General features: G+C 40.7%; 3 protein-coding genes and 1 pseudogene across 3 annotated transcripts; all 4 read left to right on the top strand.

Moving 5' to 3' along the window:
- Nucleotides 1-2,294: 2,294 nt before the first annotated feature.
- On the top strand, nucleotides 2,295-23,477 carry LOC137273309 (uncharacterized). The gene is made up of 17 exons (XM_067805878.1): nucleotides 2,295-2,397; nucleotides 4,856-5,190; nucleotides 6,760-6,911; nucleotides 7,312-7,564; nucleotides 8,150-8,255; nucleotides 8,728-8,824; nucleotides 9,793-9,888; nucleotides 10,571-10,621; nucleotides 12,325-12,409; nucleotides 13,140-13,199; nucleotides 13,451-13,627; nucleotides 13,976-14,114; nucleotides 19,227-19,338; nucleotides 20,665-20,737; nucleotides 22,036-22,182; nucleotides 22,375-22,514; nucleotides 23,111-23,477. Exons 1-17 carry the CDS (start codon nucleotides 2,346-2,348, stop codon nucleotides 23,340-23,342), a joined length of 2,307 nt encoding a protein of 768 aa, XP_067661979.1. The 5' UTR covers nucleotides 2,295-2,345; the 3' UTR covers nucleotides 23,343-23,477.
- Nucleotides 23,478-31,311: 7,834 nt separating this feature from the next.
- LOC137273311 (putative uncharacterized protein MYH16) lies at nucleotides 31,312-47,406 on the top strand. The gene is made up of 4 exons (XM_067805880.1): nucleotides 31,312-31,343; nucleotides 42,978-43,079; nucleotides 43,431-43,733; nucleotides 44,675-47,406. The coding sequence occupies exons 2-4, from the start codon at nucleotides 43,011-43,013 to the stop codon at nucleotides 46,379-46,381; spliced, it is 2,079 nt and encodes a 692-aa protein (XP_067661981.1). The 5' UTR covers nucleotides 31,312-31,343; nucleotides 42,978-43,010; the 3' UTR covers nucleotides 46,382-47,406.
- Nucleotides 40,375-42,446, top strand: LOC137271603 (uncharacterized). Its single transcript, XM_067804045.1, has 2 exons — nucleotides 40,375-40,473; nucleotides 41,487-42,446. The coding sequence occupies exons 1-2, from the start codon at nucleotides 40,375-40,377 to the stop codon at nucleotides 42,444-42,446; spliced, it is 1,059 nt and encodes a 352-aa protein (XP_067660146.1).
- Nucleotides 47,407-48,372: 966 nt separating the features above from the next.
- Nucleotides 48,373-54,907, top strand: LOC137271602 (probable ATP-dependent DNA helicase RecS; annotated as a pseudogene).
- Nucleotides 54,908-55,215: the final 308 nt, after the last annotated feature.

The following is a 55,215-nucleotide window of genomic DNA, read 5'->3' as shown; positions in this document are numbered from 1 at the left end:
GAACGCTTTAACCACAAGGCTATCTAACCGTCCTTAACCGTGTGAACAATAAAAATTGTATATTTAGACATTCAAAAGGTTACCTTAAACATGTATCATCGGAAGAAAAAACACCCCCAAAACAACCAGAGCCGGTCATTTGTGTTGTTTTTTCATCCGAAAAACTATTGCATCGTCCGTTTCTTCCGTGTGTGGAACAGACAAGTAGTCCAACCGACTCCTACGCCCTGATGATGCCTCACATGCATCCCAAGTATAGGACACCCCATTGTTCCCGGTGCCCTTGGTCTGGTACCGCCTGATCTCTTGGCGTAGATCAGAAGAGTAAACGAGTTCTCCACCGGGAGCACAACCCTTCTGACAAATGCAGAATGCTGCAGCGTTGGAGAGTCTAAATGTTCCTTTATAGGCTCTCAGTAGGTTCGACTAAGCAGCGATTCTTGGAAAAAGTCTCATTCACTGTCTGGGCTGCATTTAGAAGGGATAAGGGCCCTGAGTTGATGATGAGCCCGACCGTGTAAGGATTACCGCTCTCTTTGCTCCAGATTATTGTAAACTGTAAAACGTAATTGTAATATAAAGAAACATTAAACCACAGAAACACCCAAACAAACAAACAACACTCCCCCCCCCTAAAAAAACACAAAACAAAACAAAAACAGAAACAAAAAAGCCTCCGAAAAACAACAACATAAGAACAAAAGAAACCAAACCAAACCAAAACAAAACGAAACAAAAAAACAAAAAAACAAAAAAAAACAAAAACAAAACAAAACCCAAAACAAAAAAAACCAACCAACAAACAAAAAATACAAAACAAAACAAAGCAAAAACAACAAATCAAACATAAAAACAAACCAAACAAAAACAATAAACAAACAAACAATAAACCCAATAAAAACCCCGAACCCTAACAAAAACAGCACTTCAAAACCAAAATGAAATCGGGGTGCAGCCTCTCTGAATTTGAATCATAGATATTTTGTCCTTCTCTTACGGGGCACCTAAGGCCCATGTTCAGACACCTCCATCTGTGCAAATAAATTCTTAAACTGTAAACAAAATAACTTGGTTAAGCGCCACATTCTCTTCCCACAGAGGCTACTCCTATCATATACGTTACGTAGGAAGATATGACAGGAGTAACCTCTTTGGGAAGAGAATGCACCTGACATGTCTCGTGATTAAATGAGCCCCGATCTTCACCCTTTGGAGCACAGCTGGCAGAATTATTGGTCGTCGTGTGCAACAAAGGCATCCCCTGTACAGAACCCAAGTGGAAGCTGCTTGACACCAGAAATGGCACTGACTGCCCCTTCGGAATATCACAAGACTGACATGAGGAGGAGAGTACAGACTATCATGCAGTCCACTGGAGGCTACCTTGGTATTGACCTTGTCATCGCATTAGGACATTTATGAATAATCATATTCACCAAATACGCCAACATTAAACATTGCAGTGCCATACTTGTAACAGGCATGGTTTTGTATGAAATGTATGGATTCCAATCATTTGTCGTTAATTACTAGTCAAAGGATCATGCAAGTCATGTTTTTCCATCGTGGTCACCACGAGACGTTATATATACGCATTGAAAACCCATCATTGCTAAAATACAGGGGAGCTTAATTAAGTTCTTTGTGTATATCACGTAGGTCAACTGACGAGCGAGTCACTGCCTTACATCCTCCGCGATAACTGACATATATACAATACATCTATGCAGCACGCCATGATATCACTTTCGGAGCTTTTTCATTTGGTTGTTGAGGATAGATTATATCTCGATATCCTATCAAAGTGTGGATCAGTCGATACCTTGTTTCAGAGTTGCCACACATCATGTGCAGACAGTACAAAAGTGAACACGCCGTCTCTGGATATACAACGACACAAGACAAATGTGTCAAGGTCGCTTGCTTACAATTGTCATTTCAAGTTAGAAGTCCGTAATGACAGACCATCTGTATCTTGGTTGAGTCACCAAAGTACTACAACGATGCCTTATATCTCTACTACAACAGACAACGTTAATTTCGGCATTACCATTCACATCTTTCTGCCTAAATACTGGAAACAGTGGTGAAAACAAATCTAAAGGAAGAACCAGGTTGTGGGCACGACCTACATACTGAATGTGGAATGCTTGTATGTAGATACGAATTTGTGCATTATGCGATATGATAACTGATAAATAATGTCCAGACATATTTAGAAATTGATCCGTCATTGGATGTCCGGGCGGTATCACACATTTACCCCATATGGCTAGAGATAGCGCATGACCTTGTGTGTATAACATCCAGCGGTTATTAGGCATCTCAGATGCTGGTGAATCAAGATGTTCCCCAAGGACTGGGTGTTTGGCTTTGTGTCGTTCTACCTCTTTATCAGTAAGTAGCTCGTTTGTTCGGGGTGATAACAAAGGTTGATAACCAGAAAACTCTAAGCCTTTTTTGGCCAATCAAAGAAGAAAGTATTATTATCCCATAAAAACATCAAACTAAATAACGTAAACGGCACCATCATAGGTCTGATGAATGATATATATAATCCACCATTTTCCCCAACGTATTGTTCTTCTTAGATAAAAAGTTGGGGTTGGTATCTGCTGTCCATTGCCATCTGAGATTTTCATTGTTAGTAGTATAGTTTGAAAACATGACGGTTTGATGAAGAATTGGCTTGGTTTGGTTGCTGTATAACACAGCACTCAGCAATATTCCAGCTATATGACGGCGATCTGTAAATAGTCGAGTCTGGGCTAGACAATCTAGTGATCAACAGCATGAACATCAGGATGAAGATGCGCGCATAGGTGTTTTTATGAACAAATGATCACCAGTAAACACCGCACCCAGCATAATTTGGAAGAGACTGGCAAGAATCTATCTATCTATCTATCTATCTATCTATCTATCTATCTATCTATCTATCTATCTATCTATGTTGCAGTGAATATGTAAGACCCGGGGTTATGCATAATCCCTGAAAGTTTTAGTGATTATGTATAATATCTGATTCATTCACCGATCATACATAATCGATGACTTTTTCAGGAATGAGACATAATTACTGAAAAAAAGATGGATTTTAGACATATTTTCTGAAATCACTTCTTGTGTAGTTTGAGGTATACTCATACAAAACAATATGGAATTAGGCTTACATCGAGCTCAGTACTGGCTCTCCGCGGCATGACGTCACAACTCTACCGATTGTAAACCAAAAGTTACTGTGTTGTGTATTCTGATTGGTTGAAAAACATGATTAAATGGTATTAGATTCCCGGAAACTGAAAGACTATTCACCGCGTATTGACTCGTAAACAATTGTTTTGTTGTGTCATCAACAGTGGTGACGTCATTCAAATCATATTGTGACGTAAAGTTAGAATGACGTCAAAAATGAGCAACTCCAGATGCTACCATGGGAACCAGCTGAAACGGCCATCTGATGACACTTCACTGCTGTGTCCGTATTCGATTTAAACGAGTGCAGACACTAAAACCCCTTTGGTTTACTTTTGTGTTTACAATGTCGATAAACATCATGTGTCGGTTCCAAATGCATTCCCGAGCTTCAAATACTCAATAACACCCGGAAATTGGCCAACACATGATGTTTATCTCCTAACTAGTTCATGATGACGTCATATTCGGCACCTTGAAGTAACATCATTCTGGCCTCGTCATGGAGTCTTTGAATTGAAATCCTTCAAGCAATGCGTTTTACTGTTAGCATTCTCGATTCTAACGGTACCGGAGTAAGAGTATTAGGGCTTCAAACAGAATAATGCTTTGTCTCTGAATATACATAATTATGATAGTAACAAACAAAACCCATGTAAATTGAAAAGGAGCCCTACGGAAGCCAGAGATTCAGAACCAGAGGAAATCTAGACTTGCTTCATTTCGCACTTTAGCATTGCAGAAAGGGTTAGGCTGTAGGGAAAATAATGTGGTTCAGAGACTGTGGGACAGAGTAGGTTTCAAATTTTCCCAACTATTCTGAGGAAGGATTTTCTATGGCAACGAGTAATATAGACAGGTTATTAGCCTGCAGGGCGATTTGTGCTGAATGGAAACAGATACAAGCACGTTTTATTAGTAGTTCAAGTATAAAGTCAGTAATGTTAATTACAAGGGTTTTTTGTCGTAACTATTTCTGACCTCGAACAGATAATATGTATTCTACGATACCCAGATGCTTTGCAAATTGTGAAAATAGAAGAGATGCAGTCTGTGTGTATAGCATAAGATAAAGAGATTGGTGTCAGTCAGATGAAGTCTGGATACACGTGACATATTATAACTGCTATGTATAGTCGTAACAAGGCCATTATCAGTCAACGACACCCATTTCTGACAACACAAGGGTCAATGACAACACAAGGGTCAAGGTCCTGTCCAACACTGAAGCAAATGAATCACTCGTGGCGTGCAATTAGGAGAATATTGCTTGAATATTGCCAAAAGAGTTGCGTACCCCCACCCCCTCTTTCTTTCTCCCTCTCCATCTCTCTCTCTCCCTCTCTTTCTCTCTCTCTCTTTCTCTCTCTCTCTCTCAACAAACAATTTTTATAGTGAGATGTTTAGTGAGGAAAAACACTGTCCTTGACAGAATGGATGGGCTCCAATACTAACCACACATGCATGCACGCACGCATCGGAACCTGACAATCATTCCCTGAAAGACTGAGGGACAAAGGATTTTGCAGAATATATTATCAACCCCCTCGCTAAACCCACCCACACAAAAATAATAAAATAATCAAAGAAATACAGTTTGCAGCCATCTTTGTGAAGAAAGAATTCAGTCCCAAACAATTGTCACTGCATTGCATTCCAGCAGTGACGTCATGCACAGAGGGAAAGCAGGGCTTTGCCGTCAACGTCAACACCGACGGCAGCTACAACGTCGTTGTCCAGGGAGATGTCTGGCTGAAGAGTGCTCCAATCTTCTTCAGATCTGAAGGCGAGGTCTTCACCACGGCTGATGGATCGCTGAAGTTGGTCAAGAACACTCAGTCCAGTGGTGTGGATCTCATTGGTCAGTGGCAGTCCAATAGCTTCTTGTACCAAGCAGGGTCCAGTCAGATCGAGGCCAGTTTTGTACAGTACACACCGGACACAAGCATCTTCACCTACAACAGTCCCGCCATACCTTTCATGCTGTTCAAACAGGTAAAATACGTTGCCTCAGAGATTAATTATACATTAGAAGCGACCTATACATACACATGGAAAAAGTATCCCCACCTATGAACTTTAACGCCCATATTGCCGATTACATGTGGTTATTTCGACCCTACGGGCAGACCATGCATTGGTTTTGGATATGCCCGTTCAAAGAGCAAAGGCGAGCATCGTGTGCAATAAATGTATGGTCATCACGCAAGTTTCAGTAAACTGTTGTCTAAGCTCGGTAACTTGGGAAATCGTTTTTATAAGCAAATACGTGCCGTCCTCAACTGACAACTGCACAAACCTGCATATTATTGGTAAGTGAAATGCTGGCATGTCATTGAGGGTTATTTTAAAAGCTCTTGGCTGCCATCCATCGACTATTAGCCACTTATCCAGAAGGACTGATGATGTTAGGAACCCACTCAGCGTCAGGTCTACTACGAGTGGCATCTCCGAGAAAGACTACAGTCCTTCTCAATATTATAAGGCTTCATCCATTCATATCAAATGGCGTGTTAAAAAGTGGCTTCAACATCGCTGTCTGTCCAACAGAACGTAAGAGGCGACTAACGGGATCGGGTGGTCAGCCTCACTACCTTGGTTGACACATGTCATAGTATCCCAATCACGTAGATCGATGCCCATGCTGCTGATCACTAGATTGCCTGGTCCAGACTCGAGTATTTCCAGACCGTTGTCATATAGCTGGAATATTTGCGCCGTAAAATCACTCAATCACTTCAACAGTTGGACATCGCTTGAAATCGACCAGTTATAGTCAGTTAAGGCCCACCATATATCCGTTGTTTTCCCAGAACACTATCCAGGTGTTAACGAGCGATGTCAATGGAAATAGACGTCACGTGGTAGGGTCCACTTGTCGGACGATTTCTTTCGCTCATGACTGATGTTGGGCGCTGCTGGAACACTGCATATGTAAGTTCATTGTTGTAAAGACCTTGTGACGATCACACATAATCTGAATGGACAACGGTACGTCGCTGACATCCTAGACAGAGTCGTTGTGCCATATTTCAATAACCATCCCCTCAACACAAAGCCAGTCATGGAAGACAATGCTAGGCCGCATCAAGCATACGCCGTTGGTGATTCCATACGTCACGAGGCTGTAGAAACTCTACTTGAGCCTGTCATGAGACCAGGTCTCATTCCAACAGAGCATATTTGGGACAGTATGGGTCGCCAAATCGCAGAGAGATGTTACATTACAAAATCGTGATGCTTTGGAACAAGTCCTCCATCAAGAATGGAACGCACTACCATAACGCCCAGTTTTACGTGAAGAGTGAGGATCACATGTCGAATAGAAGGTTATACCAGATGTTGAGACTGTGAGACTATCATTCGGTGAATGATTCTGATGTGATTCCATGAAGAGAGTATACCAGAATCTGGAAAATGACCGCATTTGTTTTCAACACTACAAAATTAATTTTTACATTTTTTTATTATTTTTTTTTACAAACCTACAGTTTTTCGTTTATGTTTTGTTTGCCATTTAATTATTCTTTGCACTAATGCTATCATCAACATCTTCAACAACAGCGTTTCATCAACGGAGCCAACAACACCGCCACCAACGGCAACTACACCATATCTGGTTTTCCTGGATTCCAAATACAAGAGGCTGCTCTACCATTGGGCTACCTTAGTTATAGCGGCCAGATGTTTGGACATCGAGAACTACGCCTTGGACAGTAAGCGTCTGAAAAATAATCTGAAAAAGATTTTTTTTTCGAATTTTAAAATCTTATTTGAAACATTGCAAATACATTCAGTGGCATCGGAAATATTAATACTAACTTTCTAAAATCTGAAAACGATAAATATTATCGACTTAAGAAACACGCTTTTTGTTGAAATCTTGACGTGTCCACTTGCAGTTGTGGATGCCATCATGCAATAGAGGGCGCCACACGATTCAGTAGTTATTGAACCCTGCTAAGTGGAGTATTTTGGAAAAGAAGTCCATAACTATAAATGAGATATAAGTAATATCGTCCATTTCGGAAATGCGCATTCCTTTCAAGAAAGAATAGATATTCAAAACATACCCGGCATACCATTCCGTTTAATCAAACCTTTTCATAATTACAGATGGGGGGCATCATCATTTACGATCGTCGATGGACTCAAAGGCGGCCCCCTCGCTTTATTTGATCGTGTCAAGACTGCAAATACCCTGATTATCTCCCCTGCCAGTCAGTTTATGTCGTCATCAATATGGCGTCAGAACGCAAGCACAGGAGGCGACAACGTCTACTGGGGAACGATGGGTGGAGTTGAGAATGTTCCTGCAGATGTAGAAAACAGTTTTATACTTTTCTGTGGCAACCAAGGCATTAACAAGGTACTTTAACTTCAGAATGATCTTCTTGCAGAGTGCTTTTTTATATTTTGTTCTCTGGATATGGGTCGTAACCATGGTATCCGACTGCATTAATACAGGAATACACGTTTCCCGGTTTATGCAACAAATTACCCGAAAGTACCATTCAATGATTAGGAACAGCAAATTTATGCACACTATGAATATTTAAGGGGTATGCTCCTAAATGTTTAAGGTGTTCTCCAGAGTCATCTCTGCTATGCTGATCCGTGAGATTAAGGCCATTCTCCGCTCTCACCACCTAAAGAAACCCGTGAAGCTGTGATCCTGAGAGTGGCTATCGTTACTGACCATTATTCCAGCAATATCACAGCTGGGAACACCAAAAATGTACATATGTTCGGAATCGAACCAGGGTCTTCTGCGTGACCAGCGAACATTTTAACCATTCGGCTACACCGGCGCCCCATTACCTTTAAGACAATAGTTAAGTAGGTATATAATTTTTAGTGATACTCTTTGGTATGAAAGCATATTTATAATATCAATGAACTTTCTGAAAGTGTTCCGTTTCCTATCACACTGTGTATGACAATCGACTTTCAGGCATTCGTAAGCTGGGGCCAGATTTTACAAAAATGGCACGGACGCACGGACCAGTATGTCAAATCTGACTTTACAATCAACTACTTGGGGTACTGGACCGACGATGGTGAGAACATAAAAAAAAATTAAACAACATTCTATAAATTTTCATCTTCAACTATTATTCGGATAGCTGTATTTATAGCTTTTCATAGGGAGTTCCGTAAAATCACCACTCACACATCAGTTTTCAGCCGTAGCATTGTTCTCAGTGTCGGTGGTGAGTGAGTTTAGTTTCACGCCGCTGTTAGCAATATTCCAGCACGGCGGCGCACACCAGAAAAGGGAGTAGAACCAGGGTTTTCGGCGTCACAACTGAACGCTTTAATCACTCTACTGCTCCACCACTAGGTCGGTGTTTAGAATGCGAAATCTGTGTGATCAAATTTGGTGGTGCGGATAATGTTCGTGCTATCAACCATAAGTTTGTCTCACTAAAACGTGACTGAAAACAACATTGACGCATTCCATTTTGAATTTATCTTTCCATACACAAACCCTAGGAAAATAGACACGTTACGAGCGTGCTGTTTGTGCAGGTGCGTATTACTTCAAGTCACCTGAGAAAGGGAAGAACTACCAGGATACAATACTTGACATCAACAACTATGTTAAACAGCTGGGGGTACCCGTCAGGTTTGTATGCGCAGGCCAATCATAAACATTTTGTCAGCTCCTATATAATGCTTAATTCGGCAGTCATATCATCCTACATGTGCTACTCAGACAGGTAAAAGATCATCCGTTCCTTTTCTATGCAAAAAACTGAAAATGTTGATTTTCATCCTTCTTACAAGGAATACAAAGACATCATCACAACGCAACAGAAATCACCTTCCAGATAAAATTGTGCAGCAAAGACCATGCACTGTCTGTCAATAAAAATTCAGATTACTTTTGGAAATCGGCATTCGTTTTGAAGGAATTTCAAGGTCAAATCACCACGCCACGGCTTGAAGCTGCGACACCGAAAGAATGCAGCCTGGAGATTACCAGTCTTCTGTTGCCAGGCCTCGGATTGTTTGTCTGAGCAATAGGTCATGGCTTGCAGCTCGTTACAACCAAACAGGTATAACAAATAACCGTCCCCATACAGGCAGATCTCGACTCACCAACCACTATAAGGCCAAGATCGGTACATTCGGGAGCTACATGTGCGTGCTCATGCTGCCATGGGTAAGAGCACATCAACCAGATGCCTGGACTTTGGCGGATATCGGGTCAAACTGCACCAACAAGCCGAGAGAAACTGGACTGAGAGTCAGGAGATGCCAAGTCGGGCCCGTGCTACGTCGTCACCGTTATCTAAAATTTCCCTCTTGGTGTTAAAGGCATTTCCTTCTTCTAAACTGGTGAAAAAAAACATGTACTAAAGTCTGTTTGTGGACGAGTAATGCATGTTTGAAAATACATTTCCGGTACAGATTTCTTGGTTATGCGTTTCTTTTTTAAATAGTATATGAAAGAATCAGCGTTCGTTAACTTGTTGAGTGGTATATAATGGAACCTCTTGTTTAGAGTGTAAGGAAGTTAGCAAAGTCTGTGAGACCCAAAATGTTCACGCTAAAATCGGATTACAGGAATTATTGTTGTTTTGCTGCCAGGTACATCCAATATGACTGGTGGTGGTACTATTACGACAAGAACCACGGGGTGATCACGTGGGAAGCAAAGCCAAGCATCTTTCCCAATGGAATGCAGTGAGATAATAACTTATTAGATAATGCACGTATCGTACGATTTAAGAAACATACGTCAGTGATAATTCTCAAATGCAGTGAGACAAGAAAAGCCTGGGGCTACTGAAATGAAATGAATTTTCTGATTCAGCAATTCGAAATTATACACTGGACTACTACAAGTGTGCTGTATTACGTGTGGATTTGTTTTGAATTAAAGTGCATGCCTTTATGAACGGCTTTGATCCGTAAAGGCACGGAATGTCTTTCAGTAAGAAATTTATAGAAACTCGGCTTCCACATTAAACATGAAGTAAGGGAAGACATTATTTTCGGATTAGCCACAAGGTCTCGTGGCTCCTAATTTGTTCCAGCTATTTTCATTGGTCATTTTTATTGCTGAAAGTTCATTTTGAAAAATCTAGTGTATATATAGAGAGAAACTTCACCTGAAAGACAAATTCAGCCTGTTAAAAGGTTGGAGGCGTTTCCGCATCCAACGAATAAATATTTGTAATGTTGATAATTTCTTATAACTCATAATACCATGAACTATATTAAGGAAAATACGTGTAAATTATTCGCTTCCTGATCGTTATTCATTATGAATGCATGAAGCGCCTTTGTCTATATGTATAATGGTTTATGTTAGAACTGGTTATGCCAAAGTTACTGACTAACCCCTTACTTCGTGTGTCCCAAGATGGCTGTATAACAAGACGGAGCTTCCAGTCCTGGCCCACAGCATGTTCTGGTGAGTGAGTCATGTCATAATATAAACACATAAGTGAACATATGAAATCACAAATGTTCCTTTATTCTTTCCAAGGTTTCTTCAGGTTTTGCACTGTTGGACTGAATCTGAGAATATATAGAGGAACACTGCCATGAAGTGCTGTTCCCTTATTTGTTTCCCTCAGTATACATACGGAAATGATATGCAGTATCATTTCCTGGTTGGACTAAGTTTCCCTTTTCAGTTTGTACAAACACCCCTGCATCTAAACTGCTGGTCACAAGAAAGTATATACCTATGTTTAATGGTGTGTAAACATGAAACAAACACTATTATATCTTTGGTTCTGGCGTAGGGTATGGCGCTTACCTTTGTGTACGATATTTCGGAGACTCTTTTCTGCGCAGTAACATTTTGTGTTTCTAGGTTTTGGGTCCAACCAAAGTTTCATGTGAAAGCTTATTGGAGTCATTTTCCCACTAAATAATAACTGTGGAGCACTTATTTACTCCCACCATGTTAAAAGTAGAGTGCATCTTAAGCAGTCGGAAGCAGATCCCCAAACAGAACACCCACCCCTCCAAACAGCCCCCCCCCCAAAAAAAACCCCCCAAAAAAACCAAACAAACAAAACAACAAAACAACAAACAAACAAACAAGCATGCAAACAACAAAAACAAAACAAAACAAACAAACAAACAAAATCCAAAACAAAAACAGAAAAAACAACCACACAAAAACTAGCAACCCCCTCCCCCCAGCCCCCCAAAACAACAACAACAACAACAACAACAACAAGCAAATACAAAAACAAAAAACCCACCAAAACAACAAAACAGCAGCAGCAACAACAACCCAAAGAACCTTGAAATTTTTGTGCATAACAGCTTCGTTTTGCATCGCGAGGTGTTTCGGGTAACTTCGCGTCATCAGGTGACGTGATACGCCACTCGTCCAATCAGATACGACAATGCTGTTTCTATAGCAACACGAGCGGGATAAGGATGATGGTGTGTCACTAGTGGAAATAAACCGGTGTACAGCTGTTTCCGTTAGCAGTGCCGTTACAACTTTGAATACGGGACAAAAACAATGCATACATAATGGTGAATAAATGAAAAGCACGGATTTGCCCACTTTTGCCTTGCACTATGGCTTGACATGCCGTATGGTGTTTTCCCCCAATATTGTAATTTTTCTGGACGTGTTGTAGAAAATGGGCCATGAAGTGTCCCACAGAAATGAATAGACGGTTAGGTTTGAGGGTTAGGTATACGATAGATTATCATTTTCTTTACTCGACCTAAATTTGACAACCTTGGCCTCGATAAGCATAAACAGATCTATGTATCGGGACGATAACAAGAAAGATATGAACAGTAGGTAAAGATAATCTTGGCACATTTCAGATGTCGTGGCTATTTTTGAAAACCCCTCAAAAATTCAACTTCTCACAGTGAGCTGTATATAATCAAGTGTGGGTCTGGAGAATCAATGGTCAATGGTATGAGTAACGATCTATTCCGTTGGGACACAGTGACACGCCATCAGCGGAGTTACATATTACAGTCATGTGACCGCCTCACTAACCAGACTCACCCCAAAACCGTGTTCCTATGGAACCATATAGGTGTTCTTGTACATCGAAAAAGAACTGTATAACTTGTGTTCCTGTTTATGAATGTAACAATCTTCTAAACAGTTCCTTGGGGTTCCCCTAGGTCCAGCAACACTACTTATGCCAAAGCCAACGGAGGGAAGTACGACTTCCTGATTGAGGGTGAAAAGTCCTTACCTTTGGAGGAGGTAACAGCTATATTTCTATCTGTGACGCCTTTTCTTTGTAAGTGGTGGTGTAGCCTAGTGGTCCTCACGCCTAAAGCCACGGTTCCATTGCCCACAAGCCGTGAAGACCATTTCTGGTGTTCACCGCCGTGATATTGCTGGAATAGTGCTTAAAGCGGCACAAAAACAAACTCGACAACCTTAACTCCCTTGGGAGTATGACAAGCAATAAGCCAATTCACCAAGGTCGACAACTCGGCCCATTGAACCACCCCTTACTACAAAAACATATTTGTAGGACAACTGTAATCCAATCCGGGACAGCCTATGAACATGATGTTACTGGGAAGTCAAACATCATATTTGTGTACTTGTTTAAGCTCTGAGGACTATAAAATCGGCTCAATCGGTAATTCTACACATGCAGTTTGAGAGATGCAGGTTAAAACATGTACATCTAAATTCGAGACAACGATTTTCGTCTTTTGGTATTTTAAAGCACGAACAGAGTATTTTCCTGATGTAAGAGCGACACTGTTGCATGTATTGTCTTCATTCTAATTTTATCTCTCATGAATCACAGCCTCGGGGATATTAATACCATTGGGATTCTTATTTGACTAATTGCAGTTTAAATGATAGAAAGAACATAAGGTTTATTTACACCCGAGACAAACAAATTGAATATGCTGATGTATTCCACCATTTGTCATAAACGTCTTAATTTTAGGAACCTTTCATTACTTTTCAGAGATTCTGGAATGATTTGCTCGCTAATGCAAGGAAGTGGGGTCTGTTGGTCTACGAACAAGTGAGATTTTTCATTCATGAACATACAGGCTCACAGGAATGCATAGTTATTTTGTTAGGAGCTCTTCCTTGTAGTTGCAGCTGTGGAGTGATAGAGTAACAATTTAGAGCGTCATTCCCTCAGCGTTCCTGAAACAATCATTACACCGATACGCCGTAAATGAGACAGCTGACCTTAAAAAACAAACTGTGAGGTATTTGCAAAAATAACTAGCACCGCGGAAAGTATATCAATCGCATATTCTTTTCTAGGATTTCCTGAACATTGAATTTGAGAGAGTTCATAAACTCTGGAGCGATATTGACTTGGGCCGACAATGGCTGCATCAGATGGGTAACGGCGCCGCTAAGAATGGTCTGACACTTCAGTACTGCATGGCGTTGCCACGCAACGTTCTGCAAGCGTTGGAGATTCCCGTTGTCACACAGGTACGGTGCAAGAACAGGCTGATTGGTTTGCTGTTTAACGCCACACACAGCAATGTTCCAGCTATATGGGGAAGGTCTGTAAATATTCGAGTTTGAACACGATAATTCAGTGATCAACAGCATGAACATCGATCTACACAATGGGAATAAGATGACATGCAAAGCAAAACAGCGAACCTGGCTACACACTCCCGATAGTCACCCCTTACGACCGACAAGGATGGGTTGCTGAAGACCAGTTCTAACATGTTCACGGGTTCTGGTGAGAGGACAAGAACTTTTTGTTGTCCTTTAACCCCAAAAACCTCTATTTTTAAAACTGTCATATCATACACTATATTGTTCCAGGCCCGTGCCAGTGATGACTATATACCCAATACGGTCAACTGGAAGGTGGGCGTGACGTCATTGTTTGCGTGGGCGCTCGGAATTGCACCTTTCAAGGACAACTTCTGGACAACGAGCGTTCAGCCTGGAAACCCATACAGTATGTTGAACGGTCTCAGTCTATGCATGCTATAAAGTTCATCATCGCTACGTTTGTTTGTGGTTTGGTTAAGTGTCTCACTCAGATGTATCCCTCTGTAAATAATCACGTTTCGACCAGATAGACCTGTGATTGATGTTCTGAGCAACGATGTACACCCTTGGTGTACGATGACATAGCAATCACCCAGACTGACCAACCCTTCATTTCTTTTAAACATATTTATTCCAGAGAATGTATTGGGTACAAGTTATCCCAACATAGTGAAACCCTCTCCTATATACAATGCTTACATGCATGAAGTGAGACAAACTATGTACAGGAATAGAAAGATATATACAAAAGGAGAATAAGCCATATAAAACAAATAATTATAGGGAATACATGATTTCCTTACATGAGTAACATTATATCCAATCACTGAACCTTTTAGATTTTAACATATATTTTTGAACTTCTTTAAAAATCTGGATATTATCACGGTACGGAAGATCTGCACTGCCATTTAATAATAACTGTAGGTTTGCTGGTACTCTATTGCTACAAATTCCGTTAATGTTTTGAAACAGTTGTTGTCTGATGTTAGAATATAAAGTACATTTCATAAAATAATGATGAGGGTTTTCAAAGGTACATTTACACTTACATTCAGAGCTCTCTGTAAGACCATTTCTGTAAAGATCATCATTTAATCTACTGTTTGAGTATCTTAGCTGGGTCTGAATTACGTTGAGTTTCCTGTTACCAAATGAGAAATATCCTGGTGCTTTTAACATATGTGAGCTTATATGCGATTTAAAACTTTTAAGTGAGTCTGATTCTCTAACATATAAGGGGAGATTATTCCAAATTTGTGAAGATGATGGAAAAAACGATTGACTGTAGAGACTTGTGCGGGAATAAGACAGGGAAAGACCACGAATGTTTCTAAGATTATAATTTGTCTTAGATTCAACAGTTTGAGGCATAAGATCATAAAGGTAGCTTGGAGCATTTTTGTTGTTGATATTATAGAATAAAGACAGTTTTCGACATGTTCTTCTCTCTTTTACCAATTGTCAACCTGTTTCACGTAACAGAGATTCTCTAATGGCATACTTTGGTAAACCAGTAACTATCCTCGCGGCCTCAAACTGAACTTTTTCAATTTTATCAGTTAAATCTACCCAACAACCATCCCACAATTCACAAGCATATTCAAGATGTGGTCTTATAACTACAACATAAAGTTTATTTAGAGTGTCTCTGTTTAACGTGAACGTTAATTTTCTCATTGATGAAACCATCAGGGACGTTTTCCTCACAATATTTTCAATATGAGCATTCCATTTACAATCAGAAGAAAGTATTACTCCAAGATGTTTGTGGGAGTTTTCGAATCGAACACATTGATTTTGAAATTCTAAATTCAGAACTGCTTTGTTATTCTTAAGACTGAAAAGTAAAGCTTCTGTTTTGTTGGGATTGTATGTCACAAGCCAACGTTTTGCCCAACACGATACAATTTCTAGATTCCTATTGAGTGTATCTTGCATAAGCCTGTGATTGATAGATGAAAATCCCATTGATGTATCATAGGCGAACAAGCGTGCAGCACAGTCTAGTTCATCGGCAATATCATTAACGTATCCTATAAACAGAAAGGGGCCGAGGACTGATCCCTGGGGAATCCCCGCTGCAAGTGAATCGGGGTTTGATAATGAACCATTTTAAACACCTTTTGAGTTCTACCACTGATGTAACACCGAATCCATTTAAGTAATTCTTCACATATGCCGTAGCTAATTAATTTATGCAGTAATCCTCTGTGCCATACTCTGTCAAAGGCCTTTGAAACATCACAAAAAACCATTCAATGGTCTTCACGTCTATCTGGAGCTGAGCAAATATTGTTGTATAGTTCTATTAACTGATGAGTCGTAGAATGGCCTACTTGGAATCCTGATTGATATTCATATAAGAATCTGTTGTCCAGAAAATAATTAGATATATGCTTCATGACAATTCTTTCTAAGATTTTTCCCAAAGAACTGACTAATAAAATGGGTCTGTAATTACTACATCTAGATTTATCTCCCTTTTCGTAAAGCGGCATGACATGGGTTTCCTTCCATCTACTAGGATAGGTACCAGAAGATAACGATTAGATAGAATCTGCAATACATTTCAATAGTTTATGACTTATACGATCAGGTCCGCTCGCTTTGTTAACACGTAAGCATTTAATAATCTCAGCAATTTCACGATCATCTACTACAATATGACCCAGTCTACTAGTTGTACGCAATTCAAGTAAGGGAAGTGGTTTGTCTTTTTCATCTAATTTGCAAATAAATGCAAAGTATGAGTTTAGTGCTTCCGCTTAATCAAAGTCTGAAGATATATTTGGACTCTCGTCAGTATCATTAGATGGCGGAATAAGGCTGATAGATGCTGATTCTGTAATTAACCTTCTTAATACTTTCCAATATGAAGGTTTGTTTTCTCTACTCATTTCAGATATGAATTCATCAAGGTTCGAAAAATACTGTGTCTTCACGTAACACTTCATGCTGTTAACTTTATTTCGTTGTTTACGGTATGCCAATTTATCCTCGCATCTATCGGTTCTTCTTGCTTTTTTTCTCAACCTATTACGTTTTCTTGACTCACGTCGTATTTCCGAATTGTACGAAGGTTTGTCATTTGGTCTAATCGTCACTTTTTTGCATGAAACACATTCCTTAATAAAATTTCCTAGATGATCATAAAATGCATATGTTGCTTCATCTATACATATGGAAATTAATTAAGCAACACCAAATTCAAAGACACATAAAAACTTAACAAAGTTTAACGAAGTAATTTTGATGATTGATTATTCAATTTTGATGTATTGACATACAGCATGAGCTTTTCATGGGTTGATATGACTCGCGTGAAGCTTGCACAGCGCACGTGCATTGCTTTAACCTCAACTTTCGAAAAATGCACTTTTTCCCTGGGGTGTTTACAAGCGCAGGTTGTCGATTGCATTCGGTTTTTCATTCATTTCAATGTCATGGCACGTAGGAAATTATCAGAGGCCACTCGTTGGCAAATAATCGGCATGAGGAATGCTGGTATGTCTCTAAGACAAATCGGGACTCAAATCGGACGACATCATTCCATAATTTCAAAACTTTTGAAAAAATACCGGGCCACTAATGAAGTTAAAGACCTGCCTAGACCAGGAAGACCCAGGAAGACCACAGTCCGGGAGGACAGAGCTTTACTGAGACTTGTACGGCGCAGGTCCTTCGACTCGAGCTCTCGGTTGAGACAGGAGTGGCTTCCAGGGAGACCCATCTCGAACAGGACTGTTCGGAATCGTCTGAAAGCTGCAGGATACCGGGCAAGGAGGCCAATCAAGCGACCCAGACTGTCTCCAGCCCATAAGGCAGCCCGACTGGCCTGGTGTAATGACCGTTTGCACTGGAACATTGCCTCTTGGAGGAAGGTCCATTTCTCAGATGAGAGCCGGTTCTTGCTGCACATGGTGGACGGTCGTACTCGGGTCTGGAGGCAGAGGAACACAGCAATGGCTCCACGGAACATCCAGGAGACTGTGGCCTTTGGGGGAGGTTCCGTTATGGTATGGGGGTGCATTTCCATGAACTGCAAGTTGGATATCATTACCATCCGTGGCAACCTTAACGGTGTTCGTTACCAACAGGAGGTTCTTGACAGGGCTGTGGTACCTCATTTTGAGAACCATCCTCTGGCAACGAGACCCATATTTATGGACGACAATGCTAGACCTCACAGGGCGCATGCTGTAAATGATTTTTTGCGGCAAAATGCAATTGACAGAATTCCATGGCCTGCCATGAGCCCTGACCTCAACCCCATTGAACATTTGTGGGACTTTATTGGCCGTCGTGTGAGGCAGAGAGACCCACCAGTCCATAATCTCAACGAATTGACGGCTGCCCTGCATGAGGAGTGGAACAGGATCCCCCAGAATCAGATCCGGAGACTCATCCAAGGAATGAGGAGGCGTCTGGAATCGGTGGTGCGTGCGCAGGGAGGACACACTAGATATTGATGAAAGTCGGTGTGCAGACTCTCAGATGACTGTTCTTTCTTTCCATGTGACATTTGTGTTAATACACCTGACAACAACGTCTGTGGATGAATAGTAAATTGTGTCCATTTTTTCATGAATTTAAGACAGTTTTAAGAATTTGGATTTCGTTGCAATAAAGCAAAGTCTTGATACTTTTTCCCTTTAAGTTGTTTGTCAGAGATCGTCTGTTGAATAAAAAAGTGTCAAACTATATCAACCCGGCATATTTTGATTGTCAGAACACTTCAAAGTTGCTCCAATAGAAAAAATTGGGGTGTTGCTTGATTAATTTCCAGGTGTATATATCAGTATTGTTTAGTATCACACAATTCCAGTCGGTATTAGTCATGCGTCTATTCAATAACTCATAGTCACCTTTGTTATAACACCATACCTCTCTGGTATAAAATAATGACATAGAGGTAGCAGTGTTGCTGGCAACCGATGTGCCCCCATGGTCACTTATGTAACTACTGAAATCCATCACACCACTGTCAAACACGTCAACACCCTTCATTTGCATATGTTCCGTGGATTAAGCTAATGTATGATGTTAAATCAATATATGTCCTGCGTAGAATATATGTTCCACGTAACCTCATCTTTATGGACACTACAGGCAGCACGAGTTGAGAAGTGATGAGAGTGCAATGGTTCAAATTATACATTGTTAAAATAAGTGTTCCGGATAATTGTTTGTCTGTTTCTTTAAGCCGCTCTAACCAGTACTCGAGCTTCGGCAGCGGTCTATAAACTGTCAAGTCTGGACCAGACAATCCTGTAATCAACCACTTCACCAACGATCTGCATAAGTGGGACACGATGACATCTGTCAACCATGACAGCCAGTCTGACCCCTAAATCTCGGTAGTCGACTCTTAGGACAAGCATGGGTTACTGAAGATTAATTCTAATCCAGATATTCACGGTATCCACAGTGTACAAAAACGGCAAGCATTGCTGGCCGGGGTACTAACTTGGAATTACATTTTTTTCAGGTTTACGATTTATATACATTGTTTCAGACGGTGCCACGGAGCCGAATACGGCCCTGAATGCTGTGGTAGCAACCCTTAGTACAGGCCCAGTAGGAGTCAGCGACATGGTGGGGCGTATTAACAAGACGCTCATCATGAAGTAGGTTGACAATCATCATGAATTAAAAGATGCTTCGGCGAAAGATCAAAGGCGCCGACAATACTTTATCAGACGATAATGTGCACTTTTTGCATTACGTCACAATGTGTTGACGTCGCCGCGCCATTCCAGTCTACCCCCTCGTAATCTAACTTTTTTTGCATGACGTCACAATGTAACTGACGTCACGATGGATGTCAGTTGCCAATCGCCTCGTACAGCCTCCCACAGTAAACTGCTTCGTTGCATCCCGTTTCTTGGTTTGTAGTTGCACCACATAGCCAACATCACTGTGGAAACATTACGTTTATGTTTTCCGACGGATAAAATGTCTCATAGTTCGACTCAAAATCTTACAAAGACATGGTAATGTTGGCAATGTTTACATTCCCATAATGCAATCGTGGAATGTCGCTTGACTTGTCAGCTTCCTCTGAATGTACTGATCCAAACTTTCGTTGGTCGTAGAAATGAGGCGGTCATATTGCCTTGTATGGTTTAAGAGAATCACGGATGTAATTAAAATGATCTAGAGAAGATATTTAACCCGAACATAAACCATCTTCAAACTGTTCATCATTTGTTTTTCTAGTTACCTTTGTCTTAACGTACGGGGCTGACACGTCAAAAGAACAGCGCGTCAGTTAGCCCTGTGCGAGGATTCTTAATTTAGGTCACAGACACCGTCGTTTGTTTTCTGCCATAGATTAATCGAAATTAGGCTTAGAAGTTATTGAATACGGCATCGCTCTACCACCACGTATAGTGTAATAAAGCACACTTTCTCCTTGAACTATTATAACGTTAAAGCACTCGGACGCTCTAACGTTTGCTTTAACGTTATAATAGTTCAGGGCGAAAGTGTGGTGGTAGAACGAACTGTATTTCTTAATTAGAATGACATCATGAATTAGGCAGACGATAGGCATGAGGTAGGTTGACAATAATTGTGAAGTTGGTGACAATCATCATGAAATAGGTTGACAATCAGGATGAAGTAGGTTGACAATAATCATTAGAATGACACTCATAAAAAATCAGGGCTGACAGTCTCCTTATAAAACGCGGGCAGTCATCATCAATCGTCTTCAAATAGGTTGACACCTATTGGGAAATAGGTTGAAAATCATCATGAAGATGGTAGACGATTTTCATGAAGTATGTTGCCAATCATCAGTGACTGGGTTGACAGTCATCACGAAGTACACTGAAAATAGGGTGATAATCATATGAAGCATTTGATAAATTATCCGGAAATATGGAAAATATCTCAGAGACTGACAACAACCTTGAAATATAATAACAAGTCTTTCATTCTTTTTACAGATCTGTAAATACTGACGGACTCATCTTGAAGCCATCCCGTCCAGCGACGGCCATCGACAACACGATACGAAGGGTACCTACTTACACTGTATACACCGAAGCCCCGTCACACTGGAAGTCTCGCTTTACCGACAGTTTGTTTTAAGAGCTATTACATACACTGAGGATATTTGATGGGGAACGATAACCCGTTGACATGCTGGGTAAAGATATGGGCCCATAGGAAACTATTCCTGTAAATCTCCACGAGATGGCTCGGTTTCTTTGTTTGTTTGTTTGTTTTTAACGCGGCACTCAGCACTTACATATCAGCGATTTGCAAATAATCGAGTCTGGACCAGACAATCCAGTGATCAACATCATTAGGACATGATGAAATGTACCAAGCAGCGAGGCTGACCATCTATTCTCCTCTTACAAGACCCGTGAAGGTCCCGGGCTAGAATAGGCCTTCAGCAACCCAAGGCTTGCCATAAAAGGCGACTATGCTTGTCGTAAAAGGCGACTAACGGGATCGGGTGGTCAGACTCGCTGACTTGGTTGACACAATCATGTCATCAGTTCCCAGTTGCACAGATCGATGCTCATGTTGTTGATCACTGGATCGTCTGGTCCAGACACGATTATTTACAGACCGCTGCCATATAGCTGGACTATTGCTGAGTAAAACTGAAACTGTAAGTAAAACTGAACTCACTCACTCACTCTTACGACAATCATGTGTTGCTGACGTATAGGAGACAACACGCCTCCGAGGTTTTTGTAGACAATGTAAAACCGGAGGGGGAGAGATTTCCCGACCCTGATGGTTTTACATTGTCTACCAAAGCCGAGGAGAAGTGCCTTCTCTAACATATATACAGTCAGTGATGGATAATTACAATATAGATGATCATTCAATGAAGCTAACTAAAAAAAGGTCAATGACAGTAACTATAAGTAGATAATTTAACCACTTCCCTTTCTCGGCCCGGTGACCGTGCGTTAGAGCGTCTCCCTATGAATCCGAGACTTGCATTGTTGGAGCTTAATCTTGAACGATATTTTTAATAGATATCAAACACTCATGTATCATTTCAATGTTGATGTTCATTTAAAGTTAGGAAGAGTAAAACCTGGGAAGAGGTCTTACTAAGGGAAAGTAAAACCTGGGAAGAGGTCTTTCTAGCGAATAGTGAGACCTGTCCCTCCAAAACAAAAACCTCAATACACGAGAAGCACACTTCAATTTTTACTCGAATCTTCAGGAGTAGATTGGTGACTTGTATACAATCATTAGAAAATGCACATGTAATTTGAATATTTAACTCCAAAAGGTTCGCAGTATACCATATCATCAATTTATCTCATCCTCAAAGTTGTTATTTCCAGCGTGCCTGGCCAGACTTTGAGGGTCCAGACGGGGAGGTGTGGTCCACGTATTCAGATTTCGGGGGTGAGAACAAGTATGGCATCATCCTGGCCGCTGATCTGGAGGGAAGCTACACCATGACGCCATGCATGGCGGGATACCAAGGGGTGAGGCATGCCAGATAAATTTCATCATGCGGGGTGTGGTGTCAGCATTTCCTGAGGCGCTACATTACCGTTCTACTGTTTTGTATAATTGGTTTCGAAATAAATGGACGGATGGAATTAAACTTGCCAGGATTGCTAGTTCCCCCGGGTTTTGTGCTCCTGTAAGATGAACGTTGACACTGTTATTTCTAGTTTCCCAACTCGATGGTGTTCCCTGCCAAAGATCCCAACAAAATCCAACCTCTGACGGATTCCCAACCTCTGACCATGAGTGGCTGTACCACTGTTGACTTCTGTCTCTTCTATGTATCGCCGGTACTCAGAGTAAATGGGTATGTGGTTTTCTGCACTTTTTCAGGCGTTATATATGTATTCTGGAGAATAAGTCATAGTTTTCGAAAACAGGAAGGGTATTTTTGATTTTAAACAGCATTGCTCACACACAAACTTCAGTGTGCTGTGAGTCAGTATATTTATGTATTATTATAATATGGGCGTGTGAGCGAATGATGAATTTACATAATAAAGCATTAAAAAAACAACATTCCGATGTGTCCAAGCAATGTACATGTAGCCTAGTGGTTAACGCTTGCGAGGACTCGGGTTCAAATCACCACACGGGTAAAATGTGTGAGACCCATTTCTTGGTGTCACTCGCCGTCATGTTGCTGGCATTGAGCTAAAAGCAGCATAAAACTAAACCTACTCACTCACCGGCGATCTGAGTGTAAATACAGGTCATTTTAGTTTAGTGTAGTTCTCTCACCACATCAAGAATATTACTGGTGTTAAAGTACATTCATCGGCCACACACTTACGAGGTATCACAGCAGGAATGTTGATAATGCTATACCATAGTAATTTCTCAGACGGTGCTTCCTGATTATGCATATGTGCTTATGTTGATTTGTGTTCCTCCCTCAAACAGCAAACAAGTGCTGATTCAAGGTGAGCTGGACAAATGGGTGCCTATGTCGCCGCAGAGAGTGACGGACATCAACGTTGCCGACGACATCACCCTCTCTCTCAACGGAGCTGCCAACGAAGTTGTTACGTTCTGGTTTAACGTGGATGGTGTATCCTCACCTTTGACCTGTACTCTCGGACCAGGCGGTCAAGCTGTCCTCAGCTTCACAGCTGGTGCATGTCGTGGAATATAAAGAACCTAACATACATATGGCGCTGTGTGGGCATGAGTTAAGTACACTTCTAGTAAAAAAATACTTCCTCTTGATGGCGAATGAAATGTGGTGTATGTTAATTGTTGTTTATGATGGAATAAATAATACTCAGTCTGTGTGGCTTCAGTCAGTCTGCAGATACCTTGGCCAGAAGAAACTGTACCTATGGAAAGGCTATTGTCACGGTGTCACGCCTAAATTTGTTGCGTCTTGAACGCAGTTTTAAAATACATGTTAGATATGGCCTGACTTTTAACCATAGCGGAAAGATCGGTGATACGAACGTCCCAAGTCTATATTAATGGCATTACGGTAGTCGTGCTGAGTGTGTGAAGGCGTGGTAGTTACGACTGTAGCACTTCGTCTGTGCTCTGGTGAGGTGTTCCTGTGGTCGAGGGGTTGGGTAGTGTAGCCTAGCTCGTCACGCAGAAGACCTGGGTTCGAATCCCCACATGGGTACAATGTGTGAAGACCATTTCTGGTGTCCCCAGGCGTGATATTGCTGGAATTTTGCAAAACGCGCTGTAACACTGACTGACAGACTGACTGACTAACTCACTCATACACATATGTATATGTTACAGCAACGCTAAGCTTGAACTTCTTCTGTCGACTCTTGCTATCATAGATATAACAGGAAGAAATATATTGATAGAACAATAGAATGACATCACAAAAGTTGTTTTCGTAAGCGGAAATTATGTTCATTGTGACGTGGTATATGATATTCATCAGTATGGCAAGTCATTTCCCGACACGATTTCAGTTTGTGTGACTGAGCAGCGGTCTGTAAGAAATAGCGTCTTGACCAGATAATCCAGTGATCAACAACATGAGCATCGGTCTGCGCAATTGGGAACCGATGACATGTGTCAACCAAGTCAGCGAGTCTGACCACCCGATCCTGTTAGTTGCCTGAGAGGGTTCCTCTGCCTACTTCATTATAACTGTCTACCTACTTCATGACGACTGCCTACCTACTTCATTATGACTGTCTACCTACTTCATGATGACTGTCTACCTACTTCATGACGAATGTCTACCTATTTTATGATGATTGTCTGCCAACGTTATGATGTCTATCCACCTACTTCATTATGACTGTCCACCTATTTTATGATGTCTGTCTACCTACCTTGTGTCTGTCTTCTTACTTTATGTTAACTGTCAGCCTACTTGATGACGTCTACCTACGTCATGATGACTGTCTACCTACTCAACGATGTCTGTCTTTCTACGTCATGATGACTGTCAAACTCTAGAGTGTTTATGATGTCATCTTGTCAGTGTTGATCTGATTGTAAACGTTACAAGAGACTAGTGTTTGTGGTGCCAATGTCAGTGTCGGTCTGATTGTAGACGTTACAAGAGACTAGTGTTTGTGATGCCAACGTCAGTGTCGATCTGATTGAAGACGTTACAAGAGACTAGTGTTTGTGGTGCCAATGTCAGTGTCGGTCTGATTGTAGACGTTACAAGAGACTAGTGTTTGTGGTGCCAACGTCAGTGTCGATCCGACTGAAGACGTTACAAGAGACTAGTGTTTATGATGTCATCTTGTCAGTGTTGATCTGATTGTAGACGTTACAAGAGACTAGTGTTTGTAATGTCAATGTCTGTGTCGATCTGATTGAAGACGTTACACGAGATTAGTGTTTGTGATGCTAATGTCAGTGTTGATCTGATTGAAGACGTTGCAGGAGACGATCGTGTTTGCATTGTCAACTCAGTTCCTCCTTCTGGACGGTCACAACATGAACATATACTGACGTGCAGAAAGAGAGTACACAGATTTTTGACATCGTGTTTAAAACTAAATTGATGGGCCAAAGAAACTATACCAAACTTTTCGGAATCCAATATTTTGAATATTTCAACTGAATTTTGTTTTCAGACTACATGAACATATCACGAAAACACAACCGTGATGCGTGTGAAAATGCACTTGTTCCTGCGAAAATCAGTTGTAATTATGAAACATATAATGCACCAGCATCACATGATGGAAATGGTTACGGGTATAAAAACCCTGCAGTCAGTATTCCAAGACCATAAAAAAGAAGATAACGTCAACTAACATGCCGTGATTAACTGCAGAACAGCGCGAGAGGGCGATTGGTATGCTCCGACTGTGGGGCCAGGCATGCTCATGTGGCAAGAATCTTTGGTTGCACTCGAACAACAATAACAAGGCTGCAGACAAGACTGAGGCAAACAGGTAGCACTACTGACAGGCCAAGAAGCGGCAGACCTCGAGTTACCGCCGACAATGAAGACAGGTAGCTGCGTTTATCGCATCTTCATACTCGCTTCATCACTGTGACGTCACCATCAGCAACATCGTTCAATCATGAGGTCAGTCGAAGAACAGTTACCAGACGACTGAGATATTATGGTATTCATACTTATCGACCATTCCGTGGGATGACCTTGACCCCTCGTCGTCGACGTGACAGGATGAGGTGGGCCCGCACTGTGCATCCTTGGCAGGACCGGAACTGGCAACGACTTCTGTTTACTGATGAAAGCCGTTTTCAGTTATTCCGTTCAGATTGTCGGGCTCGAGTCTACCGTCGTAGAGGTGGGAGAACAGCACCGCACAGCATTCAAGAGACGATTCGTTTTGGTGGAGGGAGTGTTATGGTCTGGGGCAGCATATACAGAGGTTAGACGACACTGCTGGTAGTTTTCGATGCAAACTGAACAACTCAGCTTTACACTGATCAAGTCTTGCGTCCTGTTGTGCTGCCGTTCTTACAACAACCTCTGTGTGTCATGTTTCAGCAAGATAACGCCAGGTCCCATAGTGCCAGGATTGCACAGGACTTTCTCCAGCATACCGCGAATGTTCTACCATGGCCAGTTCGATCTCCAGACCTCTCGTCGATTGAATACTTGTGGGATCACCTAGACAGACACATTCGTTCACGTCACCCACCACCTGCAAATCGTCAAGACTTGGTAAATGCATTGATAGTCGAGTGGCAGGCCATTGGAAACGTTATTCGACGATTGATTAACTGTGTTAGACGTCGTGTTCAAGCATACACCGATGCATATGGAGGACTTACCCGTTACTGACATTGAATTATGTCTGATAATGACTCCTCTTATCTGATCTGATCATTTCAACAAGTTCCAATAAGTCTCTTAACAAACTGCAAATTGCAAATCATACCTTCTTCAGTTAAACTTGAGTACATTTCTAATGTCCATCCCAAAATTTTATGAATATCCGTTGACAAATGAGTGGTCAAACAATGAATGACATAACTTTTGACATTACTTGTTGTTATATTTTCCCAGAGACAAATTTACGGATAATACTAATGAGACTATGTGTGCCAAGTCTGTATTATAAGTAAAACGAGTATGACTGATGCGCATCAGTGCTGAGTTGATGTTACGCAGAAGATATGTAATAACCTGAGTAACATACGGCTGATTTGGGTCAAGTTTGGGTTTGTGGTTTGATTCCGGTCGCGAGGGATCTGTCAATAATTGCACCCGACGAGATATATTTCTATTGTTATCCTGCCGCTAGTGTTTATGAAAAGTATGTCAACAGTTTGTTTCCTGTTACGTGCTGGGGGCATGACTCAACTGTTTACGAGACAATGCTAGACACTTGGTGAGGGTGGAGGTGGGGGTGGGGGTGGGGGTTTTGGTGGGGGTATGTAACATGGGGTTACACGTTGCACATGAAATTATTTCGCAGATATCACGACTAGCATGCGTGTGTATGTAAGACTGCTTATACAAGCCCAGAGTTAAGCTGGAAATACCATGCCACAGTAAAGCATGAACACCCCACTAAGACACATTGTACTGGCTCCGAGCCGACAAGTCCATGATGTACCCATTAATGCCGAGCGCCAGGCAGGGACAATCAAGTACCAGGGGGGTTTTCAAACGACCTTCGTACTGAAAATGCATACTAGAAATATGATTTATTGTGGAGGTCCCTAAACATTGATTGTAACGCCGATACACCAACTGAATGAGATCGATTTGTAAATAACTTTTGTGCGGATTATCCAAACTAGTGATAGATATGAGGAGCACCCGGTCACCGGGTTTGGGAGACAAGTTAGCGAATTTGGCAACCCTATCTTGCTGGTTGTCTGTAATGACAAGCATCGGTTGCTGAAGATCAGTTCTTACCTGCATCCCGATCGAGGTGGGAGATGGTTGCTTGTAGTCGTGCCCCGTGGTCTGTGGGGTCGGGTAGGTAACTGAATGGTTGAAACCTTCGCTAGTCATGCTGAAGACCTGGGTTCCATAACCAAAGTGTTTAATGTGTGAACCCCATATTTGGTTAATCCCGTCGTGATATTGCTGGAATATTGCTAAAAGCGGCGTAAAACTAACCTCACTCACTCAACCGTGGGTTCCACAAGGCAAAACTCATTAAGAGAACTGTTAATGTGCAAACAGTTAATGTGCTAACGGTTAATGTGCTCACAGTATCTAGACGTTTAAATAACATTAACATTATAGGCTCCAGATAAGTTAATCGCTTCCAAACTTTTAACTGTTATACGCTATGTTCATGAGACAAATGTTGATGTCTCTTTCTAGATGTACAGTACATCCAGAGTCTACAACTGATTAATTGGATTCACTTTTAACTGTTCATCAAGATAACCTGGCAATCGTAATATGGTTTGGGAATATGAATCCCTGACACCAACAAAATGTCGAGCAACAAAATTGAGTGGGAATGGTTTTTCGTTGCTCTTAGCGATATTCCAGGATTATCACGACTGAGGACAACAGAAATGGACTTCACAGATTCTATCCATATGGGGAATCGAACCCCGGTCTTCGGCGTGCACGCTAACGTTTTAAACAATCACTGGGTAACCCTATCGCACAACTGAGCAGCAAGAACTTCATCTGTTTCAGCAGGTTTTGTTTTTGAAGACTTCGGTTTCGTGTCAACCAATTAAAACTAGACTTTACTGGAATATTGCTGGACTATTACTAAAATTGGGGTTTATATTTATCTAATACTGGGGGTTTGCACTGGTTTTTGAATGGCTGTATATTTGTTATGATAAATTAGTGTTCGCGAAGAGGTTTGTGTATTATGTTGTAAAGCTAACACTAGTCACAAACACAGGCAGAACCAGGTCAAGTGTCCATATGAACATCACAAACACAGGCAGAACCAGGTCAAGTGTCCATCTGAACGTCACAAATACAGGCAGAACCAGGTCAACTGTTCATCGATATCTGAACGTACACAGGACATGTGGCCAAGTCTTAAGTGGGAGGTACACACATACCAAATACGGTCACGGATGTGAGTGAGAGAGCGAGTTTTGCTTGATGCCGCTTTTAGCAATATTTCAGCAATATCAAGGGCTGGGTCTCCAGAAATGGGTTTCTAACATTCTGCCTATGTGGGGAAGTGAAGTAAGGTCTTCCCTTTGACGAGCGGACGGTTTAAGCAGGTGCTGGATAGTCAAGGTGACATGTATGCAACCGTTAAAACGACCATCGAGAGTTACAGGCAGTGACCTGAGCTACTCTACATATGCATGACCCCGGAGGTCAAACGGCACAAACGGCTGGTCAAGCTAACTTCATTGAATAGGGGAGCTCGCTGCCTATATGCAAAAATAGGAAACATTAAATCATCTGAAGCTAATTGTTTAAAGAAAGTTAGCACATTGCTGACGATTCCTCAAACACCGACCTTGTCTCGGCTGTTCGGACATGTTAACAATCGCCTGACAACGGTGCACCCCTTCACAATAACAGACCAGATGTGACACGGTCACGTATTGTATTAGTATTTACTTGAGTGAGTGAGTGAGTTTAGTTTTACGCGGCACTCAGCAATACAGCTATATGGCAGCGGTCTGTAAATAATCGAGTCTGAACCAGACAACCAAGTGATCAACAGCATGATCATCGATCTGCACAGCTGGGAACAGATGACGTGTCAACCAGGTAAGCGGGCCTGACCACCCGATCCCGTTAGTCGCCTCTTACGACAAGCACAGTCGCCTTTGATGGCAAGTCTGGGTTGCTGAAAAGGCCTTTTCTACCCCGGGACAGTATTCACTTGATCAGGTGAAGCTGAACAACTTGCAGAGGCTTAAAACCACTAAACGCTGAGTAGGTTACATGGCTGTCTTTGTGTGCGGGCGATTAGGGAGTTTGATACGTCGATATTCTAGAAGTCTCACTGTGACTGACACCAGAAATCGTCTTCACACATTGTAACCATGTCGGGAATCGAACCGGGTTTTCGGTGTGAAGGGTAGCCAGTAGGCTACCCCACAGTGCTGGTGTCGATTAGGTATTACATTAACGTAAGAAAATAAACAAAAACAACTTTACCATTCATCAGTAATGAAAATAATGTTGAAATATTTCTAATGACATTTCCACTCAAATTCGCTTGGAGTGCAGTCCTCAATGGCATTGTCATACTTTTGAATTTCTAGGGAAAAAACACACTTGTATTGCTGAAGTATGTTGTTTCCTGGTAAATCCACTTCAAAACACCCACGTGAACACGTGCTTTATTGTCACGATGATAAATGTATGGGAGGAACTTGAGATAAGCGAGGCATATATTTTCTTCAGGAAGTGGCCTTCGCGCTCTGAGAACGTGCTAGACGTGCCCAAGACCCCTTGGTAATTTGTTTGAGTGGCATTTTAGAAGTTCAGGTGTACAAGTACGACAAACGTTTATGGATAACAACTTCTTTATTACTTGAATACGACGTTTCGATACAGATTCTTGTGCCGTTGTCAAACACTCCTGTTGACTCTAAGTGACTGAGACAAGAGCAGGCAGGAGTGTTTGACAACGGTACAAGAATCTGTATAGAAACGTCGCACTCACGCAATAAAGAAGTTGTTATCCATAACAATTTGTCCGATTTGTTCTCCTTGGCAATGACCATAAGAAATCATGTTTGTTTGGTGTTGCACTCGGCACTATTCCTGTTACATCACAATATGGCAGCTTTCTGTAAATAATCGAGTCTGAACCAGCTGAACATCTATCTACGCAATTTGGATACGATGAAATGTGTCAACCAAGTCAGTGAGTCTGAACCCCAACACCCCACCCCCCACCCCGCTCCTCTCCCCGGCCCACGATTACATTAGTTCCTAACCGGATCGTCACGGGTTGAGAAATTATGATTTATGCAAACTACAAATTACAAAGTGTTCTCACAAAGAATAACGAAGTATATTGTACTTATTTACCTTCACTGATTACACGTACCCGTGAAGATCGGAGTAGAATAGGTCTTCAGCAACCCATGATTGCCATAAATCGCAACTATGTCTGTCGTCAGAGGCTACTAACGGGATCGGGTGGTCAGGCCCGCTTACCTGGTTGACACGTTTTCTGTTCCCAGCTGTGCAGATCGATGATCATGCTGTTGATCACTTGGTTGTCTGGTTCAGACTCGATTATTTACAGACCGCTGCCATCTAGCTGGAATATTGCAGGGTCCAATAAACTCGCTCACTGATTACACGGACAGAATTACTACACATCCATGGGATCGACCATCACAGGCTTGAAGCAATGTTAAGAAATTGAGCATGGTCATGTACACGTTTGAGGTGGTTTGTGTGAGTGTTTTTGTCAAAGAAGGGGTAAAAAATTCTGACATGGGATCCAAAAAGCGTGACGAATGCACAACGACGTAAAAACATTGCATCTGAAACGTACACGAAATTAGTATACACGGTCACATTCTGCTCGCCCTCGCAGTCACTCAAAACCAAAGTCCACCCTCCAACCTCAACAACCGCCAGTACTACAGCTTCCACGGGGCCTACCGCAATCCCTAACCGGTTTCTCTCTACCCGGTTTCAGTTTCGAGATGACTAACATTTCCAGGTCTTTCAAATTTCTCAGAAAAGGTTCGCTGTACATGTATATAAAACGGACTGTGTTCATTCCTGCACTTATTTCCACATTGTCCTTTGCGGAAAACAGTAAGTAGAATTCTTATTGCAGTAGAAGTGTTTGGCACTAAGCAGGTAGACGGTGACACTAGTCTTACCTGTCAGCTATGTCATATGTCGGTGGGATTTGACCATATGTTTACATTCACCTCTGCCATATATTTGTTAGCTGTGTAACATGAGGGGTTTGTTTACAACTAGTCTTATATAATATCACAGTTCAACGATAGTCTTACATATCAGCCTTATCACAGGGATGTAAATGTCAGCGATAGTTTATCACATCTGTCATATCATATGGAGATGCATGTTGACCATAGTTTATCACATCTGCCATATCATATGGAGATGCATGTTGACCATAGTTTATCACATCTGTCATATCATATGGAGATGCATGTTGACCACAGTTTATCACATCTGCCATATCATATGGAGATGCATGTTGACCATAGTTTATCACATCTGCCATATCATATGGAGATGCATGTTGACCATAGTTTATCACATCTGTCATATCATATGGAGATGCATGTTGACCACAGTTTATCACATCTGTCATATCATATGGAGATGCATGTTGACCATAGTTTATCACATCTGCCATATCATATGGAGATGCATGTTGACCATAGTTTATCACATCTGTCATATCATATGGAGATGCATGTTGACCATAGTTTATCACATCTGCCATATCATATGGAGATGCATGTTGACCACAGTTTATCACATCTGCCATATCATATGGAGATGCATGTTGACCATAGTTTATCACATCTGCCATATCATATGGAGATGCATGTTGACCACAGTTTATCACATCTGCCATATCATATGGAGATGCATGTTGACCATAGTTTATCACATCTGCCATATCATATGGAGATGCATGTTGACCACAGTTTATCACATCTGCCATATCATATGGAGATGCATGTTGACCACAGTTTATCACATCTGCCATATCATATGGAGATGCATGTTGACCATAGTTTATCACATCTGCCATATCATATGGAGATGCATGTTGACCATAGTTTATCACATCTGTCATATCATATGGAGATGCATGTTGACCATAGTTTATCACATCTGTCATATCATATGGAGATGCATGTTGACCATAGTTTATCACATCTGCCATATCATATGGAGATGCATGTTGACCACAGTTTATCACATCTGCCATATCATATGGAGATGCATGTTGACCACAGTTTATCACATCTGCCATATCATATGGAGATGCATGTTGACCACAGTTTATCACATCTGCCATATCATATGGAGATGCATGTTGACCACAGTTTATCACATCTGCCATGTCATATGGAGATGCATGTTGACCATAGTTTATCACATCTGTCATATCATATGGAGATGCATGTTGACCACAGTTTATCACATCTGCCATATCATATGGAGATGCATGTTGACCACAGTTTATCACATCTGTCATATCATATGGAGATGCATGTTGACCATAGTTTATCACATCTGCCATATCATATGGAGATGCATGTTGACCATAGTTTATCACATCTGTCATATCACATGGAGATGCATGTTGACCACAGTTTATCACATCTGCCATATCATATGGAGATGCATGTTGACCACAGTTTATCACATCTGTCATATCATATGGAGATGCATGTTGACCATAGTTTATCACATCTGTCATATCATATGGAGATGCATGTTGACCATAGTTTATCACATCTGTCATATCATATGGAGATGCACGTTGACCATAGTTTTTCACATCTGCCATATCATATGGAGATGCATGTTGACCATAGTTTATCACATCTGTCATATCATATGGAGATGCATGTTGACCATAGTTTTTCACATCTGCCATATCATATGGAGATGCATGTTGACCATAGTTTATCACATCTGTCATATCACATGGAGATGCATGTTGACCATAGTTTATCACATCTGTCATATCACATGGAGATGCATGTTGACCATAGTTTATCACATCTGCCATATCATATGGAGATGCATGTTGACCATAGTTTATCACATCTGTCATATCATATGGAGATGCATGTTGACCATAGTTTCATAAAGCAATATCAATGTTACGAGTAATTAAAGACATGCAATTAAAAACAACAACTGTATTTTTTCACGTTTATCTCTACAATTTATGTACTTGATGTGCGAAAGTGTGAAATATCTGTTAAAGTAAGTTCGACCTAACTACATTTCCACCAGTAGGTAGATAGGAAAAGTGAAAAAAAGACTTTACTGAGGAGAAATTAGTGCAGACCTGAGCAATGCGGACTTTTTCTAAGTCCAAAGTGATTTATTTGGAACAGATAATGTTTTATGCAAATTAGTGTGCGATGATATTGTTTTACCAAGGGCACTTTAAATACCATTTTGAAATTAGTCTTAACTTCATTATAAACGATAGCTGATGTTAAAAGTAATAACTTTCATGCTGAAACTATTAGAGTTGTAGCTATCAGGAGTCTCACTCCCACTATCAAAAGAAAGAGGTCGGAGGGAATGTCTCAAAAGCAAATCCAAGACGGGTGAATCAGATATTTGTTGGTGTCAGGTTGGGTAATATAGATATCAGCTACAATAGTCCTTATGAATAACAATATCCAGCCATGGTTCTCAGTGGGAATCACGTTTCATGCCAGGTGTCAGCCGTCATACCTGGCCAAGAGACCTAAGTGCCATCTATACTCTGATCTGTTGTTTTCAGCAGCTAGTCGTATTTTTTTTTCGCCCGATGTTACGAATAAACTTGCTTTTCTGGATATCCTCTGACGCATCTCACTGGATGCCCATTTCTTTAGTTATTTAGACATATCGTATAGATATTAATGATAGTCTAATGTATTGCCCATGTCATATAAAGATGTATTACCTACGAAAACATCGAGGGTCGTATTTTTCATACGATGCCCGGGGGCAAAATATCACTTGTCATTGTGACGTTAAGTTTCTTCTATGACGTTGCGTTCTACATGCAGTGACGGTGGATAGCCAGTATATGTTTGAGGGTAGATTTGGGTTTCTCATTTCGGTAACAAATGGAATATCATATTCGTGTCCACGTCATTCTATGTTTACAGCACTCGTGACCAAATAACAGTACCCGGTATCATCACTGTTCAGTGCTGTTTGGTTTGAATTATATAGGTTTTCTTTAAATTATACCATCCAACAGACTCTATGCACTTCCTGTTTTCAGTGTTCTTCCGCGCATTATTTAATGCTATTTTTGATACAATTGACTTCTGTCTTGAAGGCGGAAAAGACTTTTTATGTTAATTATGCTAACAACATACTGCGAGGACACATTTGCAGTCACGACACATAATGTATAGTCGCTATGAAGGACAAACCACGATCGAGACTCAGTTGCCTTTTAAAACACCGAAAACAGTATGACAACATCCGCCATTTTGAAAATAGGGACACACAGCTTAGGATGCCTCTAAGGTTGTAATGAGATTTCTTTTCCCTTAGATAAACTGACACTTGTAGCCAGTTGGTGCGATGCTGTAGATCTGTGATTATACAGTATATACTGTTCAACATTTGCTTAGGGATGGAATGTAACAAGTAAAACAACTGAGAACTAAATGATGAAGCCAAGTCACGAAAAATGAGTGAGTGTGTGAGTTTGTCTTTACGCCGCCTTTAGGAATATTCCTGCAATATCACTGCGGGGAAAACCAGAAATGGGCTTTACACATTGTACCTGTGTGGGGAATCGAACTCGGGTCTTCGGTGTGACGAGCCAGCGCTAGGCCGCCCCACCACCCCATACGAATAAGGAATGTTAGATGACCAATGGCTGAAAACCAAAGGAAAAAGGCTTAATGTATTTGTGGCAATCATAGCATGGTTTCTGTAGTGACATGCAAAACGACTGCATGGTGTACGTGCAAAACGACTGCATGGTGTATGTGCAAAACGACTGCATGGTGTATGTGCAATACGACTGCATGGTGTACGTGCTAGACGACTGCATGGTGTACGTACGAGACGACTGCATGGTGTATGTGCTAGACGACTGCATGGTGTTCGTAGAAGACGGCTGCATGGTGTTCGTTGAAGATGACCTTCGAATCCCTTTAACATCATATTTTAGTAAAAAGTTGCATGCGTCGAGCTTGTTAGATGTTTTGAAGATTAATGGAAGAGGTAGAAAAGGACACCCCCACTTGGGAACTTGGAAGCAGAGATTACAGCTATGCGGCCTTCTCTCAGTGCTCTCTGCTCAGTACATTAAGGATGGTGATGTAGATGAAGGTTACGTAGGAAACGTAGGTGATGTGGGTATACTACGTCAACAGGCAGCTGTGACTTCAACCAGATAGTTTGTTGTTTTAACCTGTCTGACAATTGTTATGTCTGGCCAGGGAAATAATAACAAACTGATGTTAACACGTGCGATCTAACGATAGTTTTGCGTGCTTTAGCATGTTTTGGAAGGGATGGCCGTGGTGTATCATTTTTTATTTCATTCATTCACATATGTACTTCTTTCTTTTATTATTTCTTTCTCATTCATTCACATATGCACTTCTTTCTTTTATTATTTCTTTCATTCATTCACATATACTTCTTGCTCTTCATTCATTCATTCATTGTAAGATTTCGACTGATACAGTAAACTGGCTGAAGTACTGTTAAACGCAGCCTAAGTTGCGATGGAAACGAACCAGGTCACTGTGTGCAGTGGAGCATGACGGGGTGCATACTAATTAGTACAAATGGTAAAGAAAACAAGCGAGTGACCTACCCCTGTTTTAGATTATTTCTGGTCTGACAAATAGGAGAATACACCATAAAACCTCGGACGAAGAAAAGCCGGGACGGGCAAATGGGAATTACTAAAAATGGAGACCACACTATTAAAACGAAACATGCTAAACTGGGTAGGTACACTTAAAACTACATGTCAGTGGAATTGACAAGACATATTTCAATACAGTTTAAAGATCTCACAACACTGTTTATGAATGTGTCTCAGCATAGTCACTGGAGTTTGGTCACTCTTGATTAGGGCTTTCACAAATAACTTCAACTTCATACATAGAGGTTGAATTTTATTATATTTATAGAATGCCTAAATTCAAAAGAACCTCAAGGCTTAGTATTATTAAGTGCACTGTACATGTTGCTGGAAGTAAAGCTCTGTGTTCGGGACTCGTGAAGATCTGGAGTAGAAGAGGGCTTCAATAACCCATGCTTGCCATAAATGCGTGTCGTAAGAGGCGACTAACGGGATCGGGTGGTCAGGGTCGCTGACTTGGTTGACACATGTCATCAGTTCCCAATTGTGCAGGTCGATGCTCATGCTGTTGATCACTTGATTGTCTGGTCCAAACTCGATTATCTACAAACCGCCGCCATATTGCTGCTATATTACTGAGTGCGACATAAAACTAAACTCACGAAATTAAACTGAATTGTCATTAGAATTTCATCTATTTTTAAACAATGTTTGCAAAATATAGAAAACAAGCAAACGAAAATATTTTCGTCCACGAGCGAGATTAGTCGAATTAAGACCGGAATGATTTCATTTTTTTGTTGTCCTGATACTCATAAACACACTTTCATTCATATATTTACAACCTCCAAGACAATAAAAAAACTATGAAAATTTAAGTGGAAGTCCAGATTCTTGTACTTGTTACAAATTAGCGGAATTAAGTCAAAATGAGTTGAATTTTGTGCCATGATACTTATAAATGTATCCTCATTCATTTACAACCTCCAAAACACAGGAAAAGATGTATTTTGAGTAAAAGTGATTATTCTGGCATATTTATAAAAAACCTTCCTGAATTCGCAAGAATAAGTCAAAATCAGTTGAATTTTGTGTCATGATACTCATAATGGCACTCTCATTCATTTACATCCTCCAAAACATTAGAAAAGATGTATTTGGAGTGAAAAGGGAATATTCTCGCCCATGGGCGAGATATTTTTGAAAATCGGTCTCAATTATCAGAATTAATTCAAAATGAGTTGGATTTTGTGCCATGCTACTTATAAATATATCCTCTTTCATTTACAACCTCCAAACCACAGGAAAAGATGTATATTGAGTGAAGGCAAATATTTTCGCCCATGGGCCAAAATGTCTTTCTCCCATGGGCTAGAGTTTTCAAAATTGCTCTCATTTAGAGGAATTGAGTCAAAATGAGTTGAAATTTCTGTCATGATACTCATAAATGTGCTTTCATTCATTAACATCCTCCAAAACGTTGGAAAAGAAGTATTTGGGGGTAAAAGGAAATATTTTCGCCCATGGGCCAAAATGTTTTTCACCCATGGGTGAGATTTTGTTAAATAGCTCTAAATTAACGGAATTAATTCAGAATGAGTTGAAATTTGTGTCATGATACTTATGAACATACTTTCATCCATTTACAACATCCATAACATGGAAAAAGGTGTATTTTGAGTAAAAATAAATATTCTCACCCATGGGCGAAATGGTTTTCATTTAAAAACTGCAAAGCCCTGAAAAAAACATGTATTTTCAATGAAATTAATTATTCTCGTCCATGGGCCAATATGTTTTTCACCCATGGGCGAGATTTTTTAAAATCGCTGTCAATTAGCAGAGTCAAGTCACAACAAGCTGAAATTTGTGTCATGATACTTATTAACATTTTTTCATTCATTTACAACCTCCAAAACATTTATTCTGGATGAAATTAAACACTCTCGCCCATGGGCCTGCCCATTGGCCACTGTTCGCCAATGGGCGAGCGAGTTTAAATTTTGAGTTTTCGAAAAAATGTTGTTTTTTTCTCATTTTTTCATCCTTAGCACATATACATAACAGCTGCATGTTTAATTTTGCCAAATCCCTTGTGAGAGAGTGGCCACAGTGCTGAGAGGTTCTGGACTTTTGTGAGTCCAGAATTAAATTGTGACGTGTTAGTTATATACTGTTCAACATTTGCTTAGGGATGGAATGTAACAAGTAAAACAACTGAGAACTAAATGATGAAGCCAAGTCACGAAAAATGAGTGAGTGTGTGAGTTTGTCTTTATGCCGCCTTTAGGAATATTCCTGCAATATCACTGCGGGGAAAACCAGAACCACGATCGAGACTCAGTTGCCTTTTAAAACACCGAAAACAGTATGACAACATCCGCCATTTTGAAAATAGGGAAACACAGCTTAGGATGCCTCTAAGGTTGTAATGAGATTTCTTTTCCCTTAGATAAACTGACACTTGTAGCCAGTTGGTGCGATGCTGTAGATCTGTGATTATACAGTATATACTGTTCAACATTTGCTTAGGGATGGAATGTAACAAGTAAAACAACTGAGAACTAAATGATGAAGCCAAGTCACGAAAAATGAGTGAGTGTGTGAGTTTGTCTTTACGCCGCCTTTAGGAATATTCCTGCAATGTCACTGCGGGGAAAACCAGAACCACGATCGAGACTCAGTTGCCTTTTAAAACACCGAAAACAGTATGACAACATCCGCCATTTTGAAAATAGGGAAACACAGCTTAGGATGCCTCTAAGGTTGTAATGAGATTTCTTTTCCCTTAGATAAACTAACACTTGTAGCCAGTTGGTGCGATGCTGTAGATCTGTGATTATACAGTATATACTGTTCAACATTTGCTTAGGGATGGAATGTAACAAGTAAAACAACTGAGAACTAAATGATGAAGCCAAGTCACGAAAAATGAGTGAGTGTGTGAGTTTGTCTTTACGCCGCCTTTAGGAATATTCCTGCAATGTCACTGCGGGGAAAACCAGAACCACGATCGAGACTCAGTTGCCTTTTAAAACACCGAAAACAGTATGACAACATCCGCCATTTTGAAAATAGGGAAACACAGCTTAGGATGCCTCTAAGGTTGTAATGAGATTTCTTTTCCCTTAGATAAACTGACACTTGTAGCCAGTTGGTGCGATGCTGTAGATCTGTGATTATACAGTATATACTGTTTAACATTTGCTTAGGGATGGAATGTAACGAGTAAAACAACTGAGAACTAAATGATGAAGCCAAGTCACGAAAAATGAGTGAGTGTGTGAGTTTGTCTTTACGCCGCCTTTAGGAATATTCCTGCAATGTCACTGCGGGGAAAACCAGAAATGGGCTTCACACATTGTACCTGTGTGGGGAATCGAACTCGGGTCTTTGGCGTGACGAGCCAGCGCTAGGCCACCCCACCACCTCACACGAATGAGGAATGTTAGATGACCAATGGTTGAAAACCAAAGGAAAAAGGCTTAATGTATTTGTGGCAATCATAGCATGGTTTCTGTAGTGACGTGCAAGACGACTGCACGGTTTATGTGCAAGACGACTGCATGGTGTACGTGCAAGACGACTGCATGGTGTACGTGCAATACGACTGCATGGTGTTCGTTGAAGATGACCTTCGGATTCCTTCAACCCCTGCCCACCAGTGGGCTGCTAACCACTCGAATTGAACTGTACCAATATGAAGACCCGTTATTTTAGTTTATCAAGATGAGGCATATTTCAACATTGTTGAACATGGCTCTACAAGTTGCTCGATTATACAGTCTAAGTTGTAGGCTCGGTATTATTTGTTACACTAATATCACTGAGCATAACAACTTCTAGTAGATGATCACGTCCAATGAAATGTGAGAGGGACGAACGGAAAAAAACAATAAGACAACAGCTACTGTTCAGGGTTCGGCTTGGCATACAAAATCCCCATTCACTGACACTGATCTCTCAACAATCGAAAGTTCATATAAAAACACAGATATTTAACCTGCAGTACATATGCTAAGTGCTTTTTGAAATTTTTCGAGGTAAAAGTTCTAAAGTTGTGCCCGAATGTCAACTTTCACGATTTGATAAGCTGTGTTCGGAATGGTCAACTGAAATGGTTGGCGGGCCCGACCTGCTATTAGGGTTTGTTAGACTTAGTATAGCAGTGTAACGAGTGACACTCTGCCTGAGTTTACTTAGACTGCTGAAGTAGGGTAAGGGATGGAATCAGCTTGGATGGTAAAACTGACCTGCATGTTCCTGAAATCTTGACCGGTGATGTGCGACAGAGATGAGATTCTGGATGTCCTCGTCAGAGCCTCCGCGGGAGCCATCGAAGATAACGTCATCCCGATTACTGACAAAGGCCGTGGAAAAGTACCTGAAGCATATTCCATAAAGTATGACATGACCCTAATCTTAATTAATTAATAATCAAGATTTGTGTTAAGACAAGCCACTTTCTCACAAAGGGTGAATAAACTTTTAATAAGCTTTCTAGCCTCCATTTGTGACACTCATTTGACGTCATGTTACTTGTGGCATAATTTTTTCTTCAAACGCTCTGTGATCCTTTGCAGATGTTGAACAGTATATACATCAGCTATTCACAATTTCGTTTTAAGAATGTCAAATCTTTTTATAGTTCTCCCACTAATGACTGACACAGATTAATTCATACTTCAGAAGTGTTTCTAGGTCCAACTAATGATATATATGCTATTGCATCGATGCGTATGTCTTCGGTCATTGGTGTGCTTGGCTCGCACTCGATGGTTTACCCATTGCTTTTGTCTAGCTTGGCAAGTGCAGCAGTCAATAGCAATATTCTCTCACTCACGCTGGTATAAGTTTAGCCAGATCAGGCAGTATAGGGACCCGTGTGATTAAGTCAGTATCTATCATAGCCTCAAGTTCCCATCATCCTGTCACTGTTCCCAACGATCCACTATCCATAATGTGACACATACAGTACCGGGTGAAAAAGAATTAACACAGAATCGATTTTACACACCAAAATGAAGTCGAAATGTTTTTACTTATCTCCTTTATGTATGAACGATAATGCACATATTTTAAACGTTCATGGAAAATGTGGGATAAATAAAAATCCCCATAAATACTTTTACACATTTAAAACCCTAGGTCTTATGAGAATTTTAAAGGCATAAACACCTAGAATTAAGCGTTTTATCCCACTCCTCAGAACAAAACTGTTGTTTGGTAGACATGACAGTTTTATTTTAGCAAATCGTTATTTTGTAACAGCCATGTCATTGTAGTTGCCTTATATACACTATTTACCTTCATGTTACAAACTGTATATTCCTGCAAAGATGCCAAACTTGATAATATACCGAAAGTAAATGAAACACTAACACATTTTTCAGACAATGGGCCAAGAGTTGTGCAAACCAATACACGAACCCGTACCCCCAGCTGTTGTGACACAGTTCGAGGCTGGCGTACAATACATTGACGATATCATGACCACAATAGAGTCTGGATCCAAGGACGTTAAGGGTGCGGCCAATAATGCCTATGAGGCATTTTCCCACGCCGAACGAAAGCTAACTGAACACACCAAGACCTTGACTGAAAAGTGCCTCGGCAAGGAAGCTGAGCTTTCACAGAAGCAAGCTTATCACCAACAACTTCTGGTGTCTTTGGCCTCCCTCAATGCCTCACTTGTTGAAAAAAGAAGGCACTTGCAGGAACAGATTCGCAGATTTGCCAGTGCCTTACAGGACGTTCAAAATGCAAAGGATGATGTTCAAAGAGCAAGGGAAGAGTTCGAAAAAGCTGAAAAGCATCGCAATGACGTACGAACAGCAGGTTGGGCGACCATATGGATCCCAGTAGTTGGAGTAACAATGCTGGCAGTTTCTGAGACGGCTCTTAAAGGTGATGTGGAGAATGCCGAACACCGCCTGAATTCAGTTCGATCGACACTCTCTAACGCAAGGGACACTTTTTCTGAGATGTCAAATAACTGTCAACAAACTGAACGTGAATTACAAAGAAAAACAGATGAAAAAGAGAGTGTTGCTGCTGATGTTGCTAACACAGAGAAGTACATTCAAGTCACCAGGAATTACATTACAGCACAAAACTCCAGCCTGGTCAACATGCGGAAGGTTATTCACAAGCTCAGGCTAGTTTCCGGACGAGCCGAGATCTTAAGGGACGAAACTAAATTAATGTATGACATAGCACAGATTGGAGAACCCTTGAAGAATCTGGTTGACAGTTTGCAAAAAGCAGGGGTCGCTAGGTCCGAGTTGTGGAATAAGGTTCTCTCACGCCCTGCTTTCAAGGCTATCGGGGCTGCGGATGGAGACGAGTGGTGACATGTAGGCCCTCTGACATAGTCAACTGCAAAATACAATGAACTGACTGCCAAAGATGTTCCTACTATTATTGTTGGACTGTTCATATATTTTGTGAGAAAAAAGACGCTCTAAGTCACGTTCTGTTTGCACGATCTGTCTTCTTGTAAACTAAGCAATTTGTAAAAAGTTGCTATTTTGTGTTGATTTCATTTCAATAAAACTCTTTTGACTTTTTTATTGTATGTTTTATTGCTGTTTATAAAGCTGGAACGAAACTATACATCATTTTCAACCAAAATTCATTTTTATATAACAACTAAAAGTGTTATTCATGAATGTATGTATGTCTGTACGTGTGTGTGTGTGTGTGTGTGTGTGTGTGTGTGTGTGTGTGTGTGTGTGTGTGTGTGTGTGTATGTATGTGTGTATGTGTGTGTGTATGTATGTATCTGGCCTTTATCTGCTCATGGGTAAACCACAGATTATAATTTATTATGAGGATAATATTCCATGTGAGAATCTAAATAGTATCTCTAACGCATGTTCCAGAACATTCATATTACCAGATAAAAAGAAACTATAATGGCGAATGTCAGCACACAGGACATTGCAAAGGCGGAGAAAAGAGTGATGACCCCAACGGATGCAAAGGTAGAGTTTTGCTATTGTCACATCTTCTGACGGAGCTGGAGATCACATAGCCAAAGGTCAACAAAAGAAACACTGTTTGAGCAGCAGATATCTTCTACTACACTGTGTTAAACACGAACATTTGAGACTTAGGAGCCAAAGAATCCAAATGGAGTCTATCTTATAAGCTGGTATAAGGAGAGAGACATAACATGATGATTAGACAAACCACCTTTAATGAATTCTGTAGTACACTCAGTCCTTGGATATAAATGTTAAAAACATTTTATGTAATTGGTAAAGGGAAACCTGAAAATGAAACTGCTACCTTGTGGTATTCCTTATATAGTACATATTTAATTGAAATTGCAGGGAGACATGATGCTGGTCCTTGGGTCTCATATGAACTGGCAGGAGATGTTGTGCCCAGCTCCTCTGTCGGTGTGTCTTTTGGGTCAGCTGGTGCTCGTCACTCTGGACAAGGACGTCTCTTTGGTGTCAGAACACATGGAAAGATCAGCCTTTAAATATACCAAGTACCCTGATTCACTGAGGACAAGCATAGTTCAGGTGGCCAACCAGGGATGGACCTCCTTCAACTGTGCCAACAAGAACATGGACCAGATCCGTCTCCTTACCCTGCAGATACCTCTCCATGTCAAGAATGCTGTGAAGGTACTTATAGAAGGATTCACTCACGAGCAACATGCAAACCGAATGTACAGTCATGCCTTTTGACATTTTAACCTGCTTGCCCAACAAAACTGGACTTTAGTATATACTATTTCATCTTATATAATTACATGTTTATGTTAGGCTTTTTATGAAATTGTGTCAGAATGTCACATATAATTGTCATGCACCGAGACGTTGGCCACACGAACAGCATAAAAACGGAAAAAAGTAAAATGAATGCCTTTGCAAATACCAATCTGCTTGTACAAAAGTACTGAAATTATATATACACTATTTCCTGTGGCGTACTTATGGGGAAGGACGCGCCAATTATAGTTATTATGTTGATGATACGAGAGTATTTGTGAGATATAGTGTATATTCAGCTATCCAATAACATTATCCTGTCTGACACAGTGAGTTGATAATGAAACCCGACCCACTTGTTAAAAGATATCACATGGTCCCTTATGGACCAGAACATGTGATATCGTCATGCTTTGTACGAGGGTCTGCGGGACTATGCCTTAAAACTGTCTCTCGCCGAGACTTTGACCTCGTCTTTGACATCACGTCATCGGTTTGCCAAAGCACAACTCTGCACACTTTCAAAGCGACAAGTTTGCTTACATTACCAAAGGCCTGCTGGGAGTGTGTTTCAAGACAAAAATCATGCTTATGTCCTGCATTTGGCGACCACTTGCTTGAATAAAGTCTCCGTGCTAACATTGTACAAGGAAAAATATCTTTTCAATACAGCCGTGCTGAACTGTTCTTCCCATTCTCTCGTTGAGTCCTTCTCTGTATATGCACTTGTTGTGGTGGATTTAGTCGCAATACCACGATACCAATTGGTTTTCTTATGATTCTTAATACATCACTCTAAAGTATCCCTTCAAATCGTATAGACATTATGCTATGTGATTATATAATCTTTGCAGTTCATCATCGGTGGATCTGATGAGGAAATACAAGAATTGGTTCCAGATATTTTGGCAAACATCGAAAGGATTACTGACACCTGTATGTTAAAAGCTGAGGAAGTTGAAACAAAGTTTACTGACGTCATGGATTTGATAGGCGAACTGCAAGAGGCATGCACCTTTTCAAAAGGGGAATATGACGACAAGATTAGGAAAGCCGAAAAGGATATTGAAGTGAAATCAACTCGCAAGGAGGCATTGGAAAAAAGAAAACAACAAGCTGAAAAGGAGTATAGTGAAATGAGAGAACAATTCCAAAAAGCTCAAACGTCATATGAAAAAGCCCTGGACTCCATGCCCTCTGGATGGGATATGCTTGGAATGGATTTCGTTGAGGGGGTAGCCAAATGTGCTGTTTCAGTAGTACAGGGTGTTACAAGCATGTTTGCGATGAAAGCCGTTGGTGGTAAGATCCAGGGAAATATGAGAAGGGACAAGGCATCTGTGAATTTAGAAACAGGAAGGTCTACAGATGCACTCATGTTGGAGCTTCCTAGAATATCGCTCTGCATCCAGAACATCCTGGACAATTTCAACTTGCTTTCTCAGGGGAAGGAGCCGGGAGACCTGACAATGGTTGAGTCAACATTCAGTGACATCGTTACTTCTCTCTCGTCCTACTCAGGAGCGTGTAGAGACAAATTCGATGGAATAAACGGGGACGCGTCTCAACTGATCAAGACTTTCAAGGCTGCTAGCAAGCAACTGTCAGGCGGGAAACAGCAAATAGAGAGCGCGAAGGGGGTGGCGGGCAGGCTAAATGCAAAGATGCAAGGTTTAAAGGTCTTTTGTGAAACTGCTTTTTCAGCAAAGCCCTTAGAAATGCCGACCCCAAAGATGTCAACATATGAGGAAGGACAGTCTGCCTCTGCCTCTTCAAGGCACAGTGCACAGGCCAGATTTAAGGTTGAACAAGCTTCATCTACCCTTGAGGCCGCTAGAAGTGACTTCCGTGAAAGAAGCGAGAAACTAGATAAGGTCAGCGAAGACATCACAGCCATTATCACCGATCTTGCACGGATCAAGCTGGATAAGGTAGACTTTGACCAGATCAAAGCGCTATTGCAAAGAGGTATCAAGGCTATTGGTGAAGTCAGAACCCAATGGGGAAAACTGGTAAGATTTTTCCAAACAATATCTAACATTATTAAGTGCAGCATGAATGAGAATGTCAAGACATTTCTCCAAAGTGCTGAGAAAGGGAAGAAGTTTCGCCTGAAGTACACCATGTCGGACATGCTGAGAGACATGATCTATGTACAAGCCACCGACGCCAACACCATGGCCTACATGGTGAATAACCTGGCCGAGATGTATGTTGAAGTCTCACAGAAGCACCTGATGGATCAAGTTGCAAGTCTGGGTGAGTTGCTTGCACTGGATCCGGAAAAGGACAAGACTGCAATTTCTAGAAGACAGACAGAACTGGAAGCACAAGCAAAAGACGCCACTGCTTCAATTGCTCTATTAGTTCGTCAGAAGAAGAGCGAATTTGATACAAAGGTGAAGAGCAGAATACAGAGAATTGAAACCGAAATGAAAGCAGTTCTTCCTCCACCTGAGCCGATAGACAAAGAAGTTGAGAAAGAGAAGAAAAAGGCTATCCAAGAGGCCAAGGAACTGAAGGCAAAGCTGAAGGCCGAGGATGTCGATGACTGGGTGTGAATATCATCAGTCATTATGACGTAATGGCGGCTAGTTTAACGCGGTAGCCTATAGCGTCTGGAAACTGAAATACACTACTGTCGTGGCCTGTGGATTTTATAGTGCTTCCAATACACATTGATGTATCAAATAAATAATATAATTTCTATTTTCATGTGTAATATTTACTATGTGTGAACACCTATTTACTCAGCCATCCTTATCAACGGGAAATAATAACAATGTTTTGGAGTCATTACTTACGAATGGCTGTGGCCGTCATACATAGACCACATGTTTGTAGACGCTTCTATGTATTCTGCCATGATGAAACCTTACATTGAAGATTAAGTAAGTGGGAGAGAAAATGTTTCGCATTAAATGTCATAAAATGATTTGGTACTTTGTATGGTACTAAAGATTAGAAACTGGAGTCGCTGTAAAATAAGGCACACTGGACATTTTAGCATGTGCATTTTTTTTCCAATATGGATTATGCAGATTAAAGGACAAATGTGTTGGGTGTCAACTTAGATAAATGTGCTGTCAGATATAGGTGTTATTGCAGATGACTGTGGCCTACCTTGCTTTTGTTGACGATCAAATAAGTGGGGAGATAAACCAACCCATCATCAACTGCATCCTTTGTATGGCTATATCATTAAGTGAGTTAGTCAAATACTTTGTATGATAGATACGAATTTGAACTTGTTGTAAAATAAGGTTTACTCGACATTTCAGCATGTACATTTTATTATGTTTTCCAATGTTGTGGACTGAAGATCTAAAATGCGGAGTAGATTATGTGTTTCCATACAACCATCGCTGGGTGTCAAATGAGGTAGATCTGTCCTAACAGGGGATTTTGTTATATATTTTGCCGTTTTGAGATATATGTACTGTTTCACAACAGTTTTGTTAACGAAGACATGGCCATGTTACAATAACACATGAGAGTCACAATAACTCAAACCACAAAAATATGGCACTTTATAAAGTAGCCTTAGATGTATGCTATGCTTTCTAAATAAACTCATTTCTCTTCACCTCTGTTGACTATTTGTAGAAACATACAATATTTGACCAATATTCCAGGAATATCACGACGGGGAACACCAAAAATGTACACATGTTCGGAATCGAAACCTGCGTGACGAGCGGACATTTTAACCATTCTGCTACTCCGGCGTCCTATTACCTTTAAGACAATAGTTAAGTAGATATATAATTTTTTAGCAATATAGAATATTTAGAATATTAATGAACTTTTTAAAAGTGTTCCGTTTCCTATCACATTGTGTATGACAATCGACTTTCAGGCCTGGCATGGACGCACGGACCAGTATGTCAAATCTGACTTTACAATCAACTACTTGGGGTACTGGACCGACGATGGTGAGAACACAGAAAAATTAAACAACATTCTATAAATTTTCATCTTCAAATATTATTCGTATAGCTGTCTTTATAGCTTTCCATAGGGAGTTCATCAGTTCACTCACACATCAGTTTTCAGCCGTAGCATTGTTCTCAAGTGTCGGTGGTGAGTGAGTTTAGTTTCACGCCGCTGTTAGCAATATTCCAGCACGGCGGGGGACACCAGAAAAGGGAACCGAACCAGAGTCTTCGGCGTCACAAGCGAACGCTTTAATCACTCTCCTGCTCCACCACTAGGTCGGTGTTTAGAATGCGAAATCTGTGTGATTTTATTTGGTGGTGCGGATAATGTTCATACTATCAACCATAAGTTTGTCTCACCAAAACCTGACTGAAAACAACATTGGCGCATTCCATTTTGAAATTATCTTTTCATGCACAAACCGTAGGAACATAGACACGTTACGAGCGTGCTGTTTGTGCAGGTGCGTATTACTTCAAGTCACCTGAGAAACTACCCGGATACAATACTTGACATCAACAACTATGTTAACAGCTGGGGGTACCCGTGAGGCGTGTTTAAACATTTTGTCAGCTCCTATATAATGCTTAATTCCGCAGACATATCATCCTACATGTGCTACTCAGATAGGTAAACGATCATCCGTTCCTTTGCTGATTTTGATCCTTCTTGCAAGAATTACAAAGACATCACCTCCAGATAAAATTGTGCAGCAAAGATCATGCACTGTCTGTCAATAAAAATTCAGATTACTTTTGGAAATCGGCATTCGTTTTGAAGGAATTTCAAGGTCATATCACCACGCCACGGCTTGAAGCTGCGACACCGAAAGAATGCAGCCTGGAGATTACCAGTCTTCTGTTGCCAGGCCTCGGATTGTTTGTCTGAGCAACAGGGCATGGCTTGCAGATCAGGCAGATCTCGACTCACCACTATAAGGCCAAGATCGGTACATTCGGGTTCTACATGTGCATGATCATACTGCCATGGGTAAGAGCACATCAACCAGATGCCTGGACTTTGGCATATATCGGGTCAAACTTCACTAACAAGCTGAGAGAAATTGGACTGAGAGTCAGGAGATCCAAAGTCGGGCCCGTGGCGCTCAGCTTCACCGTTATCTAAAATTTCCATCGTGGTGTTAAAGGCATTTCCTTCTTCTAAACTGGTGCAAAATATCATGTACTAAAATCTGTTTGTGGACGAGTTATGCATGTTTGAAAATACATTTCCGGTACAGATTTCTTGGTTATGCGTTTCTTTTTTAAAATAGTATATGAAAGAATCAGCGTTCATTAACTTGTTGAGTGGTATATAATGGAACCTCTTGTTTAGAATGTAAGGAAGTTACCTAAGTCTGTGAGACCCAAAATGTTCACGCTAAAATCAGATTACAGCAATTATTGTTGTTTTGCTGCCAGGTACATCCAGTATGACTGGTGGTGGTACTATTACGACAAGAACCACGGGGAGATCACGTGGGAAGCAAAACGAAGCATCTTTCCCAATGGAATGCAGTGAGATAATAACTTATTAGATAATGCACGTATCGTACGATTTAAGAAACATACGTCAGTGATAATTCTCAAATGCAGTGAGACAAGAAAAGCCTGAGGGCTACTGAAATTAAATGAATTTTCCGATTCAGCAATTCGAAATTATGCACTGAACTAGTACAAGTGTGCTGTATTACTGCTTGACAAGTATTAGATGAGCCACGACCTGACATATGACCCCAATTTGCATATATGGGAACGCGATGCAGAAAATTCCATTTGAAACAAGACGGAAACAGGTTGTCGTTTAAATATTGAAAAGTTCAATTTCCTCGTGCGAATCGTGTCGTGATGGTGTTTTGCTGAACTAAATCAGTCTACGAGACACGTATTTAAAAATAGCGGTATTGCTTTCACGCCACGGTCAGGATGTATTGCACGTACTTATAATCGCTAACCTGCCTGTAGCAACTAAGTGTATTCGTCCAGTTTACTTGAACCGCCTGCTTGTCACAAACGCGTTCACTGCACCGGCTCATCTAATACTTGTCAAGCAGTACGTGTGGATTTGTTTTGAATTAAAGTACATTAAACATGAAGTAAGGCGAGACATTATTTTCGGATTAGCCACAAGGTCACGTGGCTCCTAATTTGTTCCAGCTATGTTCATTGGCCATTTGGTATTGCTGAAAGTTCATTTTGAAAAGTCTAGTGTATAATATAGAGAGAAACTTCACCTGGGAGACAAATTCAGCCTGTTAAAAGGTTGGTTGCGCTTCCAACCAATAAATATTTGTAATGTTGATAATTTCTTATAACTCATAATACCATGAATTATATTAAGGAAAATACGTGTAAATTATTCGCTTCCTTGTCGTTATTCATTATGAATGCATGAAGCGCCTTTGTCTATATGTATAATGGTTTATGTTAGAACTGGTTATGCCAAAGTTACTGACTAACCCCTTACTTCGTGTGTCCCACGATGGCTGTATAACAAGACGGAGCTTCCAGTCCTGGCCCACAGTATGTTCTGGTGAGTGAGTCATGTAATAAGATAGTGACTACAATAAGCATCATAATATATACTGAGGGAAAGAAATAAGGGAACATATTAAAGCACGAACGTTCCTTTATTTTTTTCCAGGTTTCTTGCTTGTTGTAAGAGGCGACTATCGGGATCGGGTGTCATCGGTTCCTAGTTGGATGCTCATGTTGTTGATCACTGGATTGTGTGGTCCAGACTCGATTATTTACAAACCGCCGCCATGTAGCTGGAATATTGCTGAGTGCGGCGTAAGACGTAACTCATGTTTTGCACCGTTGGACCGAATGCTATGCACTCCTAAGGAACCATATAGGTGTTCATGTACATCGAAAAAGAACTGTGTAACTTGTGTTCCTGTTTATGAATGTAAGAGTCTTCCTAAACAGTTCCTTGGGGTTCCCCTAGGTCCAGCAACACTACTTATGCCAAAGCCAACGGAGGGAAGTACGACTTTCTGATTGAGGGTGAAAAGTCCTTACCTTTGGAGGAGGTAACAGCTATATTTCTACCTTCTCTTTGTAAGTGGTGGTGTAGCCTAGTGGTCCTCACGCCTAAAGCCACGGTTCCATTGCCCACAAGCCGTGAAGACCATTTCACAAAGGGCGACAACAACATTGAACCACCCCTTACTACAAATACATATTTGTAGGACAACTATAATCAAATCCGGGACAACCTATGAACATGGTATTATTGCGAAATCAAACATCATATTTATGTACTTGTTTAAGCTCTGAGGACTATAAAATCGGCTCAACCGGTAATTTAACACATGCAGTTTGAGAGATGCAGGTTAAAACATGTACATCTAAATTCGAGACAACGATTTTCGTCTTTTGGTATTTTAAAGCACGTACAGAGTATTTTCCTGATGTAAGAGCGACACTGTTGCATGTATTGTCTTCATTCTAATTTTATCTCTCACGAATCATAGCCTCGGGATTATTAATACCATTGGGATTCTTATTTGACTAATTGCAGTTTAAATGATAGAAAGAACATAAGGTTTATTTATCCCCGAGAGAAACAAATTGAATATGCTGATGTACTCCACCATTTGTCATAAACGTCTTAATTTTAGGAACCTTTCATTACTTTTCAGAGATTCTGGAATGATTTGCTCGCTAATGCAAGGAAGTTGGGGTTATTGTCACGGTGTCGCGCCCTCATTTTGTTGCGTCTTGAACGTAGTTTTAAAATACATGTTAGATATGGCCTGACGTTTGACCCTCGCGGAAAGATCGGTGATACGAACGTCCCAAGTCTATATTAATGGCATTACGGTAGTCGTGTGCTCTGGTGAGGTGTTCCTGTGGTTGAATGGTGGGGTAGCCTAGCACGTTACGCAGAAGACCCGGGTTCGATTCCCCCAATGTACAATGTGTACAATGTGTGAAGCCCATTTCTGGTGTCCCCAGCCGTGATATTGCTGGAATTTTGCATAACGCGGTGTAACACTGACTGACTGACAGACTAACTCACTCATACACATATGTATATGTTACAGCAACGCTAAGCTTGAACTTCTTCTGTCGACTCTTGCTATCATAGATATAACAGGAACAAAATATATTGATAGAACAATAGAATGACATCACCAAGTTGTTTCCGTGAGCGGAACTTATGTTCATTGTGACGTGTTATAAAATATTTATCAGTATGGCAAGTCATTTCACGACACGGTTTTAGTTTCTGTGACAGGGCGGCGGTCTTTAAATAATAGTGTCTGGACCAGACAATCCAGTGATCAACAACATGAGCATCGATCTGCGCAATTGGGAACCAATGACATGTGTCAGCCAAGTCAGCAAGTCTGACCACCCAGTCCTGTTAGTCCCCCTGAAGGCTTCTTCTACCTACTTTATGATGTCTCTCTATCTACTTCATGATGACTGTCTACCTATTTTATGATGACTGTCTACCTACTTTATGATGACTGTCTACCTATTTTATGATGACTGTCTACCTACTTTATGATGATTGTCTACCTATTTTATGATGGTTGTCTGCCAACGTTATGATGTCTATCTATCTACCTTGTGTCTGTCTTCTTACTTTGTGTTGAATGTCAGCCTACTTCATGACGTCTACCTACTTCTCGATGTCTGTCTACCTACGCCATGATGACTGTCTTCCTGCTTCATGATGACTGTCTAGCGACTTCATGATTTCTGTCTACCTACTCAATGATGTCTGTCTATCTACGTCATGATGACTGTCAAACTCTACAGTGATTGTAGACATTACAAGAGACTAGCGTTTGTGGTATCATCTTGTCAGTGTTGATCTGATTGTAGACGCTACAAGAGATTAGTGTTCGTGATGCCAATGTCAGTGTTGATCTGATTGTAGACGTTACAAGAGACTAGTGTTTGTGATGCCAATGTCAGTGTTCATCTGATTGAAGAGATTGCAGGAGACGATCGTGTTTGCATTGTCAGCTCAGTGGAGCGATGAACATATATACTGACGTACAGAAAGAGAGTACATAGTTTTTTTGACATCGTGTTTAAAACTAAACTGACGGACCAAAGAAACTATACCAAACTTCGGATTCCAATATTTTTAATATTTCAACTGAATTTTGTTTTCAGCCTACATAAACATATAAGAAAATCACAACCGTAATGCGTGTGAAAATGCACTGGTTCCTGAGCAGTCTAAGTAAACTCAGCCTCTGTGCTTTCGTTACACTCCACCGCTGAGTTTAACAAAACCTAGTAGGAGGTCGCGTCAGGTAACCTTTGAATGACCTATGACCCTCCAATCAAACGCGAGACGACCGGCCGGATTTCACCAATCAGAGAACAGCTACTAATTACGGTTCGGCAGGACCGACAAAATGGCTACGCAAGATAATATTGACAGTGCGCTCGGACAAGTTCTTCCACATTTCGGCGTAGAAGCGATGAAAACGCAACTGAAAGAAATTTTAAAGTGTTTACTGGAAAATAGAGACTGTGTTGCTACTCTACCAACTGGATATGGCAAGTCGCTTGCTTTTCAAACTTACATTCCCGTTCGTCGCGAGTTGGATTCCAGACAAATCGGCAAGATGATCGTTTGCTGTCCTCTCGTGTCACTCATGCACGATCAAGTAGATAATCTCTCCTCCATTCCTGGCATTTCTGCAGCGTACAGAGGTAAGATAATTTGTGTGAATATCAAGCATATTATGTAATGAATTTGTTATAAATGTGATTATTATAGGCCTATTATTTACACTGTTCCTGTAGTGTTACTAACTTCACTTCTTACCTACAGTCATTTACATGAGATGTCAGTAAAAACAATATATACCATATAGTTATGTAAAGCTTACCTTTAGCTGTCAATTATAATAAGTTTGTTTATACGTTCATGATTATTACATCAGTAATTTTGATATACAATTGTAGGCAGTGTAATTTAGTATCAATATTCTATTCAAACCTCCGTTTCAAAATGTTTGCATTCATGAATCAGTGTATGTAATTACTGCTTCAAACATTTGTGGAAACATGTAACACGAGAATGATATCCTAATTCCTAAAATTCAGCTTGTTCATCTTTGTAGGTTTCAGTGAGTCAAGTGACAAACTTATTCAAGATGGATCTGTAGATACTATCTATGCCTCCAGAGACACTTGTTGGTGACCCACTTTGGAGAACAGCACTACAAAAACTGAAAGTTGATGTGATTGTCATCGACGAGTTCCACACAACTGCAACATGGTATGTGTCATCAAAGACTAAAATATCAACACTATCATCTACACGGCTTTAATTTTCATTATAGTTGATAGAACCATTTTATGACAATAGTCAGGTACATTTTTATGAGTTGGGCACACTTGTTGATGTTTTTGCAGTTCTAGACCAGTTTGATATTTAATCAACAAGTAACTTAATATTTCATCAAGTAACTGTTGCAATTTACAACTTGTTGCAGGGGTTATGGGAGTGATGGTACCGAAAAAGAAGCTTTCAGGAAATGGTTTGCTCACATTGGGGAACTGAGATCATTGTTTCCTGATGCATGCATAATAACACTAAGTGCCACATGTACAACAAAAATTCGAAAACGTGTAATGAAAGTGCTGTCTTTAAAAGAAAATACATATGTTATAAACATGTCTCCAAACAAGACCAACATTAAACTTGTTGTATCTAAAGTGTCCAACACTGTTGAAATTGCCATGTCTTGGCTTGTTGATGGTTTAAGAGATTTAAAGAACCGTTTACTTAGAACTATTATGTACTGTCAGACTATCAGGGATGTAACAAGAATGTATACCTACATTACTGAAGAGCAACCAGATCTTGTGAAGCAAGTGGACATGTTTCATTCACACACACCACAAGAAATAAAGATGGAAATTTTACAGGGCTTGAAAGAAACCTCAGGTTCACTGAGGTTAGTGGTGTGTACAAGTGCGCTTGGCATGGGTGTTGACTTACTACGTTTTGACAGTGTTATAATATATGGAAATCCAGATAACACTGTTGATCTTGTACAGGAAATAGGTCGAGTTGGACGAGGAGGTGACATGGCTATTGCATTGCTGTTGCACAACTCTTTTCACTTGAGAAAGTGTGACACTGAAGTAAGCTTGCTGAAGTGATGTTTGATGTAGAGTGTTAACTCCAACAAGTATGTTCATTTACGTTGAGTACCTGTCAGGTTATTTTGATAACACAAGATGAACAAGCTTGTGTAAGTAATGAAAAAATATCTCTTTATAAGGCAATGCACCCTGGATATATAATGCCATATTTATGCCAGAAAAGATGTTCTGCTCTCATTTGGGCAAAATGAATGTTGCATGTGTGTGTGATTGTACATGTGTTGTTTAACTGTTGATTAAAGAATGATCAACAAAGTAATGCCTTATTTTTGATTGAAGCCAAAGGGCCTGTAACTGCCCAAACT

Source organism: Haliotis asinina, chromosome 2, assembly GCF_037392515.1.
Source record: "Haliotis asinina isolate JCU_RB_2024 chromosome 2, JCU_Hal_asi_v2, whole genome shotgun sequence".
NCBI classification, from domain to species: Eukaryota; Metazoa; Mollusca; class Gastropoda; order Lepetellida; family Haliotidae; genus Haliotis; species Haliotis asinina.
The sequence above is the reverse complement of the archived record's forward strand: the minus strand, read 5'-3'. Positions and strand labels throughout refer to the sequence as shown.

Excerpts from the sequence above, each read along its gene's own strand:
- LOC137271603 (XM_067804045.1), top strand. The coding sequence starts at position 40,375 with ATGTGCGACAGAGATGAGATTCTGGATGTCCTCGTCAGAGCCTCCGCG. Across the intron at positions 40,474-41,486 it reads CTGACAAAGGCCGTGGAAAA|ACAATGGGCCAAGAGTTGTG; the intron begins GTACCTGAAGCA and ends CACATTTTTCAG.
- LOC137273309 (XM_067805878.1), top strand. The coding sequence starts at position 2,346 with ATGTTCCCCAAGGACTGGGTGTTTGGCTTTGTGTCGTTCTACCTCTTT. Across the intron at positions 8,825-9,792 it reads CAGCTGGGGGTACCCGTCAG|GTACATCCAATATGACTGGT; the intron begins GTTTGTATGCGC and ends TTTTGCTGCCAG. Across the intron at positions 10,622-12,324 it reads CTGGCCCACAGCATGTTCTG|GTCCAGCAACACTACTTATG; the intron begins GTGAGTGAGTCA and ends GGGTTCCCCTAG.
- LOC137273311 (XM_067805880.1), top strand. The coding sequence starts at position 43,011 with ATGGCGAATGTCAGCACACAGGACATTGCAAAGGCGGAGAAAAGAGTG. Across the intron at positions 43,080-43,430 it reads TGACCCCAACGGATGCAAAG|GGAGACATGATGCTGGTCCT; the intron begins GTAGAGTTTTGC and ends TTGAAATTGCAG. Across the intron at positions 43,734-44,674 it reads ATGTCAAGAATGCTGTGAAG|TTCATCATCGGTGGATCTGA; the intron begins GTACTTATAGAA and ends TAATCTTTGCAG.